The sequence below is a fragment of the Onychostoma macrolepis genome, chromosome 04, assembly GCF_012432095.1.
Source record: "Onychostoma macrolepis isolate SWU-2019 chromosome 04, ASM1243209v1, whole genome shotgun sequence".
NCBI classification, from domain to species: Eukaryota; Metazoa; Chordata; class Actinopteri; order Cypriniformes; family Cyprinidae; genus Onychostoma; species Onychostoma macrolepis.
The window spans coordinates 15,043,504-15,115,592 of NC_081158.1; the positions used below are offsets into that span (position 1 = coordinate 15,043,504).

Consider the following 72,089-nt stretch of genomic DNA (forward strand, 5'->3'; position numbering starts at 1 on the left):
TAATCAATGGGCTTGTCATTCTTATACAGTCTCATTCTTCTGTCATTCATATCTTCTGTATCTTTCTTAAAAATGCAACATTAAAATCCATCTAGAACATTTAAACTCCTTGTAGATTTTGTCTTTTCTCTTCAACTTGCTGATTTTCCACTATCCAGACTTTAAAAAAGGAAAAAATAAATAAAATTAGTTTGCTTGCTAAATTCTTTATAGGGAAAAAATCCAACACTGTGTACTTTTTTCTTTTCGAGCTATCAATTGCAACAGTGAATCAGTGTACAATATTCAATATTAATGTTTTATGAATGTATAATGAATAATAATGGCTGTGGTAAGTGCTCTTTTTTTTTTTTTTTTTTTTTTTTTTTTGGGATTTGTGTTTAACTTACTTTTACAATGTTAATTATGTGCCGTCCCCCAAGACCTGAACATTTGGATAGTTTTTGAAAGTACTAATATTTTCCACAACCACATCACCTGTAAACACTGAGGTGCAGCTGTAAGCCTTCTGTGCCTTTAAATAAAAGTGTCTAGATTGACCCACCTATTGTCTCCTAGCATATATTATTAGAAAAACTTGTTTACTTAATTTCAAAGAGGTTTTACAGTGGGACAGTTGCATTAAACATTGGTTACGCATATAACCATGGTTCTGGATTACCAGATGGCATATCTCGGTGAAATACTTGAATGTCCTTCTCATTTTTAAGAGCTCAATATAAAAGCTTTCACTATGTAAACTTAATGACATATCAATTAATGTCTGCCTAAAAGTCTTCCGTCAGTCATAGAACTGTGGTTATATGCTTAACCTACATTCTGTTTCCTTGGCTTCAGTTTGCCAGAGGGCTTAACTGAGTGGACAAACAATAAAATAGAACTATAGAAGCAAACAGACCAAAAAGAAAGAAACAGTATACAAGTGCTTTGACAAGTCTCAGTTAGTCAAGCACAGTACACATAGCATTTTTTTTTTTTTTTAATAAATTAGACCAAAACAAATAAAATAGAATAGGTAAGTGCTAGTATTGATTGGTCAGGTGCTGGCGAAAAAGAACAGCTACTGTCAGATCATCTGGTTGGAATGAGAAGTAGAGTTGAGTCTCATCAGCAAAGCAATGATTTGAAAAGGCATGCATCTGAATGACAGATCCTAATGATGACATATAAATGGAGAAGAGAAGTGGTCCAAGCACTGAGCCTTGAGGAACCCCAGTAGCAAGAAGTTGTGACTTAGAAACCTCACTCCTCCAAAACACCCTGAAGGACCTACCTGAGAGGTAAGACTGGAACCACTGGAGTGCAGTTCCTGAGATGCCCATCTTTATGAGGGTGGACAGGAGGATCTGGTGGTTACCTGTGTCAAAAGCAGACAGATCCAGCAAGATAAGTACTGAGGATTTGGAAGCTGCTCTTGCCAGTCTCAGGGCTTCAGTAAGCGAGAGCAGGGCAGTCTCAGTTGAGTGGCCATGGCCTTTATCATTAAAGGGCCATTCTGAACCTGCACAGAATTAGTACCCCACCAAAAAAATGTACTGAACAAAATAACACTAAAGCATACATGTTATGAACTTGAACTCAAGTTATTCAACTTTCATTTGGAAAAATAGTAGAACAAAGTATTTAAATGGTATCTGCTCATGACTTTCCTTTGTGTTTAGTTGCCCAGCACTGTTTTGGAGGTATTTGGTATTTGTGTCATGACAAAGGGACCTTGCTTTCAAAATATTTGGTAATCGTTGCGTTACATAAACAAACATTAATACACAAACATGAAAATGACAATACCAAAGTCTTTCAGGTTTGAAATAATTTTGTCCAGATTTCCAGAATCAACTTAAGGTCACTGGATATGACGAAGAATAAGTGTTTCACAGCTATACAGGTGCATCTCAAAAAATTAGAATATCATGAAAAAGTTAATTTTTTAAAAGTTATTTCAAAAAGTGAAACTTTCATATATTCTAGATTCATTACATGTAAATTATAACATTTCAAAAGTTTTTTTATTTTTATCTTTTTATTTTGATGATTAGAGCTTACAGCTCTTAAAGTTAAATCCAGTATCTTAAAATATTAGAATATTTACATTTGAGTTTGAGTAAATGACCATCCCTACAGTATAAATTCTGGGTATCTCTTGTTCTTTGAAGCCACAATAATGGGGAAGACTGCTGACTTGGCAATGATCCAGAAGACAAACATTGACACCCTCCACAAAGAGGGTAAGTCACAGAAGGTCATTACTGAAAGGGGTGGCTGTTCACAGAGTGATGTATCAAAGAATATTAAATGCAAAGTTGACTGGAAGGAAGAAATTGGGTAGGAAAAGATGTGCAAGCAACAGGGATACTCAAGCTTGAGAATACTGTCAAGCAAAGCCGATTAAAACACTTGGGAGAGCTTTTTCAAGGACTGCACTGAAGCTGGAGTCGGTGCATCAAGAGTCTCCACGATCAGACGTCTTCAGGAAAAGGGCTTATCAAGCCTCTTCTAAAACAGAAACAACTTCAGAAGCATCCTACCTGGGCTGAGGAGAAAAAGAACTGGAATGTTGCTCAGTGGTCCAAAGTCCTCTTTTCAGATAAAAGTAATTTTTGGATTTCATTTTGAAATCAAGGTCTGGAGGAACTGGAGACTCATAATCCAAGCTGTCCAGTGTGAAGTTTCCGAAGTCAGTAATGATTTGGGTGCCGTGACATCTGCTGGTGTTGGTCCATTGTGTTTTATCAAGTCCAAAGTCAATTCAGCTGTCTAATCAGAAGAGTTTGGAGCACTTTATGCTTCCATCTGCTGACAAGCTTTATGGAGATGCTGATTTCCTTTTCCAGCAGGACTTTAGCACCTGCCCACAGTGCCAAAACCACTTCCAAGTGGTTTGCTGACCATGATATTACTGTGCTTGATTGGCCAGCCAACATGCCTGACCTGAATCCCATATGGAATCTATTGGATATTTTCAAGAGAAAGATGAGAAACAGTCGATCTAACAATACAAACAAGCTGAAGGCTCAATAGTGCCTTAGTCAGCAGTGCCACAGGCTGATCGCTTCCATGCCACATCTTACTGATGCTGTAATTTGTGCCAAAGGAGCCCCGACCAAGTACTGAGTGCATAAATGAACATACTTTAAATAACTTGAACTTTTATGTTTTGCAAATCCTTTTTTTTTTTGATTGATCTTAGGAAATATTCTAATATTTTGAGATGCTGGATAGTCAAAATATTTTGACTTTCATGAGCTGTAAGCTCTAATCATCAAAATTTAAAAAAACAAAAACTTTTGAAATGTTTTACATGTAATGAATCTAGAATATATGAAAGTTTCACTTTTTCAAATAAGTTACAAAAAAAAACTAAAAACTTTTTCTCGATATTCTAATTTTTTGAGATGCACCTGTACATCACCACCTAATTGTTTCATACATTGTCTAACTGCTTGAGAGGTGCTTTTTTTCGGTTTGCAAATTAATTACATTTCATTTACATGGTCATTATATATTGTAAATTTAGTCAAAGCTAAAAAACATTTCTGTCATAGTGTGAATAATATGTAATCATGTAATCCATAAAAAGTAACTGTAATCTGATTATGAGCATTATAAATTGTAATTTACTCTAATAACAAATTGTTGGAATCTGATAGGTTAATTCAAATTACATCTAATCAGTACTACGCAACACTGCCCATTTATTTCTCAATAAATAAATAATTGAACCCTGCTGATTCCTACACTGAAAGAATCTGCATTGAAATGTACAATTTCTTTTTTTCTTTCTTTCTTTTTATTATTAATATAACTGTAAATGGTCCATACCTAAGGGGGTGAATTGCTGTCCACACATAATGTGGAAAATCTTCAGTCAATTAGTTTTGTGTCATAATAGTGAGCTGGGTAATTCTAGAATTGGGGGTACATTTCGCATCTTCCAGGTAAACCTTCTGCTATTTTTCAAAAACAAAAATTTCACTGAATCAGTTTTGAATAATAACACAATTTATATTAAGCTATCACCAAAAACAATGCTTTTATGTATATTAAGAGACATTTTGTCTTGAAAATAATAACTGAAACACTGCCACTACACCTATTATTGACTGTCTTCGCCTCCTGATTAATACATTCAGCTTGAATTATCATGAAATAATTAAGTCTAATTTTCATATTTTTGTGTTTACTCTATTAAGTTACATAAACAATTGCATAAAATATCAAATTTTTTGGAATATTTGTAATTTCATTAATAAAAAAATAAATTTTGTGTTTGTCCCCTACGTTCTGGTCAACTCTGTTACCTCAGTTATAAAAAGGCATAAAAATCTTTAAAGCATTCATAGAAAAAACATGTGACTTGCACCAAGTGATGTCACGTCCTCTGGTAGGAATCTTTGGAAAGCATTGATGTATGTCTTTATTCTGTATTCCCATTAATTTGTACAAAATGTTTAGGATACACCAATAGTAGATTAATTATTTGTCAAATCTGTTATTGTGATTTTGCAGTGAATCTCTCATTCACTTTTTAAAAACAATAGTATGATGGAAATCCATAAAATTCTGTTTTAGACATTCCATGTGGTATCTGGTTTGAGGGTTAGCATCCTGAGCTAAAGCACAAAATGGTGGAAAATGTCAACTCTGTTATTGTCAACTCTGTTAGTTTAAAAAAAAAAGTTTAATGATAACAGAGTTGACAATGAGTAACAGAGTCAAATGTTCCCAATTACATTTAAGTATTTTGCATTATTATTATGTTTATTTTGGATTCTGGGTCATTTTACTGTAAATGATACATTTGTTTTACATCATTACAGGCTAAAGAAATTGAATTACAGGTAAATTAACCTCTCAGCAGCAGAAAGGCAAGGGCAACAGAGGGCACAGCGACATGCTGACCCTGAAAGGAAGGCAGAAAATAGACAGAAACAGACGACACAAAAGGAAAAAAGCACCACTACTCAAAATTAATGTTTTGCTCTAATGTTTATGAATACTAATGTAAACATATGGCTACAAAGTAAATCTAACATTCTTGCAAACTGCTATTCCTTGAATCAAGAGCTCTGTCTTTTATTATGTCTATAAAAAACTTGCATAGTGCACATTTAAATACTAAATAAAGACATATGGGCAGAAATTGCCAATAACTGATTTGCATGCCCAGGGTGAGGGAGCAGCTATGTCATTTTATTTTCCAGATCTTTGGACACATTAAGTTAATTTTCAATTACATGAAAGATCTGTAATTCACATGTATTTTATAAAATTAAATAGCCGTTACATTTAAAATGGTTTCAGTTTCAGAATCTGGCAGAAAATGTTGCTGTTTTTGGTCTTTTAACTACAGGTGGTCAACTCTGTTTTCTGATGTCAGCTCTGTTACCATCAATGTCAACTCTGTTTGTTTAAAGTTTTGCTTTTAAAATGATAATTATATGTGTTTTATTGTTAACAAATTGCTCAGAAGCTAATTAGCCTAAATAGTAGTTATTAGCTATCATTTTTAAAGCTATTGGCAACTTTTCAATTAAACGAGTTGATAGTTTTACTCTAAAACAAAAAGTCTATATATTTTTAGATTAATTAATGGATTAAGAGACAGATGTTCTTCTAGGGAGGACAGGGTTTTAAATTGTGTTACATTTGTTAACTGTATATGTTTGACAGCTTGAAATGTACCCGCAATTCTAGAATGAGCCAGCTGCTATTTCCTTAAAACGATGGGGTTTTTTTTCGCAATAACGAGAAAGTGTGTCGTTAAAACGATATATTTTCTCGCAATACCGACATATTATGTCACAAAAAATGATATGATAAAAAAGAATAAAACAAAAAATCCAAATGTTTACAAAACAAGAATAAATCACATTTAAACTTTATAGAGCTCACAAACTCGTTGCTTAATTGTATTTATTGCAATAATTTATTTTATAGTACATCTGCGTTTATTAATAAAAGCAGTTTCTTTCGCATTTTACTTGGCGTTTTTCTTTCTTTCTTTTTTTTTTCTCGTGAGATATTTGTCCTCCCTCGGCTGCCGTGGCAACACGTCACAATGGAGGCCGTGCTACGTCATATTTGTGGCCTCATCATCATATGCTTCTGGCAACAACACAGCGGTGCGTTTCATTTTTAAACTTTATTGACGATTAATGAGCGCATAAGCGGTCGGGATTCTCTGCGTTTTGCCCATCATTAGAGCTGTGTAGATGAATTCAGATGTTTACTAAGACCAGCGCGCGGACTGCAGTACAGCAGCAGTTACTGCTGTGAACCTGAGATGTTTCCACCGATGCTCTTCTCGCATTAAAACGATGGATGGAAGTGAGAAGATGGAGTCTGATGATGTGGTGATCATCGTGGAGAACGAGGCGGAAAGTAAGCGTGCTGATGAAGCTCAGGGCAGTGTGAGGATGATGGTGATGGCTCTGATGGACGTGTGTCCCGTGTGTAAGCTCAGCTTCAGCAGCAGAGAGCCCAAACTGCTGCCTTGCTTGCACTCCTTCTGTAAGAGATGCTTACCTGCTCACAACACACCTGCCAGCACCGCCAGCAACGCGCAACAGTGTAAGAGTTCGCTTTCACTTTTACTCATTCACAAGACGCGCTATTCAAATGACTAATCCCAATAAAAGACGAAGAGCTACACTGTACTGAGATACAGTACAAAGTCCCAAAGCTGCTAGAAAAGAACAAGCTAGAACAAAGAAAAGGCCATTTATACATTCATGCTGATCTTCCAATTAAAATGCGGGCAATTAATAATGGTTTTTGAAAGCTGAGTAAATAAGCTTTCCATTGATGTATGGTTTGATAGGACAGGACAATATTTGGCCGAGATACAACTATTTGAATATCTGGAATCTGAGTGTGCAAGTTCCAAATACTGAGAAAATCACCTTTAAAATTGTTCAAATGAAGTTCTTAGCAATGCATATTATTAATCAAAAATGAATTTTTGATATATTTGCGGTAGGAAATTTACAAAATATCCTCATGGAAAATGATCTTTATTTAATATCCTAATGATTTTTGGCATAAAAGAAAAATCGATAATTTTGACCCAGTATTGTTGGCTATTGCTACAAATATACCCGTGCTACTTATGACTGGTTTTGTGGTCCAGGGTCACATATATGAATAAACAACATATGTATGTCAAATTTACGGGTACTGCTTTGTTTGTCATCAGCTATTCAATTATTCAACTAGATTGCCAAAGTTCTAAATAGAATCGTTGATTAAGGATTTTATACACTTTAGACACTTTAGAAATATATAATGCATCCCAATAATGGGGTAAGATGGCCTCTTTGAATAACTTTATATTTTGTGCTTTGGCAAGTGTTTCTATGCATTCATTTTTCTGCACATGCTAAACTTGCATCTAAATATATTACATTATATTAAATATAGCAGTGGTTTTCAAACTTGATCCTGGGGACCCACAGCTCTGCACATTTTGCATGTCTCCCTAATTTACACACCTGATTCAGATCATCAGCTCATTAGGAAAGAGCTCCATGAACTCAAATGAGTGTGTCAGATAAGGGAGACATGCAAAATGTGCAGAGCAGTGGGTCCTGAGGAACAGGATTGAAAATCACTGATATATAGTATACTGTATATCTCAGAATCCGAAAGAGCTTTATTGCCAGGTATGTTTACACATACAAGGAATTTGTTTTGGTAACAGAAGCTTCCACAGCACAAACAGAATGACAGTGACGATACAAGACACAGATAATAATAAAAAAGATAAAAATAGAATAAGTAAATAGAGAATAACAAAACACAAAAAATTGTGTGTACAGGTATGTTATGTACAATTGCAAGGAAATGTAAAACTAGTATGTGTGTTAAATAATTAAATGTATAAATAGTGTTCATGAGATGGATTGCCAATAGTATGTAGTAGAAGATTATCTACTATATACTATTGCACAGTGCACATTTTGATCCGGATGAAATGGAGTTCCATTTTGCACATTCATAATATTTCTTTTTACCTTATTTGGGGGGAAAATGATGAAATCAGTGAAAATACAAAGATTACCATGCCATGTGTTTTAAATAGTTCTTAAAAATAAATAAATAAATTGACAGCCCTAATTAATCTCATAGGTTTCTGTAATTAGTTATGATTATTTGCACCTAACATTAAAATTTGTAATCATGAATATATTTTCATATTAAAAGGACAATTTTTTTTTTTTTATACTGATAATGATTTATTTATTTATTTATTTTTCAGTTTGTAATAATATGTCCTATATCATGCATTCTGGTGACTTGGTATTGAATATGTTTTCCTGCTCTTCTCTTTTGTGTTACATTAGTGAACATGATCCGCTGTCCAGTCTGTCAGCAGGAGTGTATGGATGTTGAGGTCTTGGATAACTTCTTTGTCAAGGATTCTGTGGAAGTGCCGAGCAGCACAATGGAGAAGAGCTGTCAGGTGTGCATTTACTTCTGTCAGTCAGTGTTTATACTACACCTAATGAGATGATGCTCATTAAAGGAACTGTATGTGTCAGACTAGTAAATATAAGAATGAAATAATGTCTCTGATGAAATGCATCTTTGCGTTTTTTGCTCTCAGCTCTGCATGAGTTGTGATGATAACACCGAGGCTAGCGGTTTCTGCGTGGAATGCGCAGAGTTCCTGTGTGTCACCTGCATCGATGCTCATCAGCGCGTGAAGTTCACCAGAGATCATACAGTTCAGCAAATAACCGAAATGTCCTCAGGTTTGACCTTAAACTTTTGTAAATGATATCAGCTTGTGAGAAGTAGGGCAGGGGGTTTGTATATAGTGCAGAGACATTAAGACATTTTTAGGTGTGACTTTAGTCTCCAAATACATTGTGGTTGCACTACTAATTATATTCTTTTACTGCAACTTCTGTAAATTAACTTTGCAAACTTGAGGAGTACATTTCTAAAGTTACACAGATGAACATGAGCTTGTCTTTCTATTTACAGAGGCGATGGGTGCTTCCACACAGAAGCCCGTCTTCTGCGACATCCACAGACAGGAGCCATTGAAGCTATTCTGTGAAACCTGCGATCGCCTCACCTGCAGAGACTGTCAGCTACTCAAACACAAGGACCATAAGTATGGCCCACAATAATGATGGCATTAAAAGAATAAATGTGACTCTGGACCACAAAACCAGTCTTTAAGTGTCAATTTTTCGAAATTGAGATTTATACATCATCTGAAAGCTGAATAAATAAGCTTTCCATTGATGTACGGTTTGTTAGGATCGGACAATATTTGGCCGAGATACAACTATTTGAAAATCTGGAATCTGAGGGTGCAAAAAAATCAAAATATAATATAATATAATATAATATAATTTAAAGTTGTCCAAATGAAGTTCTTAGCAATGCATATTACTAATCAAATTTTTTTTATATTTACGGTAAGAAATTTACAAAATATCTTCATGGAACATGATCTTTACTTAATATCCTAATGATTTTTGGCATAAAAGAAAAATCGATAATTTTGACCCATACAATGTATTTTTGGCTATTGCTACAAATATACCCCAGCGACTTAAGACTGGTTTTGTGGTCCGGGGTCACAAATTAGGAATTCTTATCACACTAGTCTCATATTAACATGTATAATGTTCAAAGGGATAGTTCACCCAAAAATGAATAATCTGTCATTTTACTCTGTATGACTTTCTTCTATGGAACATGAAAGAAGATGATAAATTAGTTTGTGTGTGTGTGTCCTTATAATGAAAGTCAGTGGTTACCAAAACTGTTGGTTTACCAACATTCTTAAAAAGATCTTCATCTGTGTTCCACAAAAAAGGAAGTCATACAAATTTGGGACAATATAAGAGTAAATGATAATAGAATTTTAGTTTTTGGGTGAACTAAATGTTATTTCAGTAAGCATTCAGTAAGTGTAGTAAGCATTCCTTAATTCTTCTGAAACAGTGTGCCTTTTCATGTTTTTCCTGTTCAGTGTCATAGAGTATATAGATGTTCATTGCCCTATAGATGTGAGTTGCTGTAACATGTATGCGAATATCAATGGCATCAGTATTAGTGACTTAACATATAGCTAACAGAGAATTTTTCAATACAGTTACCAATTTCTAGAAGCTGCGTATAAAAACCACAAGGAACATCTGGAAAATATGACCTGCCAACTTCAAGAAAAGAAGAGAGTTATAGAGGACATATCTAATACCATAAACAATGGGTATGTTATATTTATTTATTTATTTTTTATTTTATTTTATTATTAATATTAAAGCAACCTATAACTATTTAAAGCCAGAGTTCCCAACTCGCATTGCATACCTAGATATTAAGTAACTTTGTTATTTCCCCAATGGAATATCTAGAAATGTCAATAAAATCTTAAAATTTCATGGACATTTCTGTAGTACAGTATTTTCGGTTCATGAAGGAACTGTAGGGGGTTCGTGAGTTAATGATAAGCTAATAATTAATTAGATCAGATGTTATATGAAATGTTAACATGAAATCTCAGGGCGGAACTTCAAGTAAATATTTTACATCTAATGGATTCAGGAAACCCTGCTATTGTGAATATACATTTTTCTAGCAATGCTGGACTCCAAGATATTTCACTGGAAGTATTTATTTTTAAATGTAATCAATATTAAAATGACATACCCAGAAATGACAAATGCAGTGGGAAAAGTGTCAAAGTGTGGGAACCCCGTTAAGATGTGTTGTATGTAAAAACACATTTTATTTATTTTTATGGCATATTTTTCCTGTTCTTGTCAGTCTTCAGCAGGTGGATGAAAATCGCAAGACTGTTGCTAATGAGATTAAAAAATCTATCTGCAACCTCATAATGGAGATCAACAGGAAGGGGAAGTTATTGGTCAATCAACTTGAGGTAGTGTCCAGTATTTCATCATCAAGAGAAGTGCTTCCCAACTGGTTATCTTAGGTTTGTTATGGGTTACGTACAGCAAGGAAAAACAAAACTAAATGCTAGTTGTAAAACCTAAATAATAGAGCATAATTGACCAAGTAAAATATAGGCATCCTCACAAACAATAAAAACCACCACAAAGTAGAAGAAAATACCAGCTAGTCTACATTAAATAGGCTTGACTTGCAGCAAAACACATGCTATCAGTACAAAATACAATTTAAGTACACTTTTTTGGTTACCATTTGATGTCTAATGTAAAATCTTTGTGCTGGAGCTAAACCAGTTGAGAAGCACCGCAGTCAAATTTGATCGTTGTGAATTGTGTGAGGTTACATAAGCATGTTTATTTAGGCAATCACAAAGGACCATGAAACCCTCCTGAAAAAGCAACAACAGGATGTGACATCACTCTCCACACATCTTGATCATGTGATCAACTTCACAAAATGGGCCACAGCCAGTAACAGTGGAACAGCCCTCTTGTACTGCAAGCGGCTGGTAAGTGTCTTTCTACTATCAACGAAACGTAAAAATTTTGCATCTCTTCCATGTGATTATTATTATTATTATATATTTTCTTTAATCTAAATTTTGCAAGATGTGTACAATGGTCTTGGTTAACTCAAATAATTACAATTAGATGAAATTATGTTGAATGTACTAATTGTGTTCAGCCTGCTGTTTGGCTGATGGTCTCTCACCTTCCTTTTGTCATCTCAGATAACTTGTCAAATCCAGTACCTCATGCGAGCAAAGTGCAACATCTCATATGTTCCCCAGAGTTTGGTTCGGTTCCAAAGTCGATCTGCTTTTTGGGCCTCAAATGTGGATCTTGGTAAGATTCTTACAAAAACTGGTTTTCAACGAGTGATGTTTAAAACTGGGAAAAAAATGAAGACCTCAAAAATGCCAACCTTTATTAATTGTCAGATGTGGGCTAAATTATAGATTTTGAAAATTGCTTTTTTTTCTTGAATTTTTACATTGGTTTTAATTTTTTTTTTTTTGACAAACTTTTAAATAATGAAAATATAAATTTGAACCCCCTGTCAGTTTTTACTGTTTTCTTGAATAATGAAAAAGGAACATTATAGTCTTTATTTTTGTCACATGGCTTGTATTGTTCTTTAAAGTTTCTTTTTGTTGCGAAAATACTTATTAAACAATATTTTAAAAATAATTACTATGCTTTAAAACACCAGCTAAATAAAAAAAAAAAAAAGAGGTAAAACGTACCATTTACTATTCACAAATACTTTAACCAATTACTTCAATCAGTCACAGTGCTGTTAACGATTGCAAAGTAATGATCTCTTTGAGCAACTTCAGACGGGTTTCCGATCTAAACAGTACGGAAACGGCTCTTGTTAAAGTTACAAATTATCTTATCCTTGCAGCTTATTCTGATCTTATGTCTATGTCTGATCTTATTCTTCTAGATAATTAGTGCTGCCTTTGATGCCATTAGTCATTCAGTTTTACTGAAACGTTTGGCTTGTATTGGTGTAGCTGATGATGCCCTTTGGTTTTCATCTTATTTAAGTAATAGGAAGCAGTTTGTTCAGATCAAGAATGCTCAGTCAGAGCCTGTTACAGTTACTCAAGGTGTTCCACAGGGGTCAGTATTGGGTCTGCTTCACTTCATAATCAGGCTCCTGTTTATCTTTTAAATCATCTTCAGTTGTACAATCCTTCACGTTCTTTGAGATCATCCTCTGCAGAGTTATTGAGAGTTCCAAATTTCAAGTTGAGTTCCTTTGGCAGTAGGGCTTTTAGTTGTGTGTTGCTAAAATTACGGAATTCTTTGCCACTCTACATTTGTCAGCTGGATTTAAAGCTCAGATTAAAACCTGTCTGTTTAGAATAGCTTTTAGTGATTTGATTGTTTGAGTGTTTTGTAAATCTTTTTTATTTTATTTTGTATTGTTTTATATTTTATTGCTTTTCTTTTATAATGTACAGTGTCCTTGAGTGTCTTGAAAGGCACCTAAAATTAAAGGTATTACTATTATTAATATTATTATTTACTAATTCATTCACTTGTTATATTTACTCATTTGTTCACTCATTTTAGTAAACCATGGCCACATTTATACAAATTTATTCCCTCTTTTTGATTTAATTAAAACGAGGGAGAGAATTAGTAATTGTTGCCAAGAATAAAAGTTCTGGCTACGGACAAAAAGAAGAGTTTATGAATTAGTATTTTGCTGTTTATGGATTAGAAATTCAGGACTTCGTATTGGCTATTTTAGTAGCATGAAAAACAAAATGGTTATTTAAACTGAGAATGAATTTATTTTAAGAGAGTGCAAAGAAGCAGTTCATGATTTCATCTTGGTGTGAGTTCTACACTATTGCAACATTGCATCTGCACTTTGTTGATGGCTCTGGCTTGTGCTGCCACATGGACAACAGCACATGCACAACTGATTCCAGCACTTGAAAACAAAGGTCCACTAAGTAGTGTGCACGTGTCAAATATGTCCATTGTCAATGGAGTGCACTTTCAATGACTTGCGTGTGTAAAGAGATCAATTCTTGCAAATGTACAATTTATCAACTGGAAATATTCTTGAATCTTTTCTCAGGTTCTTTAGTCGTAGAGAAAACTCCAGTGCGTCATCCCAGCGGTCCACAGCCATTTCCTTTCCAGCAAATGAACCCAGGCCCCAGACCTGACGGTCTTCAGGCAGGTTACCCGAGCTCCCAGTCCCAACAGCTGCAGCAGCAGCAGCAGCAGCGGCAAAGCACATTAGCCCAGTTGCAGATGCAGGTGGAGAAACTCTCCCAGCACACCAACCGCCACCAACCGCCCAACCAGTGGTCATGGTACCACGGAATGCGCTTACCAGGGCCACCTCCACATAGACCCATGCAGGGTGGATCACCCTCTCAGGCATTATCCAGCATGCCTCAACATGGGCGTCGATATGGTGCACGGAGCCCACCACCTATGCTTCAGCCCACTAACCTACCTCCACAGGTGAAATGTGTTTTAATATTACAGAAAGTTAGAATAATTTCTGAAGGATCATGTGACCGTAAAGGCTGCATGAAATTTGGCTTTGCTACCACTGGAAGAAATTACATTTTTAAATATTTTAAAATGGAAACAGTTCTTTTCAATTATAGTGACATTTCACAATATTATGTTTTTTACTGTGTTTTTTTTTTTAATCAAATAAATGCAGCCTTGATGAGGCTTGGTCAATTATTCCTTTTGACTGGTAGTGTACATGTTAATGTAATGTTCATTAATGAATGGAAGAACAATTGTGTAATTCTAAACTTGCTGGTTTTTCTTTCTTAAAGACTTTGAGGGGTCTTATCAGCAATCCCACCTACCCTCCTAAACCGATGGAGGTGCTGCCAAGAACCCGCTATCCGCACAATGCTGCTTTCTCCAGTGGAGCTTCACTTCCCACTTCACAGATGCTCAATCAGGTGAGTGTGCTGGACATCACGTTATCAACATTGGGTGAAAACTGTGCCTGCTTGACAGGTTAACAAAAAATGTATCTGTTATAAAAACTATCAATTTTTGAGTGAATTTTGACTAAACACCTTGAGTCTTAAGTATAAGTGTGCAGTTTTGTAGTGGATCTCATTTGATAGTGGATTATAGGTAGTTTACATGACGAAAGCAGATACTTAAACTATATTAATAAAATTGAGTTTTTATGATCTCATATGAATCGAGAGGCTACATGGAAGATTTGGAATTATTCAATCACACAACATGGTTACAGCTTATAGTTTGACAAAGCAATTTGTATAAAATATGCATCATAATGTTAGTTTAAGTACAAATATTATAGTGTTTAGTTGGCGAGAGTCGATGACATGCATAAGATCTCGTCAGTAAAGTTGGTTCTTGATTAGCGGTAAATCTCCATCACCTGTTTTCAAATGGAGCTGCAGGTGATGAAAACAGGTGATGGAGATTTACCGCTAATCAAGGAACTGGCTTTACTGACGAGATGCGCATGCATGTCGCATGCGATATATCGCCCAGCCCTAGTACTAGTGCCTCAATATAATTAAGTTACAGTATGATTAAGAAAGCAATATTTCTAAATATGTTGCTGTGTCTTAATCATGTTCAATTGAATAATAATTATAAAATAATAATCTTTAAAAATAAACATCTTATTCTTAAATAATATTCAGGTTGGCTTAATATTATATTTATATTTTGTTTTCATATATTTTTATTCATCACATTCCACATGTTCTCAAGCCTTAAGAGAAGTAATGTTTGTTTGCTTAATACAATTTGTATTAAGTTTGAAAAAACAGATAATTAAATTATTGCAACTATTTGTAGAACAATCAATCAGACAAGATTTCATTGTGACAACTGTAACAGATTTAACAGCAGTGTCAGATTTAATGGAAAAAAATTACAGATTTTTACGTGTAGACCAGAAAGAAAAACATATGGAGATGTTTATTCATTTATTTTTTTGTCAACCACCCATATATAGTATAAATGGCATTGGCCTATGAAAAAAGTTACTGACTATTAAAAAATGTTTGCACTCCACATACATGTACACTGCTGGTCAAAAGTTTGGAATAAGTTTAGAATGTTTTTGTCTGCATTTATTTGATCCAAAATTCAGTAAAAGCAGTAGTATTGTGAAATAATGTTCTGTGTAAATATATTTTATAATGGAATCAATTTCAGTGATGGTAAAGGTTTTTTATTGTTTTTGTTTTTTTTTCCAGCAGCTATTACTACAGTCTCATTTGTAATATACATATGCAAAATTCTGTTTGCACTTTTTAAGCAGAACATGCAGGTAACTTCATACCTGAACAGGAGATTTGAACCCAGCATGCAGCTGTCTGCTCAGAGGCCCAGTTATCAAGCCAGTCACCTATCCACACCTACAGAGCGAACTGGTACGCTGCTTCAGCAAAAACTAATATCTGGTATTGGTAACCACCTTGACTTGTCTTGTTGATTGGAGACATAAATGCTTGCTGCCTAGTTCATGTTCTGTTATCAAATGCTTTGTTTTATACAGTACTGAATATTGTCTTGATTTTATTGAACTTCTAGTACAAGGAAGACAAATGTCTGTCACATCATCAGAACCAAAGACCAGGTAAATATTCTTCTAATATTCTTCTGTTTTGAGTTCTTTTAAGTCATTATGTGTTTTGTTTTCTGTAGTTAATTCATACAGAAATGCCTTACATACAACAAACTTTGCTTTGTATAGATTTAAGATTAAAATGTGAAAATGTCTTCTCAACTTGCACTGATGCAACAGAATGGCCAGCATTCGAAACGTAACCAATTGGGATGTCATTGTCATTGCATACTGATTTAGGATTGATCTTCTTTCTTGCATTTACCTGTATATTGAATTATTTTAACCATCTGTAGACCAAGTCAAGGATGTAAATGAGAGGTGATGAAAGTGTAGATAATTGTTTCTTTGGCAGAAAAGTCTGCAACATTTAATCACTCCCATTAAATTAATGAAGATTACTTTTAGAACATTTTTTTCGCTGAATGACTCTCCAAATAAGGAAAATAAAATAGAAAGATTGATTATAGCTGTTAGAAGAAAGGCTTTTTCAGATATTCTAACCAGATTTTTGTTTTTAAATATAACACCAAGCTAATATAACACAGTGTTGTACATTTACATAATTCTTTTTAAAATAAACATTTATTTATTTTATTTTTATTTTTTTGAAATGGATTTCAATTGGTAATAATGGAAACATGCCATCACCGTGTGAAAATGTTCCATTATTTTACTGCCTTGCTGTTTCCTTCACAAAATGCACATCTAATCATTTTGTTGTTTGCATCTTTTATTTTTTCCTAAGTTCTGGCTCCTGGAAGCGTGTAGAAGCCCCCCAGAGTGGCCCATCAAACCCCTCCACCAAGAGGAGACGCAGGTCATCTCCAGGGCCGGTCATTGTCATCAAAGATGAACCAGAGGATGATGATGAAGTTCATTTTGTAAGATTTTACTCATTCTGCACCAGATCAGAGATGGAATAGATTTGATCATCAGATTTATTCTGATTTGACATCAAAGACCACAAAATTCACTGTTTTTGTCCCCCGTTTTTAAGAGTATATTTAGCAAATTCATGTATTTTGTCAGGTACACACAAATCACAGTTTTTCACAATTTTTTAATTTTTTTTAATTTTGTGTGTTACTGTAGGTAAACACCAGTGCTAAAGCCAGTCTTCCAGACAGCACAGGCGTTCAGTCTCAAACGCCACAAGGTGAGCAGCAATCAGAGAAGACCCCAGAAGCAGATGAAGACCCCAATGAAGACTGGTGCGCGGTGTGCCAGAACGGAGGAGAACTGCTCTGCTGTGACAAATGTCCCAAAGTCTTCCATCTTAGCTGCCATATTCCCACATTAACTGCCTCTCCAAGGTATCAGATTAATCAAATAATCATTACTCTAGTCTTCAATGTCACATGCTGATTTGGTACTCAAGAAATGTTTCTTATTTTGAATGTTGAAAACAGTTTTTTCTGCTTAATATTTTTGTGAAAACCGTGATACACTACCATTCAAACGTTTGTGGTAAGTAGGTGACAGTAAAGACATTTGACGTTACAAAATATTTGTATTTTAAATAAATGCTGTTGTTTACCATTTCTATTCACCACCGAATCCTAAAGAATTATGATTTCCACTAAGATATTAAGAAGCAAAACTGTTTTCAACATTTGTTGCATTTATCCCAAAGTAAGGCATGACAATATCTTAGGGATGTAACGTCAAAATCTCACGATACGATAATATCGCCATATGAAGTCCACAATACGATATTTATTGTGATATTTAAAATAAAAAGACAAATGAAGAATTAGAATAATTTAACTTTAAAATTGACAAATTTTTTTCTATCTAATGCACTTTGAGAGTTCAAAATTAAGAGCTCCAACCCATGTTCTTAACTAAGAAAACCTAAGTCAGAAAAAGTCAGTGAATTTACTTGTACCTGAACTTTAAAGGGGACTCAACCCTGTTTTTATTTGTGATATACAGTCTGTCTAAATTACATTCTCTGTTATTATTATATTCTAATTTGTTTGGCTTCCTAAAACACCAATGACAGTAATAGCCATATACTGTAAAACAATTGCACTGTAAAATAAATGAAATTTAATATGAATATTTCATAGGTATATTATTTTTGCTCTACAGTAGGAAAATTACAATACTACTTTCCTAATTTCTACACTTGAAAGAGATATTTTGAATTTGGATTGCATTTAAACCGCTAGCTGTCAGCAATTCATACTGCACTTTTAAGCTTCTATTTTGACGAAAACAGCAGTAAAGCTTTTATTTTGAAGAAAAACTCCAGCTTCAGTGAAAACATTCTAACAAAAACACGTCTCACTACAAATCTAATGAAATACTGTAATCATCTGCTGCGTAAATGAAGCCTAACTGATAGCTGTCGAGTTCCCAAACGTGTGCTAAACTCACAGCGCGTGCAATAAACGAGTTCACTGCTTTCATTCACTGTGAACCGAGCCGTTCTGAGGCGCGGAGACACCGGATCACGAGCTGATCACCTCAAAAATGTTAAAAACTACACTTTTTGTCCGGAAGACCTATTGTTTCATATCGTCATGTGACCACGATAATATCAAGACAGTTTTGCTATCATGATATTGATAATATCGTTACATCCCTACAATATCGTTTTTCATTTAAAAACATTTTATTTCATGTTAAATTTTCAACAAAGATTGAGAATGGTCACCCTTTTGCTAATATGCAACAGATGTGGTTGTAGTTTTCTTCTATTAATTCTACTGTAGTTATGTATGTGTGTTGTGTTTGTGTGTATCTGTAGTGGTGAGTGGTATTGTACGTTCTGCCGTGACCTTACCTCACCTGAAATGGAGTATAATGTCAGTGGTAGCGGAGAATCGAACAATGTCAAGCAGGATCCAGATTCTGAGGCTTTCACTCCTGTGGATAAAAGAGTATGAACCGATTTCAATTAGTTATGCTTTATTTTAGATGTCACTTTAGAGCTGTTACATTTTTAAAAATTGTTTTACATTCCGAATATCTTTTAAAATGGCTGCAATTATTTGGTGTTCATGCAGAAATGTGAGCGACTGCTGCTTCGTCTTTACTGCAATGAGCTCAGCACGGATTTTCAGGAGCCTGTAACACCATCGGTAAGATCTTTCATCTCACATGGCTTTCTAGATCATGAACTACATTTATTTTCATTGAGGAAATGATACAAAAATATTTTAAACACAATGTATGGGTCAAATTTTGATCCCCAAAAAAAAACAACAGTAACTGCGTCCCAAATGACGCACTATACGCTATGCACTTATACACTATGTACTTATGCACTATATACTCAATTATTTTGTCATTAATAATTGGAGGCTGATAGCCCCTCCCACTTCGCAACGTAATTAAAGCTGCGACAGTTGAGTGTATAAAGTGTCCAATATTCCACACTTAATTTTTTCGGTTATTTAAGTGCATCATTCGGGTATTTAAATGCACTTTTATAAATAGTGCAACTACTCGCACTATTTATACTACAAAACGTCATAGAAAAGAGCATAAGTACGCGATTTGGGATGCACCTAGTATTTTGCATAAAGAAAATTAAGGTAATCTAGCATTTTTGCATGGTGACATTAATTTAATGATAATTGAGTATAATAGGAAATCTTAAATTAACTAATAAAGTAATGGGAAACATTACATGTTAAAATATTTATACATTGAGTAGTATTTTTACTGCCTTCAGTTAATGCTGATTTAAATAAAAACTGAATTAAAAATATGCAAATCATTGTGTTTGGAAAGGTATTGAGATTTTTTTTTCATTACAGAAATGAGAATTTGGAAAGTAAAATGTGCTTAATTGTCATAAATGATAGTTTTTTCTTCGGATTTTGGGGTGACCCAGATATACTCACTAGGGTTTGGATCAAAGCTTTAGTTTTTTTCATTTATTAATATAGACTGTTTTCTGTTCCGTCCCTTGTTCACACTTCAAATTTGTAGTCGATGCCAGAGTACAGTGAGATAATAAAGATGCCAATGGACCTGTCAGTGATTAGAAGCAAACTGGAGGACAGCAATTACAAGAGCACTGAGGACTTTGTTGAGGATGTCAGGCTGATTTTCAAAAACTGTGCAACTTTCCACAAGGTATGTGGCCACACATTGATTTACAATATTATTTTCAAGATTTAAGGGATGATTCTTCAATTAGGGGAACTTTCTGTCTCTTAAGTTGGTTTTAAGAACAAAAGCATAAAAATAGTTTTATTAGATAAAACATGTAAAGCTATGTATAATGTTTCATTTTTTATTTATTCATTTATTTAGGGCTTGTTGCCAACCTTTTTAAACCTTCCCTCTATAATGAAGTTTTAAATTCACAAAACTTCTACTTTTAATTTTTCATCAAACATCTAATCTTTTTTTCTTTTCCAGTTAATTTGGTATTTGTGTACAATTTTATTTTTTTAAATAATCACCATCCACAAGACTGGTATCATTACCATTACATTCAGTTCAGTAAGTAGTTTATAGGTTAATTCACTGCTAGATAATGTGTTGTGTTAAAGTCGGCATGAAATCAAAATTTACAATTCTTATTTTTTGATGGAATACTGTAGTGTTTATTATAAAGAATTCATCCGTGCACTTCATTATTTAAAAAAAAAAAATTAATGTGCCCTCGTAATCTTTAATCAAAAACATTAACCTCCCCCTCAAAAGGACTCATCTACTCTTCCGGTCACGAGTGATGGCGCAAGGGGGCGGAGCTAGTGATGTGAGGGGTAAACGCTGGGATAAACGACGGGAAAAGCTGAAGCTGATGCTTCACTTTATAGCACTGACACCAGTCATGAGGGAGTATGTTACCCTTGAACACTGAAAAGATATTAGGATATTACGACAACATTACTCTTAGGACATCGCAAACTAATTTGTTTCATGAATATGACTTAACCTGATGGAGGATGCGCTCATATTCAGGCAGTCTCTCTCACTCTCTCGTGCGCGCTGTTTTGGCATGTTTTGTGCTGTTGATCGTGGTCGTCATCCCTAATAAATAGCTCATTTATTCATGCTTGGGTGTCGGCGGTGAATCCAGTGGCGAGAAATCCCCCACCACTAACTGCAAACTGGCATTTCAGATCTGCCTCCATTTTGTTAGTAACACCCCAACTTCCAACGATCCAATCAATTCTCGAAGGACGAAATCAAGTCCCGCCCTCTCATTTCAGATGCCGTTTCACTCGGATATACGTCACAGTAGAGGAAAAAAGACAGTCGTAACTTCCGTTTCATGCCGACTTTAAAGGGATAGTTCACCCAAAAATGAAAATTTGATGTTTATCTGCTTACCCCCAGGGCATCCAAGATGTAGGTGACCACCTTCAGTAGAACACAAACGAAGATTTTTAACTCAAACCGTTGCAGTCTGTCAGTCCTATAATGTCAGTCAATGGTTCCCAAGGCTTTGAGAGAAAAAAAAAAACATACACAAAACCGAATTAAACCCTGTGGCTCGTGACGTTACATTTAGGTCTTTAGACACGAAACGATCGGTCTGTGCAAGAAACTGAACAGTATTTATATCGTGTTTTTTTTATTTTTTTTTTATTTATTTTTTTTTAACCTCTGATCTGCCACCCAGTCCAACTGTCCTGAGTGCGTTCCCTCAACAGTCGACGCGTTGTTGTCGTCGTCGTCTTGCTTTACGGCAGATCGCAGATTATAAGTGCATTACCGCCACCTATCTCTCAAATGGACCATTGACACACTATCTACAATCTCAATTAGGAATGTCAATGGTTTATTTGAGAAATAGGTGGCGGTAATGCACTTATAATCTGCGATCTGCCTTAAAGCAAGAGTTTGAGTTCATCTTCGTTTGTGTTCTACTGATCTTGGATGCCCTTGGGCTAAGCAGATAAAAATCAAATTTTAATTTTTGGGTGAACTATCCCTTTAACCAAAACCTGTTCGAAGGTTGTGATAAATGTTTTAACATCGTTTAAAGGGTTAGTTCATCCAAAAAAATCTGTAATTTACTTAACCTCAGTTGTTTCAAACCTATATGAATTTCTTTTGTTGAGCACAAAATAACTGTGGTACAAACAGTGGCACAGCTTGACTGAGGCATATCACACATGTAATGTGTAATGTTGTGTATGCATGTTGTTTGTAGGAAGACACTGAGATGGCCAATGTGGGTGCTAATCTGGAGAGTTACTTTGAGGAACAGCTGAAACCCTTGTATCCAGACCGGACATTTCCTGGCGTGAAAGAGGAGAGCGTTGCTTCTTTGTGTCCTGATGATACAAGTCCCTTGTCAAAGACGCCTCCACAAGACACTTCCCCTGCTGAAGAGATTGTGAAACCCTCCGGTGAAGGTCTCCCTCAGGGGGAACCGCACACTAAAGACATTGAGAAGAAGCCAGAGAACTTAAGCTCTCCTGCAGGATCCAGTCCTGCAGATGCTGAAACGGACAGTAAAGCAACTAAAGATCCAACTTCCTGAAAGAATCTTCCTTGTTCATCCTCTAAAGACTGGATGGTGACATGCACTTTCCTAGAGTGTGAAACCTCTGGTTCAACTGCAATAATTATACTGTACATTTTAATTGTTTTAAGCATTTGAATAATAGACAGTTTGACCACTAAAGATGTAATATAACGATGCAATGTGGAATATAGGCATAATAAATACCTATATAAATACATCTGAAAGATGCCTGTTTGAATTTTCATTTTATTCATGTGCTGAAATGAAAGATGACAAATTACATAGTTGACTTTTAAATTATAATTCACTCGGGGGAAAAAAATGTATATTTAGTTTTAGTTATTTTCGGTCAATCACAAAAGTAGACATTTCACTAAACGACTCACTGTTTTGTGCTTTAAACATCACACGCTAGCAACATACTATTGCATGTTAAGTCACCTTTCACAAACTAATTGCAAATGTTCTCTTGAAAGAGCCTGTTAAATGTAATTTACAAATAATTGAATACCATTAGATATGAAGTATCTGTATAATTTCTGTTCTTTCATTAATTTATGGTGCTTTTTTTGTGTTTTTAGACAGGGCTTGGCTATAGGACAATTTGACAATGAACTATTACTCTTTCTTGTAGATTACATGCGTATTTATTACATTACATTAAATATATTAAAATTTAACCTACATTATAAAAGTCACTCAAGGTAAAACCACACTTGTTTGTGGGTTCAACAAATGAATGCCTTCTAGACGTGTACATCACCAAATGTTTTGAAACCCACCGACTCCTCATGTTGGCCATCATGCTCCACCTCTGACTCTGGTCACTCTTTTGCCTTCCTACCCTTCCACCTCAAATCCTTACTCGCCTTCTTCCTGGCTGTTGACCCTGTTTGTTTCCTAATTCATCTTCCATTGTCAGAATGTGCTCTATATTTTTTAACCCAAAGCAACTGAAAAAAACTGTAAATTCCCAAAAATCATTGAGTGGAATATATAGTAAACTTTAGGGAATAGTGAATGAGGGTAAACATTTCGGTTTCGCTTTATTTTGATGGTCCTTTTACACGTTCTGTTGACTAAGTAATGTTGCACCTACATACAGTGCTGCCCACTAATATTGGCACCCTTAGTAAATATGAGCAAAGGCGGCTGTAAAAACAAATCTGCATTATTTTTCTTTTTGATCTTTCATTCAAAAAATTCACAAAATTCTAAGCGTTCATAGAAGTAAAACAATTTAAAGTGGGGGGAAGCTCACATTATGAAATAAATGTTTTTCTCCAATGCATGTTAGCTACCATTATAGGCACCCCTAGACATTCTTATGGGTAAAATATCTCTGAAGTATATTCCTATTCATGTTTACATTTTTTTAGCACACCAGGGTGATTATTAACATGAAATTGTCCAGCCACGACCTCCTGTTGCGCAGGATTATAAATATGAGGAACACAAAGGCCAAATTCCCTTAATCATCCATCACAAGGAGTAAAACCAAAGAATATAGTTCTGATGTGCAGAACCAGATTGATGAGCTTCACAAAATAGAAAGCGGCTGTAAGAAAAGAGCTAAAGCATTGAAAATCCCCATTTCCACCATCAGGGTAATAATTAAGAGGCTCCAATCAACTAAAGATGTTACAAATTTGCCTGGAAGAGGACGTGTGTCTATATCGTCCTAATGCACGGTGAGGAGGAGAGTTTGAGTGGCCAAGGATTGCAGAGATTGAGTCTTGGGATCAGAAAGCCTAAAAAATATATCAAAATAAATATATCAAACAGCCCCTACATCACCACATGTTGTTCAAATGGGTTTCATGAAAAAAACTCCTGGCTCCATATTCAATTGTCAGACAGGACTGTAACTTCAAATGGCACTGGCTTCTATGGTCAGATGAAACTAAAAAAGAGCTTTTTGGCAGCAAACACTCAAGATGGGTTTGGTGCAAACAGGGATAAAAAGTACCCCATGTCTACGTTAAAATATACTGCTGGATCTATAATGTTGTGGACCTGTTTTTCTGCCAGAGGTCCTGAACGTCTTGTTCAGATACATGGCATCGTGGATTCTCTCAAATACCAACAGATAAAAAATCTAAACCTGACTGCCTCTGTCTTGATGGAAGATCCAAGCATGGTCCATTATAAGATTTCTAACAATGATCCAAAACAAACATCAAAATCAACACAAAAATGTGTCATTGAGCACAAAATAAAGCGTCTGCCATGGCTGTCTCAGTTCCCTGACCTGAACCCTATAGAAAATGAGTGGGGTGAACTGAAGAGAAGCTGTGAATTTGAAGGATCTGGAGAGACTCTGGATGAAGGAATGGTCTGTGATCTCTTATCAGGTGTTCTATTTCATCTCAGTCAACACGCCACAGTATGGGTCAGCCTCGCTAAGGATGAGCTGTCAGGAGACGATATATCAAATTAACCACGCCCCGCTTGCAATCACCTCCTATAAATACAGGTGTTAATCAGCCGGCCCTTTCTCTTTTTTGCCTCCTGGCTAACGATTGAGTTGGTAAAGACGGTGAGATTTGCTTTCTTTATTACTTAAAGTAACTGGCTGACGGGAACCTCTTTGCCTGTGAGGGTGAAAGTTACCGCGTTGCCGCGTGCTGTTTGTGAAGGAGCCTCTTAACCTAGAGGATTAAGGCTACAGTGTTACTTCTGTTGTAAAGCCAAAGAAACCTCTTTGTCTGTGAAGACAAAAGCTAGCTGAGCTGTTTTTCACTTCCCTATTTAAGATGCAAGAGGAAGACAACATTGGTTTCCCAGCAGAGATCCCTGCAGGACAAGTACGTCAGCCTGAGCAGAATCTTCAAGAAGAAGGTGTCAGGCGTAAGCACTCTCGCAAGCGCAAGCATGTAGAAGTGGATCATCTTCAGAGACAGATGCAAGGAATGCAAGAGACTCTGAATAATTTGTTACAGGCACAACAGTGGCCGGTGGGGCCTCCAGGCCCTGGGGAACTGGTGCAAAAACAGCCATGCCGCCACCCAGATGAGATATCTGTGATAGCATCTGGAGTGTTTGGAAGGGAAGGCAATTCTATGCCATCAGATCAAGAGGACATCTCTGATTCAGAAATGGATTACTCTTCTCAGGCTTCGGATCCTGTTCCTTTGGATCCATCAGATAAGGCGGTGATTGCTAGAGCAGCAGAACGGGCGAACCTGGCTTCACAACCTGCCTCAACATCAACTTCGGTGTTTGATAGAGGCTCTCAGCGCCGAAAATCGGAAGGTTTGCCTATACTTCCAGACTTTGTGACAGAGTTGCATTCTTCATGGAAGGTTCCAGGTTCCACTGCCCTCCCTAAGACACAGCTGGGCAACCTGGCAGGGGCGGCAGCCACGGCTTGCTTCAGCTCCCCAGATTGGGCCCACATTTGCTATGTTGGCAGGAGCAACCACCGGGCTGGCAAAGATGCTATACACCCTAACAAGTATTGTAGGTTAGTTGACAGTCAGCTAAAAAGAACATATCATGCCTCTGCCTTGTCTGCAAGACTGGCATGCACCAATTCCCTCCTGTTGGTTTATTTAGAGGGTATACTACAGGATTTGTCCTCTACCTTGACGAGTGAAGACATTCCAGAAGCATTACGGGTGATTGACATGCTGATCCGAGGAACAAGTGCACATGCCCAAGCTCTGGGACAATCGATGGCCAGTGCGGTTCAAGCGTCGTCAAGTATGGCTGTCCCAGGCCAATCTTTTGGACCAAGACTGCATGGCAGTCATAGCAGCTCCATTGATCCCTGGTGAGGTCTTTGGGCCCCCTTCAGAGGCAGCACTGGAGCAGTCCCGTAAGACAAGAGAGTTGACACGCTCTGTGCGTCTGGCACCAGTTATTCGTGGGCCGCGGACATCAGCGGGGAGCAGTAGCTGGACTCGGCCGGAATCGTTAACCCAGGCCTACCCAGGGCAGCGGAGAACTGCTGGCCAAGGGGCTCTAGGGGGACCAGGCCAAGGAGCTCGACAGTCCTTTCGTAGGGGCAGACAAGCAGAGTCTTCTATCACACGGATGTCAGGCGGAAGAAATCGTCGCTGACAATCAGTCACACACTTTTCCAGTCAACAGCTCCTCCACTGGCGCCAATGCACCCAATGTCCATGGGTGCTAAGCACCTTGGAGTTCGGATACAGGCTCCAGTTCAGGTCAAAACCGCCAAAGTTTCAAGGGATTGTCCCTACTGTTCTGGGAGACGAGAACCAGTGCAAGTCTCTCACAGCAGAGGTATCGGTCCTTTTAGGAAAGGGAGCAATAACACACCTGCCCTTGGGAACAATGGGGCAGGGGTTTTATTCCACCTATTTCCTGATTCCGAAAAAGGATGGGGGTCTTCGTCCCAACCTCAATCTCAAGGGATTCAACCGTCATTTGAAACGACTGCCTTTCCATATGCTCAACATATCAACCCTTTTAACCTTCATCAGGCAAGGGGATTGGTTCACAACAGTGGACCTCCAGGATGCTTACTTTCATATCCCGATTCACAGGAACCACAGGAAGTATCTAAGGTTCTACTTTCAGGGCAACGCATACGAGTACAATGTTCTCCCTTCGGTCTGTCATTGGCCCCTCGCACCTTTACAAAATGTATGGATGCAGCGCTCATCCCACTTCGTCAGGGTATACGATAGCAAACTACCTGGACGATTGGCTAATTTGTTCCCCTACAGAACAGCAGGCCAGGAACAACACAAAGGTTGTCCTAACCCATTTACAGAACTTGGGGCTGAAGCTGAACAGCAAGAAGAGTTGTCTCATCCCCACCAAGGCAGTGACATACCTAGGGTTGACCTTGGATTCAACAACGATGAGAGCATCTCTGACCCCTCAAAGGCAATTAGTGTTGGAAGAATGTCTATCCCAGCTCCTCTGGAAGGAGCAGGTTACAGTGAAGTTTGGTCGGAGGCTGCTTGGCCTGTTGGCAGCAGCCAGTCAGGTAGTACCATTAGGATTGCTTCACATGCGCCCTCTGCAGCTATGGTTAGCAAAATACAAAGTGAGTCCATACGAGAATGGACAGCGACTGATCCCAAGGAACAGGGATTGTCTTCCAACAGTCCAGTGGTGGCTCTTGACTCCAGGCCTAAAGGAAGGAGTCACACTGGGCCCTTTATGTTTAAGGGAAATGATAACAACAGATGCATCACTGGAGGGCTGGGGTGCTGTCTGGCGAGGCAATCCAGCACAAGGACAATGGGATGCCTCGTGGAGGAGCACACATAAATCTGCTGGAACTGGAGGCAGTATTTCGGCCCTGATCCATTTTCGGCCTCGGCTTCAGGAGAAGCATGTCATTGTTCGCTCAGACAGTACCACAGTAGTGTCATATATAAACCATCAGGGCGGGTTACGTTCAACGTCCCTTTACAGGAGAACTCGGGACCTTCTGTTATGGGCACATGCTCAGGGGGTGTCCCTGAGGGCCTTACACCTCCCGGGAGAGGACAATGTAGCAGCCGACCTTTTGTCCAGGGGGGGCCCCAGGCCAGGGGAATGGCGACTACATCCGGCAGTGGTGCAGGAGATCTGGTCTCGGTTCGGGGTGGCTCAGGTGGATCTCTTTGCCTCACTGGAAACCACACATTGTCCCCTGTGGTATTCAATAGTGGGCCCCAAGGGGTCACTAGGGGTGGATGCTCTGGCAAACAAATGGCCTCCAAGGCTCCTGTATGCATTCCTCCATTCCCTCTTCTGCCAGTGGTCCTAGCCAAAGTAAGGATCTTAAAGGCCAAAGTCCTGCTGGTGGCACCAGATTGGCCCCAGCAAGCATGGATGCCGGATTTGGTAGCATTACAGAGGGGACCGCCATGGCGTCTCCCAGTCAGGAAGAATATGCTGTCTCAGGCCCAAGGGAAACTCTGGCACCCAAATCCAGGGAAGTACAATCTGCACGTCTGGCCACTAGATGGGAGTCTTCCAGAGCTCTGGGAGGCGGTTCTAACAACATTGCAGGCAGCAAAGCCCCATCTACAAGGAGACTGTATGCTGCTCGATGGGAAAGGTTCTCTCAATGGTGTCATTCCAAGGAATGGACCCAGTTTCATCGGGTGGAGTTAGTTTTGTCATTTCTCCAGTCCCTGTTGGAGACAGGACTGACGGAGTCAACCTTGAGGGGATATGTGGCGGCTATATCAGATCGCCATATGGACTACGGAGGTAGCACAGTTGGTGTCCATCCTCTTGTGAAATGTTTTCTGAAAGGAGCTCGTAGATTAGGTCCATCTCAAGCTCGGTTGGTTCCCTCATGGGACTTGGGCATTGTCCTGAAAGCTCTGACAGAACAGCCCTTTGAGCCATTAGACAAATTGGGATTAGAACTTCTCACGTTGAAGACAGCCTTTCTCTTGTCTATTGCTTCAATTAAGAGGGTGAATTGCATGCCTTGTCAGTACACCCTGCATGCTTGAGACTGGGGAAGAAGATTCATCCATTTCTCTCCTTCCGAACCCATCATTTCTGCCAAAAGTTTTGCCTCGTTCTTATGTCTCCAGACCTTTGGTACTAGAACCCTTTCATCCCCTCCTCATGATTCAGCAGAAGCAGCCAGATTACATCTAATCTGCCCAGTCAGAGCACTGAGGAGATACATTGCTTGCACTCAACAGATCAGACAGACTGATCAGCTGTTTGTCTGTTTTGGAGACTCAGTGCGAGGCCAGGTGGTGTCCAAGCAGCGGCTCGCAAGGTGGGTGGTCAGGCTAATAGAACTAGCCTACCACAGCATTGGAAGGCCTCCTCCCAAGGGGTGGTGGCCCACTCTACTAGAGGAATGGGGACTCTTGGGCATTATTTAAGGGGCCTCTGGAAGAAGTGTGTGTGGCAGCAGGCTGGTCGTCCTCTTTGACATTTGCCAAATTCTATCGTCTGGATCTGGCAAGGACAGTTTCATCTGCTATTCTGCAAACAGCGGAACAGTTATAAACTGCTTTATGTTACAGTTATGTCAAGGTATTATTACCTGGTGGTTTGGTTGTAAGTTATATGAAGAACTAATAAAGGTTCTGTTGCATTAATCATGTCCTGGTTATTGCCCCGCTAGATTTCCCCTCATGACCTTATCTGGTACACAGTTGACCCATACTGTGGCGTGTTGACTGAGATGAAATAGAACGGAGGGTTACGTAGGTAACCTAGGTTCTGTGAATGAAGTCAACACGCCACGAAGCGTGGTCACTCGGGGACTGCTTAGAGCCAGTCGGAAAAAGAGAAAGGGCCGGCTGATTAACACCTGTATTTATAGGAGGTGATTGCAAGCGGGGCGTGGTTAATTTGATATATCGTCTCCTGACAGCTCATCCTTAGCGAGGCTGACCCATACTGTGGCGTGTTGACTTCATTCACAGAACCTAGGTTACCTACGTAACCCTCCGTTCTCCAAACTCATCAGGCATTATAGGAGAAAATTCAAAGCTGTTATGTAGGGAAAAGGACGTTGCAATAATTGGGTGCCAATAACTGTGGCTAACATGAACTAGAGAAAAACATTTATTTCATAATGTGAGTTTCCCCCCAGTTTCCATTGTTTTACTTCAATGAAAGGGTAGAATTTTGTAAATTTTTGAATGAAAGATCAAAAGGACAAACAATGCAGATTTATTTTCACAGCCACCTTTGCTCACCAAGGGTGCCGATATTAGTGGACGGCACTGCATCTACTATCTCTCACTAGAGTGTTAGTAGAGTATTTGTAGAATGGTGAGGTTAGGGTTAGATTAAGTTGACATGTTCTTGCAGAGTTTCTTATAGTCAGTAGAATGTCTTTTGGGAGATCACCACAATAAAGAATTAGCAGATATTAAGCACTAATAATACTAATACTCTACTAATACTGTAATGAGAGTTAGTTGACATGTAAGTGCAAGGTTCTATTGTCAACAGAATGTTCAAAAGGGACCATCAATATAAAGTTCTGTCAGGACCACTATCGTCAAAGATGATTGACAATTAGCATACAGTTTGGATTGGCGGTATGGTTCTGTTCTGGGCAAGAACTCCCTGTGCATCCATGCAGCCTAGCATGGACAAGAGCAGGGAGAGCATCAATAACCCCCCCCCCCCTAGGGAAACAGAACAGAACCAACATAAATGTATTGCAGATATCATTAATGATCAATAATTTAATGTACACATTTTATACATTAGCCTGATTCAAAAGATAATCAGAAGGCCAGATTCTGACTGGATGAGAAGAGGAGTTGGGGATGGAGAAGGGTCATGAGCTACTGAGCAACGCGAAAGCTGCTGATAATACTGAAGGATCATGTATAGGAAGCTGACATAGGCGTCGTATTCCTATAGGTAGATATGGATCAGCTGAGAGTCAGCTGATGCAAGCTTGACTAATGTGACCTGCCAGAATTAATGCTATGCTTGATTGTTACCAACTTTTCTTTAGAAACGTTTTTTTTTTCTTTTTTAATTCACAGTTACAGGTTTTTTCATGTTATTTTACATTAGACATGTAAATTCACAGTCTAACATTTTCAATCTGTAAAATAAATTGTAAAACTACAGTAAAATTACAGTATATTGCTTATCATCTGCTCCTAAGTCTCTGAGAGAGAAACTATCATGCAAGACTCATACAGCCTGCAATTTTGATGTAATAATGCCTCCTTGTGACTACATTATATGATAAACTGTAAATGGAGTACAATTTCTTTACTTCATTAATACACTCTTTCACTTCAGTCTAATTTGCTGTATTTGTTAATCACCACAAAGTTGTGCATCAGAACTGAGACACAGGGCACTAGCTCAAGACACATTGGAACCGTGGTGCTCCCGCAGGTTTGAGTCTGACCTGCGTAATTTCCTGGTCCTCCTCTGTCTCTGTTCACTCATGTGAATTAAAAACAGAAAAGATCATGGACATAGAAGTGTTCAAAACTAAGTTGTGGTTACAATGCACAAAATACAATAAATAGGGATGTCACAGTATCACTTTTTTTAGAGAACAAGTATGATACTGACACATTCTTATTCTTGTTAATACTGATGTCACGGGGTGAAGAATCACACGACAAGGAAGGTGCAAAATAAATGCCCCGGAGGGTGGATTTATTTGTGGTAGGTAGAGTGTGTCAAGTGAGTTGGTGCCTCGGTGCTCTGAGTGCTCTCTCTCCTCCTGTTCCTTGGCCGTGGGATCGTGCTCCATGATAAGTCTTGTGTCCCAGAAAGTGCCGCTCGGTCAGCTGCTGCTGTCTGCGAGGGAAAGGAGAGAACGACGTTAGCTCTTGTCTCATGGAGAATGAACTCGCTTGTGGCTTGGCTCGGCGTGACTTTATAGCCCGGCCGTTAACGAGCTGCAGCTGTGACCGAGCGACCGGTGACAAGGAAGTGCAGGTGTTCCTGATCCGTTTCCAGGGCAACGCTGATGAGTAATCGGGGCGCTCGTCACAGGTGCTCCCGGACTAATGGCATCACCGGTCGATCCTCTCCCTCATCTCCTTAACGTGTTCAATGACTGAACGTTGGGGGGCCGGCTGCTCCCGGGCTGCTCCCAGACCTCCTTTGCCACATCTAGGAGGCCCCGGGGTTGTCGACCGAAGAGGAGCTCGAAGGGGGTGAAGCCAGTTGAGGCCTGGGGGACCTCGCGGATTCAGAACAGGACATACGGGAGCATGAGGTCCCAGTCGCGCTTGTCCTCAGCTGTCACTCGTCTCAGCATCTATTTTAGGGTTTGATTAAAGCGCTCGACGAGTCCGTCTGTCTCGGGATGGTAGACCGTGGTCCTCAACTGCTTCACCCTCAGCAGCCGGCAGAGGTCAGCTATTAGCCGGGACATGAATGGGGTCCCCTGATCGGTCAGGATCTCTACTGGGATGCCGACTCGGCTGAATAGAAGGAACAGCTCCTGGGCGATCGCCTTGGCTGTGGCCTTCCGCAGGGGGATCGCTTCTGGGTACCGGGTGGCATAATCGACGATCACCAGTATGTGTTCGTGCCCCTGTGCAGACTTCGGCAGCGGCCCTACCAGATCCATCCCGATGCGCTTGAAGGGCACCTCAATGATGGGAAGTGGAATCAGCGGACTGGGGGGAGGCTTCCTGGGCGCTGTTAGCTGGCAGGTGGGGCAAGCCTGACAGAACCGTTTCACCTCGGCGTCTAAGCCCGGCCAATGGAAACGGTCCTTAATTCGTTGGGCAGTGTTGACCGGCCTGAGGTGCCCTGCCATGGGATGGGAATGTGCCAGAGTTATGACGGTCTCCGTCTTCAAGCGAGGTACAACCAGTATCTTTTTTTTCCTCCCCCCTTCGCTGTGTGACACAATAGAGTAGGCCGTTCTCGACGACGAAGTGCGGAAGAGGATGGGGCGCTGGCTGACGCTCTTCTCCGTCCATTATCCGGACCTGGGACCAACAGTGCTTCAGCCGGTCGTCTTCCCGTTGGGCTCGGCCAAACGAGACCTGTTGGAACACATCATAGAAGACGTTAGAATTTTGGGAGGGGGACTCACCATCTCACCCGCTATCCGTGGTTAGAAGGACAGGGCGTCGTCGCGGCCTCTTCGGGGCTGGTTGTTTTCGGCGGCCCCCTCCAGGGCTGGCAGGCTGAGTGAGGGTCGCCAGAAGGCGGTCAAATCCAGGCCAGTCTCGGCCGATCAGGACGGGTACGGGGAGATCTCTCATTACGCCCACTTCGACGGGCCAGGTGCCTGGGGCAGCTGAGATGGTCACGCGATGGGCCGGAACCTGGCGAGTGTCCCCGTGGACACAAGTTATGGGCAGTGAGGTCTTGCACTCCGTGCGAGGGGCTAGGACGTGTGTCTGGACGAGACTTACTGCGCTTCCCGAGTCTAGGAGGGCCCGGAACGGTTTTCCATCCACCTTTACCTTGGTCTCCGGTGCCCCGGCGGGAAGGTCCCGATGCACGATGCAGCCTGCCAGCCAGGTTCGAGCGGGAGGTGTGGGAGGCTCTGTGGGCATGGGTTCATCCCGAGCGGAGGGGGCCGCCGGCCTACTCGTGTGTCGCGGGGTGCCCTCCGGCTGGCTGTTGGAAGCGGACCCCTCAGCGACGCAGGTGATGGAGCGCGTCGTGGTTGATCGGTTCCTCCGGGCACTCCCTCGCTCCCACAGAAAAGCAGTCGGCATGAGAAACCCGACCTCGACGGTAGAGCTGGTGGAAGCCGTGGAGCTGGTGGATGCAACCCAACAGCGAGATGTGGGGAGAGAGAGCGCCGCCATTTCCCCGGAGGGTGAGCCAGGAGCGACGCACACTCTCCCCAACAGCCAGTGTCGCGCCAGTTGTGTAAGCCCGGCGGCCTGAGCCCGGGCCGGTAGACGGGCTTTATATTCCCACTCATGGAAGTGTTGCGCTGCACATATGGCCGATAGGCCCAGTCGGGCTAGGATTTCGCGCTTGAGCGCATTATATTGGCCAGCAGTAGCCGCGGGAAGGCTGAAGTAAGCTCGTTGAGCTTCGCCGGTTAATAGGGAAGCCAGTACCCGGGCCCAGTCTGCGGGCGGCCAACCTTCCAAGGTCGCGGTTGTCTCGAACATCTGGAGATATGCTTCAACGTCATCGTGAGGAGTCATCTTCGGAAGGAGCCTTACAGCCTGCACCCGGGGATTCGAAGGCGATATGGGGGGGTTAGCGGCTCAGAGAGCGGCGAGCTCTTGTTCCGTCTGGCCTTGCCGTGCTGCGAGATATTTGGCAATCTGCTGCTGATTTCTGAAGAAGGAGTTGGGGGAGGAGCGCGCACCTATACGGGAGGAAGAACAGGGAAAAAAATCGGGGTGAGCATCCAGGCGAATGATTCTCCTTGTCGGTGATCCTTCACTCTCATGTCCGCATTCTCCACCACTTGTCACGGGGTGAAGAATCACACGACAAGGAAGGTGCAAAATAAATGCCCCGGAGGGTGGATTTATTTGTGGTAGGTAGAGTGTGTCAAGTGAGTGGGTGCCTCGGTGCTCTCTCTCCTCCTGTTCCTTGGCCGTGGGATTGTGCTCCGTGATAAGTCTTGTGTCCCAGAAAGTGCCGCTCGGTCAGCTGCTGCTGTCTGCGAGGGAAAGGAGAGAACGACGTTAGCTCTTGTCTCATGGAGAATGAACTCCCTTGTGGCTTGGCTCGGCGTGGCTTTATAGCCCGGCCGTTAACGAGCTGCAGCTGTGACCGAGCGGCCGGTGACGAGGAAGTGCAGGTGTTCCTGATCCGTTTCCAGGGCGACGCTGATGAGTAATCGGGACGCTCGTCACACTGATACCTGGATTTTCAGTACTGTAGTTTATTTTATTTTATTTGAAATACTGGGTAGAGAAACCAAAAGAATAAATCACATAAAAAAAATAGAAGAAAATAAACATTTAAATATAAGATATAGAAAACAAGCATTTTGTAAAAGTAATGTAACCATAAACACATTTACATTTTTTCCTTTTGAATGCAAATTTGTAAGATTAGAAAGGTAGATGTGTAGAGTTAAATAAATGTTGTGAGTTCAGTTAAAGATAGCTTTATAATAATTTAAAATGATAATATCACACATAGGTCTAATCTGTGATTTCACGTCACATCCTCAAGTTTACTGTATTCTGGAGTATTACAACTGGAGACACAGTCTGGACCCCTCAGGTGTAAATGGGGTCTGTGTGTATTTTTAATGCTGTAAAACTGTTTTGTTCCTATTCCTAGAATGGTCGTGGTTCGACTGGTTATGAAGAAAAACATTTCTAGTCCCAAGTTTGAGGGCTTCAACAAGTGGCCACTTCAGAGAAACAAGAAAAGTCATTATTCATGGAAAATGAATAAATACTTGTGCTGTTGCATATTTCAGTTTGTGATTCTGATCTGGGTTCTGCGCACTACAGTATAGTTTTGGTTTCACTCAGTGCAAACAATCGAGTAACATGCATTTTTCTCTGGTTCCGCGTCGGGTTTAGCGGTCACGTGGTACAAGCCGTAGCTTTCAGAATGCTCGTTTTTAAAAACTCACAGCTTTGTACACAATCTCCGGACTCACGGTGTCCTAGTTTTAACGGATTCAGAAAAGATGAATCATTTACATTTGATGTTCAATAAAGAATCGCTGTCAAACTGAGATCTCGGTATAGAGAATCATGATTTTGTTTTCGGGAGTAGGGCCTAATACAGACAATCACGAGTGTATATTAGCAGCGTTTATATTCTTTTGGTATCTTATGTAGCCTTTGGACCAGGAAACGGTAATATTTTAAATATTCTATAAGACACGCAGTGAGATAGAGGGTGAATTCCAAACGGATATTTTGCGCCCTTGAAGGGCACTTCGGGAAGGGGAGGCCATTTGTGGGGACGTTCCAAACGAAAGTGAGCAACGCTGCGCGTCGGGCGGTTCTTCGCCTCCACGTCGTGCATTCAAATCGTTTAATGCACAGCTAGCCGTTGATTATCCCGTTTATGCCATGATCATTTGCCAGCATTCACATATTAAAGATGTTAATAATATTTGCGCTGCAATATTTGACAAGAACGATAAAAATGACAGTTATTTTCATCTGTATTACTATTCAACTGTAACTGTATGTTACTATGGTTACCAATGTTTATAGGAAGCACATTAATATAGAACGTGATTAAACTGACCTGGAACTACCTATGCAGTTCAACGAATTTAATCAACACCTGCCAGCCAATCAGAATCGAGTATTCAGACAGACCATGGCATAAGTGAAGTTAATGCACTTCAACAAAGTGTTTATTTTGATATAAATGTAGCTAATGCACTGGCATTAAAAGTACAGAAACATTTTATATAAGCTAAGATTCATACACAGATTCCATTATAATTCAGTATGGTATGTGTTTTTATTTTATTATGATCTGATTAATATCAAATTTGAAATTAACCATCAGCTATAAAAAATACATTTTATGTATCTAATCCAAATAATTAGAAACTTTGATTTTATTTTGGAGGTAGTTTGTTGTTGTTTTTTGTTTCTTTTTTTAAATTTTATTATCTAAAGATAACTGTCCAGTTTTTGTCATTTTATCTTCACATGCAGAACTGAAATCTTCATAGAGACACAGATGAATGCCCCCTGTAAGATGAATCTCAGTGAAGAGGGAGAGAACCAGAGCCAGAACCAGAGATCAGCATCTCCAGAGCCCAGCTGTGTGTCTATGAAGAGTGTGACGGCCCGAGTGGTGGCCGCACAAGAGTGGTAATGTGGATGTATCATCTTATATACAGCACACTCATCCACACGTATCCATAAACATGCGCTTTCATACATATATCTATATGAAGGATATATTTAGTCATTTAAGGTTAATCTTTATTTAAATTTGTCATTTGTATTTATTTTGGCTTTAGTTTATAATAACCACATGAAACACAATATTCATTAGTTCTTTATTGTTAGGTTTACATTTACAGTTCATCTTTATATACATCGTTGCTGATTTGGAGTGCACACGAATTAGTTGCGTTGTATCTGTTACTTACATTTGTTTCTATTTTGAGTTTAAGTTCACCGGTGACGTGTGGCGATCTTCAGGTGTCGTCTGCTGCAGCCGCATCCTGGTGTGACGAAAATTAGAGTCCGGGCAGGAACAGAATTTAAGCATTAGTGGTTCTGCCCGGACATACCATTCGTTGAGGTTGCCCGGGGGAGGAGGAAAAGTTGATTTCTTTATTAATTGATTTATGTAGTTGTATATTTATGAGATGTAATTACATTTTGTTTTCTTTATCTTGATTTAATATGTTTCTCTGTTTGACTTAAGTTTGACTTGTGTAATGTTACCTGTTGAATGTAAAAGTTGTGTTGCTTTCCCTCTTAATTTGTAATGGGGCCCATCTCTTGCTTTATAAGCTGTTGCTTTGTTCGTTTGTGAAGTCAGTTTTAGTTGTTGGTTTTGTGTCTGTTTGGATAGTTTGATTTCATTTCTTTTTGGTTTATTTGTTGTATGATTATGAGTTTGTAGAGTTATTGGTTTGGGGGTAAATAAAAACCCAATTTTTCTAGTGAAAGCTGGTGTTCCTTGTTCCTGACTTCTCGGTCCCTCACAAAGAGCAACATATCTATGTGTCATCCCCCTGATCTCAGTGATGAGACCTTTAACACTAGGTGGGATGATAACCAGTACTAGAGAGAGGAGACATAATTAGATCTTAAATTGGTCATGAATTTCAGTTTTTTTTTTTTTCTTTTTTTTTTTCTTTTTTAAATAATTTCTTCTGTTTTTATGTATATCTAAATTGCTTTAGATCTTCAAATGAAATGCAATATAAAACAAAAGCAACCCGAGTAAATACTACAGTATTCATGTATTTATTTGTTTATTGTTAGAATATATGGGCCATTCCACCGAATGGGTGCACTGTAAAACCGAACAGTGAAATTAATGAAATGAAATGAGTTAATTTCTCGAAAATAATAATGAAAGTTCATTGGACTTAATTGAAATAAGTCCTTTAAACTCAAAATGTTGAACTTAAAATATGAACTTAAAATTATTGCGTTTTCTAGTTCCCAGCATGCTTTGCATCATACAACAAGGAAAATAAATGTAGAAATTAAGTGTTATTTTGTGTGTTTTTGCACAAGATTAACATGGAGAGACATAAGTTAGTACTTAAATGTTGTTCTATGTTAGGATTTACATAGGTTTCTATTATGTTGGGTATTGTAGTGTTACCGTTGTGGTGAAGAGTAGATCGAGCCTGTGGTTAGGTTGAGGATGGACAGCAAAACTTAAAGACTAAACTGCGTGTTGTTTGACTTTTTACATGCAAGTGTTGTGAGTCTTTCAGATAACTACATTAGCACGTGCCAGTGTGCTGTTGCTAATTAGCGCTTAACTAAAGATCTGAATGAATGTGTTGTTAATGGAAGCAAGTTGTATATAATTATCATTGTGATAAGTGGGGTGGGATTATGGAAGCAAGTACGGTGGTCGAGAGAGCTCCTACGCACTGCAAATAGAAAGAACACCTGCAAATTAAGAAAACAACTTCGTCAATTTTACAACACACGTGCTGCAAATGCTCACAACACAACCAAATAAAGAGATGCACTGCAAGTACTCACAACACAACCAAACAAAGAAACTTATAATAAAAATCTTTATTTGGTTGTGTTGTGAGCATTTGCATCACCTGCTGTCAAATTGATGAAGATGTTTTCTTGATTTGCTGGTGCTTTTTCTATTTGCATGTGTTTTCTGAAGTTGCAGCACGTTGAGCTCTCTCGGCCACCTTAAGCAATGCTTGGCTCCCATTGCTCTCAGCCCTGCCCCACTTGTCATAAAAATTTTAAGCTCTACTAACTTAACATTTTTTGTTCGATTACTCAAATGTTTTGAGTATTCTTAACTTATCAGGTTTCACAGTGTGCTATTTCTGTCCCCAGGACATTATATGTACAAATATGCATAACAATTAACTATAAAATACATTTTATTATTAAGCAAAGTGTCCTGCACATTAATCTAAATGATTCTTAAGAAATCATTTTTATTTAGCATTTTTGTATTCCTCCATATCCCATCTGTGCTTTAAACACATTTATTTCAAAATAAATCTATAGTATTTTAGATAAAATACTTATTTTAGCCCCAAGTTTTCACTCTGCCCTGTTACCCTAACACCCCCCCCCTCTAAAAAAAAAAACTTGGAAAATCAACATCTGGATCTTCTGAAGGCAATGAAATGAACGAAAGCATGTGGTCTCATTTCGTTTTCTGTATATATGATGATATTGTAATGGTGGCTGGGAGCGTCAATATAAATATACTGCCCTGTTACCAAAATTATTTTTTAGATGTTACTTGTTTATTTTAAAAATACAAATCTTTGGTGAGTCACTATAATTTGCAGAGTATTCTCATAATATTAGCATGTGCTCCATGTGGCTATATTATATGTATTTGCTAATTTTATCCTAAAATCTCAATCCTGTTACTTTCAGTCCTGTTACTCATATACTCGTATATCCTATACTCGTATAAAGAAGCTGAGTAATAGTAACAGGAGTGAGTTGTGTCATCTGATTTATTAATGTAAATATTAGGCTTAATCCATATTAATCTAGATAAATTTGAAAATGCATCTTTTTCTCTGTTTTCTGCCTTCTGTCCACACTGAGTTTTTGCCCAGAAAAAAGTTATGGTTCTTCCTGCATTGTTTTTATATTAAATTCCTGCAAGTATGACAGTAAATGTACTTGGAATTTCTGTCCTGTGGCAATTATGTATTAGACTTATACATGGAATGAAGTTTGAGTGTGACCTGCACTGTAAGAAAACAATATTCACAGAAAAACTGAAAAGGCATTATTTGCTAAGTTTATTATTTGTCATAGCAATTTTAATTTAACATTTATTTATTATTTTTCGTTATTTATGTCTTATCTCATAACCTGTCCTCTACCTTTAAACATAACCCTAACAAAAACCTCTGCAGACCACTAGATTTAAATAGAAACATGACTTGAGTTTTATTTATTTATTTTTTAAGCAGTGAGGTCAGCTCACTAGTCAGTTTTCAGCACTTTCACTATATCGGTGCGGGCATTAATACCTCACATGTGTAGTCAAACCTATATATTAATATAATGGATACTCATTCCTGTTACCCAGTTTCATTCCTGTTACTAAATAGTTTTTTTCTTGAAAAATAAAGTTAAACCACTTTTTTTTTTCTTTTTTTTTTAAATTAAGTTTGGTCCATAATTTATCCCATTGTTTAATAAATTGCATCATAGAAAATTTATAAGATTGAGGTTTGGCCATATGGGCCATTCCACCGAATGGGTGCCATTTGCTTCCAAAACTCTTCCAAAAACATTTTTTTTAAAGACCGAATCTAGTAATACACATATTTAACTATTCAAAATCTGTATTGGTCCATCTCAGGTAACTTTATTTAATTTTTTACACAATTTGTAAGTGGAAGATGGTCCTGTTACCATACCTCTTATGCCTATATATACAGTGGGTACGGAAAGTATTCAGACCCCCCTAAATTTTTCACTCTTTGTTATATTGCAGCCATTTGCTAAAATCATTTAAGTTCATTTGTTTTTTCCTCAATGTACACACAGCACCCCATATTGACAGAAAAACACAGAATTGTTGACATTTTTGCAGATTTATTAAAAAAGAAAAACTGAAATATCACATGGTCCTAAGTATTCAGACCCTTTGCTCAGTATTTAGTAGAAGCACCCTTTTGATCTAATACAGCCATGAGTCTTTTTGGGAAAGATGCAACAAGTTTTTCACACCTGGATTTGGGGATCCTCTGCCATTCCTCCTTGCAGATCCTCTCCAGTTCTGTCAGGTTGGATGGTAAACGTTGGTGGACAGCCATTTTTAGGTCTCTCCAGAGATGCTCAATTGGGTTCAAGAACAGTCACGGAGTTGTTGTGATGCCACTCTTCGGCCCAAGGTAAACCTTCGGCCCAGTCTGAGGTTCTGAGCACTCTGGAGAAGGTTTTCATCCAGGATATCCCTGTACTTGGCCGCATTCATCTTTCCCTCGATTGCAACCAGTTGTCCTGTCCCTGCAGCTGAAAAACACCCCCACAGCATGATGCTGCCACCACCATGCTTCACTGTTGGGACTGTATTGGAGAGGTGATGAGCAGTGCCTGGTTTTCTCCACACACACCGCTTAGAATTAAGGCCAAAAAGTCCTGTCTTGGTCTCATCAGACCAGAGAATCATATTTCTCACCATCTTGGAGTCCTTCAGGTGTTTTTTAGCAAACTCCATGCGGGCTTTCATGTGTCTTGCACTGAGGAGAGGCTTCCGTCGGGCCACTCTGCCATAAAGCCCCGACTGGTGGAGGGCTGCATTGATGGTTGACTTTCTACAACTTTCTCCCATCTCCCGACTGCATCTCTGGAGCTCAGCCACAGTGATCTTTGGGTTCTTCTTTACCTCTCTCACCAAGGCTCTTCTCCCCCGATAGCTCAGTTTGGCCAGACGGCCAGCTCTAGGAAGGGTTCTGGTCGTCCCAAACATCTTCCATTTAAGGATTATGGAGGCCACTGTGCTCTTAGGAACCTTAAGTGCAGCAGAATTTTTTTTGTAACCTTGGCCAGATCTGTGCCTTGCCACAATTCTGTCTCTGAGCTCTTCAGGCAGTTCCTTTGAACTCATGATTCTCATTGGCTCTGACATGCACTGTGAGCTGTAAGGTCTTATATAGACAGGTGTGTGGCTTTCCTAATCAAGTCCAATCAGTATAATCAAACACAGCTGGACTCAAATGAAGGTGTAGAACCATCTCAAGGATGATCAGAAGAAATTGACAGCAGAGTTAAATATATGAGTGTCACAGCAAAGGGTCTGAATACTTAGGACCATGTGATATTTCAGGTTTTCTTTAATAAATCTGTCATCAATTCTTTGTTTTTCTGTCAATATGGGGTGCTGTGTGTACATTAATGAGGAAAAAAATGAACTTAAATGATTTTAGCAAATGGCTGCAATATAATAAAGAGTGAAAAATTTAAGGGGGTCTGAATACTTTCCGTACCCACTGTGTGTGTGTGTGTGTATATATATATATATATACATACACACACGTGTGTAGATGTAAGATGCAATATCATTTTTACACTAAGTGTGCTTTTTGTGTATGTGTGCTTTTAGTTGTTTCTACGATTTTAAATAAAAATATTTAAAAATTTGATTACGCAATTCATGACCCCGATAAACATCAGCGATAAAGAGATTTAATATGAATTATCCATGTGTTATTCTCCGCATCAGGCATAAGGAAAGTCAGACAGAATCATGTTCAGGATCCTCCTGTGTGTCTATGAAGAGTGATGGATCTATGCGTCACCCCCCTGATCTCAGTGATAAAGCAATGACCACCAACCCTGTGTGAGTACAAACATGATTGAAACATCATTTAATATTACAGTCATTAACACAGAAGGAACAATGTCATTCTCATAAAATCTAGTATGAGTTATGTTTTATTGTAGTTAAAGCTAGTTAATCAGAGAATTGCAACAAACAAATGGCATCAAGAGCTCTGTAGTGACAGCCCACTCCCATAAAATGCAAGAGATGGGGATAATTCATTAATTTCATCTAAAGACAAGAGTTCAGCTGTGTTTCTCTCCAAATGCAGAAATAAAATCTTAAAGACACAGAAAAACACCACCTCAAAAACAAGTCCCTGTGAGGTGAGAGAGGACGGGGATTTTGTTCATTACCAGAACCAGAGAGCAGCATCTCCAGAGCCCAGCTGTGTGTCTATGAAGAGTGATGGATCTATGCGTCATCCCCTGATCTCAGTGATGGAACAGTGACCTCTGTCTGTGTGTGAGTACAAATACGTAGTTTGTAAACTTTTTTAGTTTAGCAACAATAGGGTTGCCACCTTCAGTGTGACAAAGTAAGAGACTATATTCTGTTATTTAATTATCTGCTTAATAATATCTTAAAAATATTAATTATCTGTCTACCAAGCTCAAATATGTATGGAATATTATAATTATAGGTTGGCTAAATAAAAAAAAAAAAAAAATGAAATACCATATTATCTTCAGGGGACATCTGTGGTAACAAGAATTTAGGAATGTTAGTCTAGGTCTTTTACCTTATACCAGCATGGACTGTGAGCGAATGAAAACAAATTCCAGCAATTCAGCCCTATATTTGTAATGTGCAAGCATGCTTCCACCACTGAATAATAATAAAAACTTAATTGCAATTTTATTCTCACAATTGTCTTTTTTCCCTCAGAATCGTGAGATAGAAATTGGCAATTGCTAGCTGTAAAATCATAATTGCCGGATATAAGGTCATAATTACGTGTTATAAAGTCAGAATTACAAGATATAAAGTCGCAATTGTGAGTTATAAAGTCAGAATTGCATGTTTATTTCTCGCGATTCTGACTTTTTTTTCCCCTCACAATTTTAACTATTTTTCTTGCAGTTTTGAGTTTATATCTCTCAATTCTGACTTTATTTTTTTAGAATTGCACGTTTATATTACGCAATTCTGACTTTGTAACTTGCAATTGTAAGTTTCTATCATGCAATTCTGACTTTATAAGTCACAATTGCGAGTTTATATCATGAAGTTCTTAGAAGAAAAGTCAGAACTGCCTGAAAAATTCTGAATTTCCAGAAAAAAAAAAAAAATTGTAAGAGAAAAGTCGCAATTACCTTTTTTATTTTTTATTCAGTGGTGGGAACAGAGTTCCATATTGGAGAGCCCTTACATTTCACAGACGGACTTGAGCACGACATGCTTTTAAAAAACTCACAGGTTGTGGTGCATTTTAAAATTTGCAAAGATATTTTGTTTGAGTGTTTTAAGCATCATAAACATTTTCCTCACAAGAGACAGCAGATGAATATTTTTCCTTCATTGTGTGAACTGCTCAGCATGATTTTTTTTTTTAATCAAGCTTTACCAAAAAGACAATGGGCCTCATTCATGAAACACGAGAAGAACAAATTGTGTAAATCGTTCGTAAAGCTGTTCTGACATAAATTTACACCTGCCCCTTACCACGTGTAAATGTTGCATAAAATGTTCTGTGTTCATTTTGGCAATCTGATGACACTGAATGTTGATGTACTGCCATCATAATATTTTACAAGTTCGTTTGCTCTGTTTTTATTTTATTTTTGATAATAGATAGTTGATAAAATGTTTAGCTTTGGGTAAAACGCAGCTCTTGCCACTGTCACTTTTTACCCAGCCCTCCAATCAATGGAAGAGGGGCGGGACAAATACTTCACCGACCAATCATCCTACCTGTACAACAACTGAACAACAATAGAGAAGTTAATATTGCTGGTTACTGCATTTTTATATTCAGTAATATTCTTCAAAATGAGATACTAGTAATAAAAACGCTGTGCCACCAAAGCATTCTCAATTTTTCAGCTGGCAAAAAAAATGCTTTGATGGACACGTTAATTGAATATTTATTGTCAGGCATATGGCCTATTAGTCTTTTTTGCATTTATACAAAATACTGGAGCCAAACCTGAGAAAGTAGATCAGAATATTCCACTGCGTTCCTGGACACGCAATTTGCGTAGCTGTAATTCATAGGTGGGGAATATGCTAATTGTGAATGAGCGTGCACACACGCCCTATTTACGAATGATTGGAATTCATTAACATACGCATGTTTAACTATCAAATAGGACGTTCACGAAGCGTTTGTGAATCCGGAGGAGAGTTTTCGGAAAGGTCCGTTTTACACGCAAATTAATCAGAATTTACTCCTATATTTACGAATGTTTCATGAATGAGGCCCAGTAAGAGCATAAAAATTAGCTTCTAAAATGTCCTTGTGTCATTTTCATGTATTATCCTCAGTCCCCTCTAAAATTTAATTCTGTCCTACATCAGAACAAGACCAACATACATGCCGAATTGAGTGGTAACATGCTTTGATTTGTTCAGCAGATCCAATCAATATGCCCATTATCACGAGTGTTAAATGAACAGTGTTTCATGTAAATATTGATGTATTTTTCAGAAAGAAAATATAACACTGAAATAAAGTAGATTCACTTTATAAATGAGAACTGACAATTAGTAGTAATAATGACTTCTGCACCTAAACAAGCACCTAAACCTAAAATTGCTGAGGGAAAGATAAAGGAATGACAAGAACAGCAAAAAAAAAAAAGAAGAGACAAGCAGACAGCACAACAACTATAACGGACTTAAAGCCACAGAGCCTTAAATGAGAACATCAGCAAAAAAATGCATTAAATCTCTCAAAAATTCACCAGAGGTTGCGTAACCTTAAGCAAAAACAGTATTATCATCTTCACATATTAGTAAGCTTGACTTTATTTCTTCCATACTTGTAGACAAGTTATTACTGAGAATTAACAAAGGTTTATTGTTTTATAGAAAATATTTGGCTTATTGATAATGAAATACAGTGGTAAAGATAAGTACCTCGGTACCCCCTGTACTTTAATAAATGCAGTATATAAAGTAAAAAATAGAGCAAATTCAGCAAAGCCATAAAGGGCATACACATATACATACATACATATATATATATATATATATACACACATATACACAGTATATATAAAAAAAATGTGTATTTATATATAAAATGTGTATGGTTGAACGACTTCTGATTTTTTTAAAGTCAACTTTTATGTGACTTAAGTCGAGTCGAAGTCGACTAGTTGCTGATGACGGCATTAATGAACAAATAAGTCTGGAGCTGTGACAAACTCCTTGTGCAGAGCTATGGCATATGAGACAGTGCTGCCCACATGGCAACAGCTCATTTTTATCAGTTCTTTTGTATTTGGGTCATCATATTTCTCACAGATTTCTGCTCGTTTTAAATCAATCAAACACAGATAAAGTAGCACAGTAAAGATTACATTCATATATGAATACATTAGTGAGAGCAATTGCGTGTGTGAATGAATTCTACCTGGCAGCGTCTCCCTACTAGTACTGAAGCTGTGGGATTTAGTTAAGAAATATATGCTTGAACTTTTCAGTTTCTAAGCTATTTTACTGAGAAATCACAGAACAGTGTTGACAATACGTTTCCGCGCTGAATGATTCTGTGCGCGATGTGCGAGCTACTGTCTGTAGCCTGTGTGTGTGTGTGTGTGTGTGTTACAGTGCAGCAGCGCATTAGATTAGAACAGCGATTAATTTACCGGTACAATAAGCTGTTTAAAATGTGCATTCTCCCATATGTATATGTATTAGGGGTTGCACCGACTAGTCGACTTTAATGCTGTGCCATGACGCTTTAAAGGGATACTCCACCCCAAAATGAAAATTGTCATTAATCACTTACCCCCATGTCGTTCCAAACCCGTAAAAGCTTTGTTTTTTGTTTGTTTTTTGTTAGAACACAATTTAAGATATTTTGGATGAAAACCGGGAGGTTTGTGACTGTCCCATTGACTGCCAAGTAAATTACACTGTCAAGGCACAGAAAAGTATTTAAAAAAAAACATAGCCAAAATAGTCTATCAGCCATTGTTTCCATCATCCAAAATATCTTAAACTGTGTTCGAGGAACAAACAAAGCTTTTGCGGGTTTGGAACGACATGGGGGTAAGTGATTAATGACACAATTTTCATTTTGGGGTGGAGTATCCCTTTAATTTTGACGTCAACTAGTCACTGGTCCTATAGAGGGTGCAACAGTATAAGAAATCTTTGAAGGACTTCCACATTTACGCTCTGTTTCCAAACAGTTAAAATGACAAATAAATGCATACTCTGAAAGCGCTCAACAAGACGTGTGATTACAGGTGCATCTCAAATTAGAATGTCATGGAAAAGTTAATTTATTTCAGTAATTCAACTCAAATTGTTAAACTCGTGTATTAAATAAATTCAATGCACACAGACTGAAGTAGTTTAAGTCTTTGTTTTTTTTTTATTGTGATGATTTTGGCTCACATTTAACAAAAACCCACCAATTCACTATCTCAACAAATTAGAATATGGTGACATGCCAATCAGCTAATCAACTCAAAGCACCTGTAAAGGTTTCCTGAGCCTTCAAAATGGTCTCTCAGTTTGGTTCACTAGGCTACACAATCATGGGGAAGACTGCTGATCTGACAGTTGTCCAGAAGACAATCACTGACACCCTTCACAAGGAGGGTAAGCCACAAACATTCATTGCCAAAGAAGCTGGCTGTTCACAGAGTGCTGTATCCAAGCATGTTAACAGAAAGTTGAGTGGAAGGAAAAAGTGTGGAAGAAAAAGATGCACAACCAACCGAGAGAACCACAGCCTTATGAGGATTGTCAAGCAAAATCGATTCAAGAATTTGGGTGAACTTCACAAGGAATGGACTGAGGCTGGGGTCAAGTCATCAAGAGTCACCACACACGGACGTGTTAAGGAATTTGGCTACAGTTGTCGTATTTCTCTTGATAAGTCACTCCTGAACCACAGACAATGTCTTACCTGGGCTAAGGAGAAGAAGAACTGGACTGTTGCCCAGTGGCCCAAAGTTCTCTTTTCAGATGAGAGCAAGTTTTGCATTTCATTTGGAAACCAAGGTCCTAGAGTCTGGAGGAAGGGTGGAGAAGCTTATAGCCCAAATTACTTGATGTCCAGTGTTAAGTTTCCACAGTCTGTGATGATTTGGGGTGCAATGTCATCTGCTGGGGTTGGTCCATTGTGTTTTTTGAAAACCAAAGTCACTGCAACCGTTTACCAAGGAATTTTGGAGTACCAAGTATTCTAATTTGTTGAGATAGTGAATTGGTGGGTTTTTGTTAAATGTGAGCCAAAATCATCACAATTAAAAGAACCGAAGACTTAAACTACTTCAGTCTGTGTGCATTGCATTTATTTAATACACGAGTTTCACAATTTGAGTTGAATTACTGAAATAAATGAACTTTTCCACGACATTCTAATTTATTGAGATGCACCTGTATGTGTGTGTGTATACTGTATTTATATATACGTATGTGTGTATATGCTGTATGTACACACACACACACACACAGTGGAGGAAAAAAAATTATTTGATCCCCTGCTGATTTTGTATGTTTGCCCACTGACAAAGTAATTATCAGTCTATAATTTTAATGGTAGGTTTATTTGAACAGTGAGAGACAGAATAATAACAAAAAAAATCCAGAAAAATGCATTTCAAAAAAAGTTATAAGTTGATTTGCATTTTAATGAGTCAAGTAAGTATTTGATCCCCTATCAATCAGCAAGATTTCTGGCTCCCAGGTGTCTTTTCTACAGGTAACAACCTGAGATTAGGAGCACTCTCTTAGCCTCCTGACACCTGGGAAAAAGAAAATGTACATAGCCCCGTCCATCGTCCCTTTGATGCGGTGCAGTTGTCCTGTCCCCTTAGCAGAAAAACACTCCCAAAGCATAATGTTTTCACCTCCATGTTTGACGGTGTGGATGGTGTTCTTGGGGTCATAGGCAGCATTCCTCCTCCTCCAAACACAGCGAGAGTGGCCTAGCCAGTCTCCAGACCTTAATCCCATAGAAAATCTGTGGAAGGAGCTGAAGGTTCGAGTTGCCAAACGTCAGCCTCGAAACCTTAATGACTTGGAGAGGATCTGCAAAGAGGAGTGGGACAAAATCCCTCCTGAGATGTGTGCAAACCTAAACTACAAGAAACGTCTGACCTCTGTGATTGCCAACAAGGGTTTTGCCACCAAGTACTATGTCATGTTTTGCGAATGGGTCAAATACTTATAAATTGATTTGCATTTTAATGAGTGAAATAACTTTTTTTTTTTAAATGCGTTTTTCTGGATTTTTTTTTTGTTGTTATTCTGTCTTTCACTGTTCAAATAAACCTACCATTAAAAGTATAGACTGATCATTTCTTTGTCAAGTCACTTTTATTTATATAGCGCTTTTAACAATACAGATTGTGTCAAAGCACTTAACAGTATCAAATTGGAGGATAGTGTGTCAGTAATGTATAATGATAAGATTTAACACTCAATTTTAAGTTAAAGGCATTTCATTATTGAATTCAGAGATGTCATTGTCTAGCTCAGTTTAGTTTAAATGGCATCTGTGCAATCAAATCGACGATATTCGCTAGAAATTAAGTGTCCCCAGTTTGTCAGTGGGCAAATAAAATATATATTGTTGACACATATAGTTGCTACATATAAAAATTATCATACAGATATTTTAACCTACATGTAAATATATACATTTTGGGGAATTTATATTTGTTATACAATTATATTTTCATCTATCCAGAGGATGTATGTGTTTGAAAATTTTACATGGCCTTAAAGATAACATGTATGGCAATATTACTATTGCTATAGGGCAACATATGTCCTATATTACATTTCTGTATGGGGTCTTGTGAAAGGTTTTGATTGCATGGTTTACATTAAACTTTTTTGACAAAAACAAATTTGTTGGTAAACCAGACTTTGTGTGCCTATATTTAAAGTGCCCCTATTATGGGTTATGAAAGGTTCATATTTTGGTTTTGGGAGTCCCCACACTCTAAAAAAAACCTTGGGAGAAACCAGGCTCAGTCGGGGGGCCAGTTCTCCTCTGACCAGACGAAACCCGCAGTTCAAAAGTTTATATTTCTATTTTAATTTTGTTGCAATTTCTAACAATAGTAGTATTATGTAGTTAGGCATTTTATTATATTTTAGTTTAGTTATTTTTGGTTGATATATCTGGGGGTCATCCAAAGTTGGGTTGAAACAACCTAGCATTATTAAACATGAGAATCAGATTAAATGTTGCAATGAATGATCCACCCTACAAACTGGAAATAGAGAAGATATAGTTTGTTTATGTTTATGAATTTAATAAACTCAAGTTTATTACCAACTATCCTGGTAGCCTTCAGTAAAATCAAGTGTCTAAAATGATTAAACAAATATTATTTTTTATATTTTTAATTCACACTAACAGAAATTAATCTTTTCCAATTGTAACCGTCCCAGTGAAATTGGCAAAAATCACAAATAATTTAGGGGAGGGTACCTCAACTGTAATGCACTACAGTGTTTTGTGGCATTTTCAAAGTGTTTATATTAAATAAAGGTAATCCACAGATCATTACAGCATGTACATGAAAAACAGTCAAAGTCTTTTTGACTGCAAAAACCACCCGTCACATTTATCACAATAGAGAACAAAGAAAAAACTTATCTAATTGAATGAGTATTGGTCTTTCAGCCAAAGTATATGGTGAATCCGAATACTGAAGTCCTCAATGATGATAGGAGGTGAAAAAAATCCAAGTGTCTGATAGCAAGGGTAGCATAAATAATCAGCGATCCGAATCTCCTTAAAACATAGAGTACGTTGCAATTCTTTGATGTTGTTTTGTCCCACAATAAGTACAGAGCTTTAAAGAAGAGATTTTCTTAGGCCATTGATGAGGCATTCAGAGTAAAGACGACAAGGTAAGGACAGAAACAAAAAGAGTTCTTCTACAAAACAAACAAAAACTAGTATTAGCCTTGTACAACAACACCACATAGTTTCACCCTTAAACCATTTACAATATTAATGCAAAGTTACACAGTACAAAAAATTAATCAATACACTTACATGATTGAGCTGAAAACATTAGTTTCTCAAACTGAACTCCATTTGTGGTAAGGTTATGCAAGTGGAAGCCATGCTTCCTCTTAACCAAACAGGTATCTCTTACTCTACTGCCTACCTCCATTTTATCCCTTAGCATAGAAAATCTGGTAGGGCCCCCTGCAGCACAGTAGAGGAACTACACATAAAACCAACAAAGTAACTGTACTATAGTCGGTTACATACTCCTCCCCTCGATAGAAAATTTGTCCCAACCGTGACAAATTTTAAGATTCTGTACGTGATAAGAGTCTATGGAGTCAGGATCATCCATAAAGGAAACTATAATTTACCGGACCTAATTTCTTTTTAATTACTGCTGGACCTTTCCATTTTGGTGACAATTTTGCCATAAAACCGTAATCTGCTTTAGATAAGGGATGGGTACGAACCCAAACTACATCTCCAACTTTAAATTAACAGAATTTGTGTCTTTGGTCATAGTACTTTTTTTTGTTTGACTTGAGCTCATTCCACGTCTTCCCTTACTATGTCGATGAGAAGTTTCTGACGGTCTAAGGTAGGATAAACAGGATTTTCAGGATTGGGCGGTTTTTGGAGGGCTCTCTCCATTGGCCCTTTCAGGTTACGGCCAAGAGCTATCTCTGCAGGTGAAAATCCTGTACTCTCGTGCCATGCTGAATTTATAGCAAATCTGAATTCTGCTAGCCATCTGTCCCAATGCTTGTGTTGTTCTCCTACATATGAAGCAATCATCGGTTTTAAATTTCTGTTGACTCTCTCAGTCAAATTAGTTTGCAGGTGATATGCAGTGGTAAGTTTCTGTATTACCCCCCATTGTTGGCATAAAAGGTTAAGAAGGTGAGAGGTAAACTGTGTACCTCTATCAGAAACGAGATAAGCCGGTGTTCCCCATCTCGTGAAAATTTCTTCCACCAAAATTCTTGCAATGAGTGATGCTTTAGCAGTTCTCATTGGGAATAGCTCTACCTACTTGGTAAAATAATCTACCACCACAAGTAGATATTCATTCTGCTTGGAGCTTCGGGGAAAAGGTCCCATGATATCCACACCTAGCATATATCCCAGTTCAACAACAGGAGTGCTCTGTAACTGTCCGGAAGCCTTGGTAGTAGAAGCTTTGTACTTTTGACACGATTGGCATTCCTTACAGTACTTCCACACATCATTTCGAATACTAGGCCAGTATACCGATTCTAGTAGCCTAAATAAGGTTTTCATCTTCCCTAAATGACCACTGAGAGGATTGTCATGAGCATACTGTAAAAATATCTGTCTAAAAGCGTTGGGGATGACTAATTGCACTTTCTGACCCTTTCGACCATCTGGACTCATCACATCTTCAGTAGATTGTTCTCCGACTTTGATTGCTAACTCTTGGATTTCTGGATCATTATTCTGTTCCATAGCTATTTGTGAAAGATCCACCGGTAAATTGCAGGGTAGAGATGTGGATTCAGTGGTGGCACTAATGAGCAGGGTATCTGGTGTGCAGTCGATACCTCTTGATAAAACATCAGGAACAACGTTGCACTGTCCTTTTCGATACCTCACAGTGAAATGGAAACCTTGCAGCCTTATGGTCCAACGAATCAGACAAGAAGAAGGTTTAGGGTGTTGAAATGCCCATGTCAAAGCAGTGTGGTCAGTGATGACTTCAAATACTCTTCCCTCCAGATACTGCCTCCATTTTTCTACCACCCATACAACTGCTAAATATTCTTTTTCTGATACGGAGTACGATCTTTCAGCACCTCTTAACAAACGTGATGCAAAAGCAACAACATGCTCTTCCCCTTCAATATCCTGGGTAAGGACTGCTCCCAGTCCAATATCGCTTGCATCCGTTTGAACTTTAAACGCCTTGCTAAAATCAGGAGGGGTCAACACAGGCGCTTGCATGAGTGCTTGTTTAATGTCATTAAAAGCTTGCTGACATTGCTCAGTCCATTTCCACTTAACATTCTTTTGTTTCAGGGCGTGTAACGGAGCTGCTCTTTCAGAAAAACCGGGGATAAACCGATGATACCAACCGGCCAGTCCTAGAAACCTTTGTACATCCTTAAGGTTTTGGGGTATAGGAAAGGATTCAATGGCAGAGACTTTGGTTGGATCAGTTTTCACTCCCTCTCGTGTCACAATGTGTCCAAGAAATGAAAGAGAATGTTGGATGAAGTTACACTTTTTAAGATTTAGGGTGAGACCGGCCTTATGAAGACATGCAAACACCTGTTCAAGATGTATGAGATGGTCAGCAATGTTATTAGAATAGACAATGCAGCACTTTCCTTTAACCTCCCTCAACACGTGTTCCATGAGTCTTTGGAATGATGCGGCAGAGTTTTTCAGCCCAAACGGGAGACAAAGAAATTCATATAACCCAGAGGTGGTAACAAAGGCTGTTTTTCTTACGGGAATCTCATCTATGGTAGTGATACGATGTTTGACACAGTTTGTTCTGCCAAGCTGTTGAGTGCATACTGTGGGCCAACTTAACATTAACGCCTCCAACTTACTTTGAATGATCGAATCGGAATCTACCATTTGTGTGATTCGTAAGATCTGCTGGTGGTCCTTTTTCCATCTCAAACACAGTGCACGATAGTGATAAGCAAAGTCTCTCAAACTTTCCTTAGGGCCTTGTTTTCTTTCAGCAAGCTTTCTTGCAGCCACATCCTGGTAATCCTCACTTAAAAATGAAAGCAGAAACTTCTCTTTGAATGGTTTCCAACTCGCTACATTTTTCCTTTCTACCATCCACCAATCTTTAGCAGTGCCTCTTAAAACAGCAGTGAGAGCAGCAATTACTTCTTCATCACTGAGGGGGTCGAACGGCGAAATACTCTTCACATCGCTCCACAAACAAAACAGGATCATCCTCAACTGCATTAGTGAAAATGGGGAAGTCTATCTTTACAGGTGGGTTATACTGAATGGTAGGAGGGATATTTTGAATGGAAACACAGCTAGTCGCATTATGAATTGGAGAATGGGAAACATTTACTGGAACATTTACTTTAGGAACTCTTGGTGTAGAAGCATTTGGGCTCAGCAACCGAAATCTTTGTTCTAATTGCTGGTCTCTTCTCTTTAAACAATCAACAATCGATTGACCCAAGTCCTTAACCATTAGCTCCATCTGTTGCTTGACTCTTTCACATTCACGTTGGACATGATAAGAAATCTTTTCTTCCAATTTTTTACACTGCACATCAAACACATCCAAAGAAACTTGCTCACTCACCCTTCGATCGATGTTAGCCACTTGATTTTCAATCTCAATAAGACGTTCCATCAACGTTGTGTCACAGTTGGGGCTGACTCCTTCATTTACCTCTATTGGTGGAGGCGGAGGAGGAAAAAATGAATCGTCCACATGAACATTATCCTCGACTTGCTCACTGTCTTCATCAGAATCAATATATAAAATCACTAAATGTGTTTATCAGTTCTCTCATCGGTTCTCTTCTAGTTGTAAATGTTTCTGATGAAAAATCCATGCCACCAACGCACTCATCCTTATCCATAGCAGATGACGGTTAATAAACTACAACAATGAACCACGACTATTTACCAGACGGATTATTTTCCACCTGTGCCTTTTTCAAAGCTGAGGGGTCCCTGTTCGGGCGCCATTTTGTAACCGTCCCAGTGAAATTTTTCACAAGGGCAAAAATCACAAATAATTTAGGGGAGGGTACCTCAACTGAAAATGCCACAAAACACTGTAGTGCATTACAAAGTGTTTATATTAAATAAAGGTAATCCACAGATCATTACAGCATGTACATGAAAAACAGTCAAAGTCTTTTTGACTGCAAAAACCACCCGTCACATTTATCATTTATCATTTATCACAATAGAGAACAAAGAAAAAACTTATCTAATTGAATGAATATTGGTCTTTCAGCCAAAGTATATGGTGAATCCGAATACTGAAGTCCTCAATGATGATAGGAGGTGAAAAAAATCCAAGTGTCTGATAGCAAGGGTAGCATAAATAATCAGCGATCCGAATCTCCTTAAAACATAGAGTACGTTGCAATTCTTTGATGTTGTTTTGTCCCACAATAAGTACAGAGCTTTAAAGAAGAGATTTTCTTAGGCCATTGATGAGGCATTCAGAGTAAAGACGACAAGGTAAGGACAGAAACAAAAAGAGTTCTTCTACAAAACAAACAAAAACTAGTATTAGCCTTGTACAACAACACCACATAGTTTCACCCTTAAACCATTTACAATATTAATGCAAAGTTACACAGTACAAAAAATTAACCAATACACTTACATGATTGAGCTGAAAACATTAGTTTCTCAAACTGAACTCCATTTGTGGTAAGGTTATGCAAGTGGAAGCCATGCTTCCTCTTAACCAAACAGGTATCTCTTACTCTACTGCCTACCTCCATTTTATCCCTTAACATAGAAAATCTGGTAGGGCCCCCTGCAGCACAGTAGAGGAACTACACACAAAACCAACAAAGTAACTGTACTATAGTCGGTTACACAATAATTTTAAACAGATTTGTACATTTTTATGGGCAGTTTTACCTTTATAAAGCCATTTTTTTTTCTAAAAGTGCCCGTTATTTTTTCAGTCAAATTCTTACATTTCATCAGCGAAGAATAATAAGACATTTGGGCTGTTACCAAGCAAATGAAATCAACACAGAAGCTGCATCTGAAGGGGCATTTTAGATATATTTACACACTGTTTAATGCAAGACATGAATGCATTTAAAATCAATATCACATTTGTATCCATGCTCATTTTATTTAAGAAAAAACGGCACTCTTCGTGTGATATTTATTAACAAAATGAAATGATATAAATATATACATTTTCTGCCCCCTTATCTTTAATTATGTGATCATTCTTAATGCATATTAATAGACTGAATCATGCAGTGAAAGAAGGCACTCTAGCTTTAAATGCGTAAGCGCACAAAGTTAGTCTAGCCAGACTTCATGTAGTCGCGCATGCGTGCACTCTGTAGGTGTGTTTTATTTGGTTTTTGCCATATACTCGATAATGTCATGTCTCTCGAGTTCAGTATTTGCGCTAAACATGCGCAGATTTGGTTTGCATGAGCTTGCCTAAGACATTAATAAGTGAACATAATTTACAAAAAGTGAATGAGATGAGAGGAGTGACGTGCTGAGTGATTCACAGGAGGCGTGGCTATGTAGGACTGCGGTGTGTAACAAACCCAAAAGATTCGGGGCTCTTGAAAAAACATTCGGGGCTCAAGCCCCAGAAGCCACCCGCTCCGCCCCTGCTATACAGTATTCACTTTCAAATTATTTAAACTTTAACCGTAGTAAAGTTAATTAGTTTGACTGTCTGCAGTTTGCGCTAGTCGATGATGCTCATGCTAGCCATACTGTAAACTTGAATATAAACCTCTGTATAAAGTTTAATTAGACCGAGGCTGCCGAAATCATGTTCAGTGTCTGTGGGATTGTAACAGCTTGATTAGGATCCATGAGCGGAAGTTTATTAGAGGTCAAGGCTTTAAACAGAAGTCGGTAACACAGGCAAAGGGTCAAACCAGAGGAGCGAGCAGATCGTTCTTCATACACAGGGGCAAAATCAGAGAGAGTGGTAACGAGGCAGGCAAAGGTTCCAAACACAAACATCAGTCGGATCAGGCGTCAGAACAAAGGGGCAGAGTACAATTACCGTGAGTCAGGATATCAGGCAGGATCAATAAACGAGAAGGCAATCAGGAATAGTAGTCGGAATAACGCTTGGTAAGGCAGATTAACTGGCAATACTTCGCAACTAGCATGTGAACAGGTCTCAGCTTTTATATGGGTCAAACAGGAAGTGACAGTAGAGGGAGCGGACCAAGTTCAGTATTCGGGTGAGGGCTCCCTCTGCTGGTTTGGCGTTACAGAACCCCTCCCTCTAGGAGCGACTCCTGGAGCTCTACGTGGACGTCCCCGTGGTCGTGGTGCTGGTCGATCGGGTCTGGCTCGATGAAACTCCTCAATGAGTGTTGGATCCAGAATGTCCCGGGCGGCTACCCATGATCTCTCCTCAGGTCCATAGCCTTCCCAGTCCACCAGGTACTGGAGCTGACCCCCTCTTCTTCTCGAGTCCAGTAACTTATTCACCTGATAAGCTGGGGCTCCATCAAAGTCCAGTGGTGGTGGTGGTTCTGGGGCTTCATGGTCAGGGTCAGCTCCCGGGTGGACGGGTTTGAGGAGGGACACATGGAAGGAGGGAGAGATGCGATAATTGGCAGGAAGCTCCAATTGGTATGTTACATCATTGATTTGTTTCAGGATTTTGAAAGGGCCAACATACCTGGGACTGAGCTTCCTGCTTGGTAGCCATAGCTTGATGTCTTTCGTGGAGAGCCAGACCCGTTGTCCTGGTTGGTAAGGAGGGTGTGGACGACGTCGTCTGTTGGCTTGGAATTCCTGTGTTCTAATGGCCCGTTGGAGACGAACATGGGCACTGTTCCACACCCTCTCACTATGCCGAATCCAGTCGTCCACTGCAGGAACTGAGGAGGGTTCACCAGACCACGGGAACAGGGGTGGTTGGAATCCCAGGACGCACTGGAAGGGAGTTAGACCTGTAGAGCAGTGGGTCAGAGAGTTTTGGGCGTATTCCGCCCATGGCAGGAACTCAGACCATCTGTGTTGTTCACGACTGCAGTAACTTCGAAGATATCGTCCTATTTCTTGGTTGAGTCGTTCGACCTGCCCGTTGGACTGTGGGTGATAACCTGAAGTTAGACTGACATTTATATCCAATTGGCTGCAAAATGCAATGAAAGGGATGAAGTGCTCCCTCAAGCCAGTGACGCCATTCTTCAATAGCTGCTTTCATTGAGAGTAGCTCTTTATTTCCAACATCATAGTTGCGCTCTGCAGGGGTCAGTTTCCTGGAGAAGAAAGCACATGGATACAATTTGCTTGGTTGCCCATGTCTCTGTGAGAGTACTGCACCTATACCACAATCTGAGGCATCCACTTCTAGTATGAAAGGTTCATTGGGATCGGGATGTTTCAGGATAGGTGCTGTTGTAAATCGTTCCTTCAGAGTGTTGAAAGCGTTGTCAGCTTCAGATGTCCAAGTCAGTTTTGATGGTTTATTTTTGAGGAGTGAGGTGAGAGGAGAGGCCACCATGCTATAATTTCGGATGAACCTTCTGTAGAAATTGGCGAAGCCAAGGAATCTTTGTAGGTCTTTGATGGTCCGTGGTTGTGGCCATTCAGTGACTGCTTGAACCTTTAGATTGTTCATCTTGACGCCTTGTGGACTGATGTGGTAACCCAGGAAGGACGTTTGATTAACGTGGAACTCACACTTTTCAGCCTTGACATATAATTTGTTCTCTAGAAGTCGAGAAAGGACTGTCTTGACATGGGAGATGTGTTCCTGTTCCGTTCTTGAAAAGATGAGAATGTCATCGATGTAGGCGACTACAAACTTATTCAGAAGGTCCTTGAAGATTTCATTGATGAACGACTGGAATATTGCAGGAGAGTTGGCTAGCCCATACGGCATGACCTGGTATTCATAGTGCCCCCTGGTGGTGAGAAAGGCTGTTTTCCATTCATCCCCTTCTTTGATCCTGATGAGATTATAGGCACTTCGGAGATCAAGCTTGGTGTAAATCTTGGCCTCTCTGAGTTGTTCTAGTGCAGATGGTACTAACGGGAGGGGATAACGGAATTTAACGGTGATGTTATTCAGTCCTCTGTAGTCAATGCAGGGTCTTAGACCACCATCTTTCTTCTCCACGAAGAAGAATCCTGCAGCTGCTGGGGAAGTTGATGGTCGAATAAAACCGGAGTTCAGAGCTTCCTCCACATACTCCTCCATGGCTTGATTTTCATTTCTAGAGAGTGGGTACACTTTACTCTTGGGGGGTTGTGTGTTGGGCAGGAGATCAATGGCACAGTCCCATGGTCTATGTGGAGGAAGTTGAGTGGCTTTTTCTTTGCTGAATACGTCAGAAAGATCTTGATAGAAATGGGGAATATGAACTTTCTTGTGTGTTTCAGGACTTTCTACACTGGTTGTGAGGAGTAATTGGGGTTTTGCAGTGATACAATGGTTCATACAGAAAGGGGACCAGCGTGTTAGTTCACCTTGATGCCATGAGAGTTCGGGGTCATGAGTAGAGAGCCATGGATATCCTAACACAACTTCGTGTCTAGGAGAGTCGATGACGTAAAAAGTGATGGATTCCGTATGAAGAGTTCCAACCTGGAGTGTGAGTGTCTTAGTTTGGTGAGTGATGCCTTTTCCAATCTGTACACCATTGATAGCCTTGACTTGGATTGGTGGTGTGCACGGTTGTGTGGGGAGTTGATGTTTTGTGACAATATCTTGGTGGATTAGATTCAGGGCGGCTCCTGAGTCGATCATCGCTGTGAGGTCAAGAGACAGGGTATCAGTTCTTAAGACAACAGGTAGTGTGAATGATTTGTTACTTAGGAGGGCAAAATGTTCAATATTTACCCGGGGGTTGCTTTGGAGCTTGTGAGGGCATCCCAAACTACGGTGACCTGATTCACCGCAGTAAAAACACAAGCGTTGATTTCGTCTCCGTTCTCTCTCACTTTCAGATAGTCGGGATGTGTTTAGTTGCATAGGTTCCTCAGGAGAAAACTTTTCAACTGGGCTATGAGGAAGAAAGTTGGTCTGTTCACTCCTTCCGCTCTTCTTCTTTGGAGCTTGTCTCATGAGGTTATCAATCTTGATGGCGAGCGTGACAAAATCAGAGAAGGAGGATCCCTCACCCTTGCATGCAAGCTCTGTCTGGAGGTCACAGTTGAGGCCCTTTTGAAACGTGGCCTTTAAGGCGACATTATTCCATCCACTTTGGGCAGCGAGTGTTCTGAATTCAATGGCAAACTCGGCAGCAGTGCGGTTACCTTCAGGGTTCTAAATTAACTTTTTTGATCACCAGCCAATGTGGCTGGTAACTTTCTAAAGTTACCAGCCAATCAGAATTTCCACTAGCCAAATTTTTTCCGGTGAAAATAAGAGAAATTATGAGTGCCACTGAATGAATTTGATCATTTTATTAGCATTGTTGGCATGAAAAACACATTTAAAGTACAATGCATACAACAAACAGAAAGTGCAAACATTTCATTTTAAGTTTGGGATCTATCTATCATTTGAATGTCTTTAGAGCTCTTCTTCTTCAGAGGTGCCATCAGAATCTGAGGCACCCTCTGTTCCTTTTATTCCATGCTTGCGCACAAACTCAGGCCTGCGTGAGCGCAAACTGTCATCATGCCAGATGTCAATTGCTTTGGTTGGATCAAAGTCTTTGATGTCAGGTGAGCACAACTGAGTTTTAAGGAGGTCAGAGAGGGTCTCACCTTTTAGGCGTGAGCGCCAGTCACTCTTTACCTGCTTCATAACACTGAACCCTCTTTCACAGTCAGCTGTAGTTGCAGGGATGGTGAGGAGAGCATCAAAAAGATCAAGGACATCAGGGCACCGATGGCACAGCATTCTGTTCACAGCAGGCCAGGTCTTCTCAAAGATTCCTGTAGCAGGGTGAGACAGACAATATGCATTATGCACTTGCAAACAATTATACATTTTCAAATGCAACTTTAGTTATTAAAAGATTGCATCAAATTTGGATTGTGCCTTTAACAAATTACATTTACTCTGATTCCTGATAAACAAAATAAACATCACAATATTAGACATTTCTATAGAGCTTGGGAACTTTTCAAGCACTTGTTTAAAAATGCTACTGATAAGGTACATCAGATTTTTTTCTCAAACATCATTCTCCAAGTACCTTGGCTGAATCCTGCTGTGTACAGTTCAGTCTTGAGAATTGTCCACTGATCAGGGATCAACTCCACATCCACTCCAGCAGACAGTAAAAGAGGTCGGAAGTGACTGATGAGTTCGTTTACCTCTTCATCACCAAAATCTGAGAAGGAACAAAAGGGAAAAAATGTATATAAAGTTAAGCAGGTGTCTTAAAACATAAAATGCGTAAAGATTTGTTGTACACATACATGGTGGTTGAGGAGATTCCCTTTAAGTACCCAGAAAAGCGCTATATAAATGTAACAAATTATTATTATTATTATTTTAATTGCTAACCTGAACTTGTGTCTGCCTCTGGCCAGCACTTGAAACTGGTCAGCCGCATCGCCTGCAGGACACCACTGTTCACATCACTAAATCTAGCAGTGATGCACCGGCACAGAGAATTGATTAGCTCATTCAATCTTAACTTTTTACTAGCTAACTCTCCTCTTTCTGTCTATGCTCCATTCGTTCTTCTTCCTTGTGTTTATTGGTGGACGTTCCGTTCGTTTCCATGGTTTCTCGCGCTGGTTTCACTGCAAACTGCGCGCAGCCAATGGGCGTATGAAACGTCATCGCGTAGCATTACGGCACAGTGTTCATGGGAAATGTAGGAAGTGCTACCAGGGGGATAAACGACCGAGAGAACAGAGCCTTATGTATCATGCATGGAATGTCTCATGTATCACCAGCCAAACTGGCTAGTAAGTTTTTATTAACACCCGCCAAAATGAATTTTAACCCGCATTTGGCGGGTTGGCGGGTGTTAATTTAGAACCCTGGTTACCTTGTGTGAGATTGATGAGCTGTGTTGAAACATCTCTCCCGCCATGAGGGTATTCAAACACTAGTTAATGCACATGAATAAACAATGAACAACTGTATTTTCATTAACTAACATTAACAAAGATTAATAAATAGTGTAATAAATGCATTGTTCATTGTTTGTTCATGTTAGTTAATACATTTACTAATGTTAACAAATGACACCTTATTATAAAGTGTTACCAAATGTTCTATAGCCTGAAATGCTGTTGTTTTTGTGAAAACCTGTATCTGAACTGAAAATCATGTAATTTTATGGCTCAGTACTGTGTGTTACCATAGACATTGTCCAACCCCGCTCATTCTGTGTTCATTTTACTTGTGCAGCTCTTAAAATGGGTTATAAATTGCCTTAAATTTACTTTTAAAAATTCTGCAGATACCCTGTAGTGAAATAAGATTCCTTCCTTCCTTCATATTTGTTGATATTTGTGTAATGAAAATATTTTTGATTGACATTTAAACTCCTATCTGATTTTCTATATTTAAAAAAAAAAAAAAAATCTTTTTTTAATTTGGGCTAGTTAAATTAATTTTCGGGCTACCAAAATCTGAAGAGCACCTGCCCGAAGGGCTACCAGGGATTTTGAAATTTTGCGAGTCCTGATGTATTTTTCCTCAGATGTGTATCCAAGGCTCGAAATTGCGACCATTTTGGTCGCATATGCTCCCATAATTTAATCTGTGCGACCTCAAAATATATTTGGGAGCATTTGTGCGAGTGCATATAATTGTTGTAGTGCGACCTGTTTTCATTTCTCTAAAAACGTTCACAGTTACGTGCTTTCTGTGTGCTGATACGGTGACCGGTCTGCCGTTCTATCAAAGGTTACATAACTTCATCTTTACGTTCTTAAATTGAATGCAGATTTTAGATTGGTTAATATTAGCTGTCAATCACTCAGTCACTGCTTTCCGCTGTCAGGTGACTGGGAGCTACCTACCGCGGGAAATGCAAAGGGCTGAAGAAGAGAGAAAATGAAAGGAAATACGGACAGATTTCTTTTGTAAACCACCTAAAGTTACAAATAATGGTGTTAGGGATAGCGATCATGTGGTGAATGTTGACCCACCAGCCGAAATGGTGTACAGTTTTTGGAGAGAATGGTTGAAAGACTGAGTGGCTCCGCTATGAAAATGCTCTGTGCTCTATGCACTGCATTCACTTTAAAGCCTGTGGGACGGAGTTTGCAGGTAACACTAACAGCATTCGCCACCGAATCTACACATTTTAAGCTCGAGAGCTTGGTTAAATACAGAGAGAGTGCCAAACACAAGAAATGCAGGGACAAGTGTGTGGCAAAATGTTCAGGACCGTCAGGTTCAATCATTAAGGCCTTTAATTGTCAGGATGCTCACATAAGGGCTGCGATAATATCGTAATTGTTGTTTTAACGATGTGTGATTTGACATTGCAAAAACCAAACCAAACACCTACAGAGAGTGCAAGCAGAAATGACGTGATGAAGTCTAGTAGGTTAGACTAGTGCGCATGCGCATTTATAGTGCGTTTTCACTGCATGATTCAACCTATTAAAATCCTAACAAAATTCAAGATATGGGGGCTTTATATCATTTCATATAGTTAATATCACACGAACAGTGCCGTTTTCCTCCAAAAATCAGCATGATTACAAATGTGATATTGATTTTATACAACAGGTCAATAAACAAGAAGTTAATATTAAGAGACTTACGTTTTAGACACCATATTTCCTGTTTTTGCTCCAATTCGACATCAGAAATAATTCCAAACAAAGCCACTGCACTGTTTTGCGTCTCTGAGCACCATGCGTTCCTGAATGAATCAATCGTTTAAATGATTCGGTTCAATCGCAGTGACTCACTTATTAACAGTGAATTGGTTACACCTACTGGTGATTGTAATTTCACATTTAAAGTATCTTTTAATTTTTTTAAAAATAATTTCAAATATCAGTATTCAACGTTTTATGTTTACAGTATTAAAACATTATATGCATGTGTAACTGCAGGTTAAATGCATTCATGTCCTGCATTAAGCAGGGTGTAAGTGCATCTAAATGCCACCTCAGAAATTCAAAATTCAAATTCAAAGATGAATTTTGTTGATACTGATTTCATTTGCTTGATAACATTTGCTTGACAACATTAGGAAGATTAGACCCTTCCTGTCTGAGCAAGCTGCACAACTCCTTGTCCAAGCTCTTGTTCTGTCCAGACTGGACTATTGTAACGCGCTCTTGGCAGGCCTTCCCGCAAATATTATCAAGCCTCTACAACTGATCCAGAATGCAGCAGCCAGAGTGGTCTTTAATGAACCGAGGAAGGCTCACGTTACCCCTCTCTTCATCAGGTTGCACTGGCTACCAATAGCCGCTCACATCAAATTCAAGGTACTGATGTTTGCCTACAAGACGATAACTAGCACTGCACCAATATATCTAAACTCACTAGTTCAAACTTACGCACCCTCCAGAAGCTTGCGTTCTGCAAGTGAACGACGCCTTGTGGTGCCATCACAAAGAGGTACCAAATCTCTCTCACGGACCTTTTCCTGGACTGTGCCCATCTGGTGGAATGACCTCCCGATCTCAATTCGTAAAGCTGAGTCTTTAGCCATTTTCAAAAATCATCTAAAAGACACATCTTTTTCGCCAGCACCTGACCAACTAATACTAACACTAACACTTACCTATTATGTCTGTCTGTCTTAACAAAATAAATAAAAACTAGCTACGTCTACTGTGCTGGACTAACTGAGACTTGTCATGGCACTTGTATACTGCTGTACTCTTGATGGTCTGATTGCTTCTATTGTTCTCATTTGTACGTCGCTTTGGATAAAAGCATCTGCTAAATGATTAAATGTAAATGTAAATGTAAATGTAAATGTGATAACAGCCCAAATGTCTTATTATTCTAATTGACTGATTAAATGTAAGAATTTGACTCAAATGATGATGCACACTTTTCGAAAAAATGGCTTAATTGTGAAAATGACCATAAAAGGTAAAAATCAATTTAAACTTATTGGAAAAGATTAATTTCTATCACTGCTGTGAACTGACCACCACACAGAATATGAAGAATATCAAAATCAGCTGTTCATTCTTGAAGCAAACTTATGTCCGTTTGGGGATTAAATAAATAGTTTTAGACCGCCACTTGAATTGAACGCAATGGTGTGTGTGTGTGTGTGTGTATGATACCTCTGAATTCTCCTAGACGCAGCACTGCGCTTTTGCCCAGTGTGTGACTAACATTTTTTATTATTATTTATTAGATAATTATCGAGTGTTAAAAAATAGATGCATATAAAGTGTGTGAGTACACATACAATATCCATATGTATGTAATTTTAATGCTATGGCCTTGTGTAGATATTTAAAGATTGCCATCTTTAAGCATGATTGTTGAAATTAAATGGTAACACTTAACAATAAGAGTCCATTCGTAGCATTAATGACAACTGTAGAAGTATTGTTCCTTGTTAGAGTGTGTTCATTTCAACATTCACTATTAGCAACTAATAGGCTACATTTTTAAAATGTTAAAAGTTTCTTCTTTTAACATTAGCAAGCTATGAAATAACTTTAATGATCAATATAGTAAATAATATTAATATTTTTATTCATGTATGGTTCAGTATGGTTACTGTTTTTTTGTTTTTTTTTTAAATGGTAAAGCACTAGCTTTCTTTAAGTATCCATTTTGAAAACTATCGGTTGATTAATCGTTATTGACCAGTGTGGTCCAACCTAGCTATTGGTATTGGTAAAATCCACTATCGGTCGACCTCTATTCCATAGTTACCAATAGAGTTCAGTGGAACTAACGACCATAGTTAGCTATCGATGCTTTTGGGAAACGCACCCCTGCAGGTGCGTGTCACGTCATTCATGTACGTCACGAGCACATGCACACTTTGGTCAGAGAGGCAATAATGTGATTAGGTGCATGGAAATGCACTGATTGATAATAATCAGAAATGTTTCTTAAGCAGCAAATCAGTATATGAGAATGATCATGTGACACTGAAGACTGGAGTAAAGGCTACTGAAAAATTCAGCTTTGCCTCACAGGAATGAAATACATTTTAAAGTGTATTAGAAAAAGTGAATGAAAACTGTTATTTTAAATTAAAATATATATATATTTTACAATATTAATGTTTTGTACTGTAAATTTGATCAAATTAATATAGCCTTGGTGAGCAGAAGAGATTTCTTTCGAAAAAACCCCAAAGATTCCAGATTTTTGAATGGTTGTGTTCATACATTAGCAACATTAACACGATGATATCCTCCCTTTCAGCTGCCAGAGAAGGATATTGACAGTGCAGGCTCAGGATGGCGAAGAGGAGGAAGAACACCTTTAACATAATTTTCTCATACCTTTGCCATGTGTTATAATAAAAACAATAAACCTGACTACAATAATATGGTAAATTTTATTAAAAGATTCTAGTTTGCAAGCAATCTCTGACTCTGCACTAGAGGAACTCTTTGCTGAAGAAGACCAAGTGCTGAGGAGGAGCCTTGTTCTACAGCAAAACACTGTATCAACCCTCCATGAAAAGATGAAGAGTGAAGAGTCTCCCTCCTGTCCTTCCCCCAGAAGTGTCTGCCTTCTGCTGCTGGGGTAAGAACGACACTCTTCCTCTTCTCTCACAGCCGTCCAGCACCTAACTCTGCCTCCTCAGCACTGTCTGAAAGAGTCTTCTCCACAGTCAGTAATCACAGATCACACATTCTCCAGAGAAAGTCAACATGCTCATTTTCCTAAACAAAAAATGTTTATGTTTTTTTGGGGTGGGCCAAATTATGCTATAATTATTAGGAGTGATGCGAGAAATCTTTATATTGTTCATTTTACATATCTTTACTCTTTATGAATGTTATTTTCTTTATTTCTTTTATCTTCCGAGAAGCTCAAGAACTATGGTTCTTTGGTAATTGTAATATTGTTTAGGTTTATCTTCTGATAGTGAAGCAGTATTAAAGCACATCAGCACCAAATATTTGTAGCAGGTACCTCATACAGGACACTCAGGAAACAATTTAATGTATTTCTGCAAAGAAGTAATAATGAAGTATCTACTAAATTGTTTCATATCTTTTTATCATGTCTTTATTTTGCACCAAATTAAGGGAGTTGTATCAATAAGAGTACTGATAATTATTGATAATTTTCACTGATAACAGCATTATTTAACTATGCACATCCTTAATGAGACAAACTTTTTCAGTTGATTATATGGCATAGCAATCTATGAATTGATGTGGTCAGTTTTCTGTGCTCATGACTTGGTAACACTTTGCATGGTTAAAGAACAGGTGTAATGTTCGAAATGTTTTGGTTTAGTATTTGTAGAAAGTAGCACTGAATAAATGTTGATTCATGAATGCATTGTGTTTTTGTCTATTTTCTATTAGAATTTAATGTTCTTGAATTGGTTTGCACTGCATGTATGTAATGAATGTATTTACTATAAATCCCCTATAATTAAATTACTGTTAGATTTTATAAGGTTTCTTTTTCGCACCAAAGATGAGTTTATCAGTTCTATATGTATTTCAAAGTAATGGTCAGAACACATTCTCAGGACCCGGACTAATGGTGAGGTGTAAATATTAAAAATAAAAATGAATGTGGTATTTTAGTCCTTAGGAAATACTTGGTATGCGATGGTGGAACTCCTTATATGGGCATTTCTCCCGGAAGAACACGCCCGTGCACGCATCGACCAGAGCGAGAGCCCATCAATGTACTTCATTCGGCTGCACTGCACTGGACTTGCTTGGGAAGAATCTTTTTAAAGAAGTGTGTTTTTGGTTGTGAGGGAAAGATAACCTTGTTCAGCTTCCCGAAGAACCCAGCGTTACGTAAACAGTGGATGCAGTTTATTTTTCTGGGGAAGCAACAGAGTTTCTCAAGTGTGTTTGTTGACGAACGTTTTATAAACAAGGCCCAGTTCGACGCTGAATTTGCACATCGTTTAATACTGAAAGATGGAGCAGTCCCAGCTATAAAAGATCCTGGTCATGGTTCAGAACTGCAGATGATAAGTGAAACGGCATCAAATGTCTCTGTTTTGTTGGCGATTGGCACAAGTGCTCGTCACTCTTTAGCTCCGCCCACGGCGTGCCTCCAGGAGCTCGGCTTTTTTCGGAGAGAATCGTAAAGCTGTATCTTTCTTTTATAAATATGATAAAACTAAAGACTTTTTGGAGATATGAAGGATGCAGTACTACTCTATAGGTACTCAAGATTAACATGAGACTGGGTGAAACTGTGTGTATTATGCCCCCTTTAAGAAATACACTTAAATTGCACTAAATATACTTAAAGTGGTTCCAATTTAACACAATTTCAATATATGAAATGTATTACAAATAGATTAAAATTTAACTTAAACATATCTTGAAATACACTTAATATACTTAGTTGTTTCAAAATAATACATTTAATATGCACTTAGTATAGTATAATATAAATATATTAAGTGTGTCTGAAAAAACAGAATTTAAATATTTCTTTTTCACCTGGGTGTTCATAAAGCTATATAATGAAAATCATATAGTCTATTGTATTACATCAGGTTCAGTGTGAATAATTACATCTTGTGTGTCTGTGGTGCCTGTGTATTACCTGTCTTTGGATGATGGGTTGAGTAAAGTCTTTTATTTGTGTGTGTGTGTGTGTGTGTGTTGTACAGCAAAGACCCATAAAGACTGCTTCTGTCTGAGAATGTTTGAAAATTTAGTTGAATTTCCTCTAAACATGAGTATGATGATGGAGTGTGTCTAAAGTGTCCAAAAATCTTTTGAGTTCATGCTCTGTTGTGACAGAAGCTTGTCATGAACTACAAGTTGTAGTGATGGTATTTTCTAAATGGCAAACTAAACTGCGGAACCGACCTACACTGAACTACATCAAACTACACTGAACCGACCGGGCAGTTAACTGGGTCAAGCTGGTGATCTCAACACCATGAAGTGAAAAGGTTTCACTTTAGGCCATACAGTTTCCTCGTAGAGGGAGCTCTGGATTGGAAGATGGTCTACGAGTTGTGCTCCCTCAGGGGCCACACCCACAGCTTCCACAACTCCAGGCGGGGCTGAAAGATGGTGCCCCCCGCCTGTGACAGGAGATCTCTCCTGACGGGGATCTCCCATGGAGAGCCGTCGAGAAGGGAAATCAGGTCAGAGAACCATACTCGGCCCGGGCTACTAGTAGCAGACGGACCCCGTCCCGGCGCACTCTCTCCAGAACTCCCGGGAGCAGAGCGATCGGGGCAAAAGTGTACAGTCTGTACCATTGCGATGTCTCTTGAGTTGCAAAGAGGTCCACTTGAGCCTGGCCAAAAACTCTCCATATCTGCTCCACCACCTTGGGGTGAAGCATCCATTCCCCGGGCCTCGGCCCCCTGCCTTGACAGGATGTCTGCTCCCACATTGAGATGCCCAGGAATGTGCACTGCTCTCAGCGAGAGGAGTTTGTCCTGGGACCACACAAGGATCTGGTGCGCCAGCTTGTACAAGGGGCGCGAACGCAGACCTCCCTGCTGGTTGATATAAAAGACCACCGATGTGTTGTCAGTGCGCACAAACACATGGCGATCTCTCAGGTTTGGGAGAAAGTACTTCAGTGCTCGAAATATGGCCAGCATCTCCAGGCAGTTGATGTGCCACGTGAGATGGCGGCCACTCCACAGACAGTGGGCAGAGTGGCCACTCAACCGGTGAGGGGCGCATCTGTCGTTAGCGTTATGTAACGACAAGAAACTCCCAACACCGGCCCCTGTGACAAGAACCAGTGTTTCCTCCACATGTCTAAGGCACGAAAGCATCACCGCGTGACCTTGATCATGCGAAGCGGATTTCCCCTCGGAGAAAACCCCTTGGTCTTGAGCCACCACTATAGGAGTCTCATGTACAGCAGGCCAAAAGGTATCACATTGGACGCAGCTGCCATCAGACCCAGCAGTCTCTGAAACTGCTTGACAGTGAGTGACCAGCCTTCTTTGACTCTCGCGACTGCAGTGAGGATCGACTCGATCCGAGCAGAAGACAGCTGTGCCTGCATCGTGGTCAAATCCCACACCACGCCCAGATAAGTGGTCATCTGTAATGGAGAAAGCACACTTTTCTTTGCGTTTAGTCTTAACCCCAACTCTTTCATAGGGGCGAGAACAACATCTTGATGTCGAATCACCGTCTGCTCTGATTGAGCTAGAATCAACCAATCATCGATATAGTTTAGGATGAGGATGCCCTGGAGTCGCAGTGGAGCCAGAGCAGCATCCAAACACTTTGTGAAAGTTTGGGGTGAGAGTGCAAGGTCGAACGGAAGAACCTGATATTGGTAAGCTTCGCCCCCGAAAGCAAACCTCAGGAACTTCCTGTGTTGAGGAAGGATGGAGACATGGAAATATGCATCTTTTAGATCTATAGTGACAAACCAGTCCTTGGACCTGATCTGAGACACGACCTGTTTGATCGTGAGCATCTTGAACTTCAGTTGCATGACTGAGCGGTTCAACTGACGCAGATCTAAAATCGGACGCAACCCCCCCCCCATCCTTCTTTGGAACAATGAAGTACCAGCTGTAGAATCCGGATTCTCTTTCGAGAGGAGGGACCACCTCGATGGCCTCCTTCCTCAGCAGAGTATTTACTTCTTGTTCTAACACTCTGGACCCACCACAGTGGAAACGATCCCGTTGAAACGAGGTGGAGGAGAACCAAACTGAATTCTGTAACCTCTTTCTACAGTCTGCAGGACCCATTTTGAGACATTTGGCAAAAGCTTCCACGCTGCCAGAAAATCTACTGGGGAATCGGTTTCTCAACTGTGTAATAGAAGACCTCCTCAGAGGTAGCAAGCCCCCCAGGGCTGCTACGTTTCCGGGCGGACACTGGGATGTGCACTTGCTGGAGACCGCTGTGCCCTGAAGCACCGGCGATGGCAGGGTTAACAGCTCGGAGAGACAGGCACCATATAATGAGTTGTACACCGCTCTTCCCCAGCGGGGGCTACCCTCAGAAGCCTTGGGACACGAACATCAGGGCTTCTTTGTCGAAGACTTCTTAACCAGAAGGATGGTCCTCAGATCGACCTTTGGCTTTGAAGTCTTTGATCGTGAGCGTCACTCCTTCCGCGAACCCCATTTATGTACACGGTTGGGGCTGCTCCCGTCCAGCAGCCCCCTGAGCTATAGAGCGGTGAGGCAAGAACCACTGAAATGCCGCTGCCTGTTTACGAGCCTCCTGAAACCTGTCGACGACGTCGCCGAACAGTCCAGAATGCGCAAGCAGGGCGTCGAGGAGGAAGACCCTGTCTTTCTCTTTTGTATCTGACAGGGTCAACCATAAATGCCTCTCCGCCATAGACCGCCCGATTGCTTTGGCGGTCTCCTTTGTGGCGGTTCTTCTAAATTCTTTAATATCCTCAGATTTAACTTCCTTGCCCTCATCCAGCTCTTTCAGCAGGTCTGCTTGGTACGCTTGCAAAACTGCCGAGCATTCTCCCTGGGGGGAAGAAACCGCTCCATCGGAGTGTGCTTCTGAACCCTGGGAGGCGCTGGATCACGTGGCAGAGGAAGAAGAAAGGGACTCACCCGTCTTCATTCCCTCCACGAGATCCACTTGCGAACCCCACGACCGCAATCGCCGTGCTGCCTCAGCAGATGCGGGACCAGAGCGTGGGGATTGCTGGTGATGGCTCCCTCCTCAAAGAGAGCTGACTCAGCGTGCTTCGCTCCCAAGCAAACAACACAAAGGCTGTGTGTATCCCCGCCCGTGATGTAGTGAGGGTAGGGAGGAACACACAGCCTAAACTGCTGTTCACTTTTATCACTACCCTTATTGGTCTTTGACTTTGCCTTTGGCATGGCTTTATCGTTTTTGAAAGTGACAGACGATGGCAAATAAGACATACACACACAGAGTAGGGCTGGGCGATATATCGCACGCGACATGCATGCACATCTCGTCAGTAAAGCCGGTTCCTTGATTAGTGGTTAATCTCCATCACCTGTTTTCAAATGGAGCAGCATTTAATACACGGAGCCGTAGATAACCGACAAGCTATGCAATATCGCGTTCATTATCGCAGATGAATCGCCTTCGATAATGAACGTGATATTGCCTAGCTTGTCCAGTGAACTACGGCTCCGTGTATGAAATGCAGCTCCATTTGAAAACAGGTGATGGAGATTTACCGGTAATCAAGGAACCGGCTTTACTGATGAGATATATCGCCCAGCCCTAACACAGAGCGCTTTGCTGAATGTCAGAAGCTGCTTGTGTATCCACCTCACATGCTTTTATAGCTTCTTGGTCACACGTCACCCCATCCGAGACGTCGCGCCCATACATTGGTCTGATTACACACGTTTCAGAGCGTGGTCATCATCCAAAACGAATGTTGGGAGATTATATTTGCTGAATAATCTCAAAAGTCTTTTGCACAATACTGCATATACAATGTAAAAATAAATAAATAAATAAATAAAATAAATAAGCACTCAACTGAGAAAAACAATACGATGAGCTTACACAAAAATTCAAAAAGGACAAAATCCTTCTAAATCACCATAAAATCAGATTCCAGCAGTCACCTGAAACAACAGATGAAATGAATGATCCTACACACATTTTTATGAATTGACTTTCATGCAAACCTTTTTCTTGGACACTGTGAGTGATTTCCATGTGGACTTTGTTTGCTCTTCATTCAAAAAGCTTGACATAATATGGAAATAATCAGTGTTCAGTAAAAACACATGCATCACAATGGCAGCCTTGGCCAGGCTGTAGTGACATGATAACTTCTTTTTGTGTTCCACAGGGGGAAATATCCACGCAAGTTTAAAACAAGTGAATAAAACATAACAGGTAAATTATACATTT

At 39.4% G+C, this 72,089-nt stretch overlaps 3 protein-coding genes across 6 annotated transcripts in view; 2 read left to right on the forward strand and 1 right to left on the reverse strand.

The window, feature by feature from the left end:
* The window catches only part of rab21 (RAB21, member RAS oncogene family), an 11,186-nt gene extending 11,081 nt beyond the window's left edge, over positions 1 to 105 (forward strand). Inside the window, exon 7 of the mRNA XM_058774193.1 lies at positions 1 to 105. This exon is cut by the window's left edge and continues 623 nt beyond it. The gene's annotated coding sequence lies outside the window, so the exon portion shown is untranslated.
* A 5,928-nt stretch (positions 106 to 6,033) lies between these two features.
* Positions 6,034 to 36,958, forward strand: trim24 (tripartite motif containing 24). 3 transcript variants are annotated; one of them, XM_058773848.1, is made up of 18 exons: positions 6,035 to 6,570; positions 8,343 to 8,461; positions 8,606 to 8,753; positions 8,989 to 9,121; positions 10,115 to 10,231; positions 10,789 to 10,903; positions 11,297 to 11,443; positions 11,666 to 11,780; positions 13,537 to 13,931; positions 14,261 to 14,392; positions 15,742 to 15,856; positions 16,017 to 16,062; positions 16,799 to 16,934; positions 17,146 to 17,366; positions 18,809 to 18,941; positions 19,068 to 19,142; positions 19,999 to 20,145; positions 22,181 to 22,715. In XM_058773848.1, the coding sequence occupies exons 1-18, from the start codon at positions 6,318 to 6,320 to the stop codon at positions 22,511 to 22,513; spliced, it is 2,880 nt and encodes a 959-aa protein (XP_058629831.1). In that variant the 5' UTR covers positions 6,035 to 6,317; the 3' UTR covers positions 22,514 to 22,715. The 3 variants fall into 3 exon arrangements, with proteins under 3 accessions (XP_058629833.1, XP_058629831.1, XP_058629832.1); XM_058773849.1 differs by having other exon boundaries at positions 6,036 to 6,570; positions 15,745 to 15,856; XM_058773850.1 differs by lacking the exons at positions 19,999 to 20,145; positions 22,181 to 22,715 and adding an exon at positions 36,514 to 36,958 and having other exon boundaries at positions 6,034 to 6,570.
* Positions 31,428 to 37,025, reverse strand: LOC131539330 (uncharacterized). Of its 2 annotated transcripts, XM_058773852.1 has the most exons (3): positions 36,957 to 37,025; positions 32,985 to 34,529; positions 31,428 to 31,729 (listed from the first exon to the last, which is right to left on the reverse strand). In XM_058773852.1, the coding sequence occupies exon 2, from the start codon at positions 34,060 to 34,062 to the stop codon at positions 32,989 to 32,991; it is 1,074 nt and encodes a 357-aa protein (XP_058629835.1). In that variant the 5' UTR covers positions 34,063 to 34,529; positions 36,957 to 37,025; the 3' UTR covers positions 31,428 to 31,729; positions 32,985 to 32,988. The 2 variants fall into 2 exon arrangements, with proteins under 2 accessions (XP_058629835.1, XP_058629834.1); XM_058773851.1 differs by having other exon boundaries at positions 31,435 to 34,529.
* Positions 37,026 to 72,089: the final 35,064 nt, after the last annotated feature.

What these genes read in the sequence shown, in the direction of transcription:
- trim24 (XM_058773848.1), top strand. Translation starts at nt 6,318, where the DNA reads ATGGATGGAAGTGAGAAGATGGAGTCTGATGATGTGGTGATCATCGTG. An exon ending in CCACTAACCTACCTCCACAG is followed by an intron (nt 13,932 to 14,260) that starts GTGAAATGTGTT and finishes TCTTTCTTAAAG; the next exon opens with ACTTTGAGGGGTCTTATCAG. An exon ending in CACACCTACAGAGCGAACTG is followed by an intron (nt 15,857 to 16,016) that starts GTACGCTGCTTC and finishes TTGAACTTCTAG; the next exon opens with TACAAGGAAGACAAATGTCT.
- LOC131539330 (XM_058773852.1), bottom strand. Translation starts at nt 34,062, where the DNA reads ATGACTCCTCACGATGACGTTGAAGCATATCTCCAGATGTTCGAGACA.